At 36.8% G+C, this 72089-nt stretch overlaps 1 protein-coding gene, 2 long non-coding RNA genes and 1 pseudogene across 7 annotated transcripts; 3 read left to right on the top strand and 1 right to left on the bottom strand.

Moving 5' to 3' along the window:
- The first annotated feature begins 13084 nt into the window (after positions 1 to 13084).
- LOC107841004 lies at positions 13085 to 42632 on the top strand. 4 transcript variants are annotated; one of them, XR_001665375.2, is made up of 8 exons: positions 14238 to 14539; positions 14730 to 14845; positions 14956 to 15080; positions 15188 to 15319; positions 17044 to 17253; positions 17365 to 17442; positions 27730 to 27849; positions 42056 to 42632. It is a non-coding gene; the product is annotated as an uncharacterized LOC107841004 (long non-coding RNA). The 4 variants fall into 4 exon arrangements; XR_001665376.2 differs by lacking the exons at positions 14238 to 14539; positions 27730 to 27849; positions 42056 to 42632 and adding exons at positions 13085 to 13581; positions 18425 to 18778; XR_007044617.1 differs by lacking the exons at positions 27730 to 27849; positions 42056 to 42632 and adding an exon at positions 18425 to 18778 and having other exon boundaries at positions 14243 to 14539.
- A 140-nt stretch (positions 42633 to 42772) lies between these two features.
- On the bottom strand, positions 42773 to 47514 carry LOC107841002 (annotated as a pseudogene).
- A 1069-nt stretch (positions 47515 to 48583) lies between these two features.
- On the top strand, positions 48584 to 54393 carry LOC107841003 (retrovirus-related Pol polyprotein from transposon RE1). The gene is given in 4 exon segments (XM_047396559.1): positions 48584 to 52058; positions 52061 to 52215; positions 52308 to 53616; positions 54024 to 54393. Coding segments are annotated over 3 exon segments (2400 nt in total). The 5' UTR covers positions 48584 to 50920; the 3' UTR covers positions 53415 to 53616; positions 54024 to 54393.
- A 1757-nt stretch (positions 54394 to 56150) lies between these two features.
- On the top strand, positions 56151 to 59548 carry LOC107841852. Of its 2 annotated transcripts, XR_007044616.1 has the most exons (3): positions 56271 to 56542; positions 56936 to 58754; positions 58921 to 59548. It is a non-coding gene; the product is annotated as an uncharacterized LOC107841852 (long non-coding RNA). The 2 variants fall into 2 exon arrangements; XR_007044615.1 differs by having other exon boundaries at positions 56151 to 58754.
- Positions 59549 to 72089: the final 12541 nt, after the last annotated feature.

Raw genomic sequence — 72089 nt, 5'->3', positions numbered from 1 at the left:
CCATGCATATCATCATACGACCATGCAAAAACATCCTTATAATCAATTAATTCTTAAATCATTCTATCTTTTAGTTGCGACAAAGCATGTACACTGATTTTAGTTTCCCTAACATCTTCTTAATTCTCTAGATTGATTGGCTCAGTTTCATTCAAATTAGGATTCGACTTGTCTTCAAATTATTCCAACTCTTTGCTTATTTCCTCTAGTGCCTCTTTTTCATCATATTCCCCCTCCTGCTTCATTATATCTTGATTAGTTTGGATTTTAAGATTAGGCTGAAAATTCTGCATGCATGTCATGTCATTAGAATCAGCATAAAGAGAACTGTATAGAGAAAAAGACAAATTCAAAATATATTAGACACAAAATAAGGGGACATTGCATTTCATTAAAAGGGAAAGATAGGAGGGTTTAAACACAAATGACAGTATAACGTAAACAAGCTAAATTCTGAATTACAACCCTAGAATAACTTGGATAAATAGAAAGAAAAACAAAATAAACTACCAAAACTCCCTCTTGACGGGGAGAGGAGTGACTTCCTAATTGTTGAGCTGGACCTCAAGACCCATGAATTGCACACCTGCCTTACTGGTACCCTCTCCTGCTTCAACTATGTCAACATCAATCAGCAGGTTCTGGAAGTCATCAACCAATTTAGCTTCAAATTCTACAGGCTTCATGAAATCTCTCTTGACAAATGATTCACTGAGTAGCGACATTGGGCGAGGGAGTGACCATGTTTCCTTTTTCCTTCCCTTGGCCTTCTTTAAATCTTCATCCATAGACTCAAATCCCAAACCAAAAGTGCCCATGTCCTCTCTCGGACATATAGGACGAACGATACCATACAGAGGCACTCCCAAACCCTTCCCTAGAATAAATCCATATTTCAAAAGCTCACTCATCATCATGATAGAAGCGGAACACAATTGTGGTCCCAGAATAACGTTCCCTTTAACGATATGATTCATCGACACTGTATCAAAATTTTGACAGATAAATGTCTTCTCTATATTATTTGCTTCAATAAGGGACAAGAGAGAATCTTCGTAGGTGAAAAAATCCCCTTCACCATGAATAACCACTTCTTTCCTGTCATGCTCAAACTTGATCACTTGGTGCAATGTAGATGCAACCACCTTGGCCTTGTGAATCCACTGTCTTCCCAACAACAGATTGTAAGAGAAGTCAATATTCAATACTTGAAACTCTATGGCGAACTCAACAGGCCCTATAATCAACATTAGTTCTATTTCTCCAATGGAGTTTGATTTTGCACCATCAAAAGCCCTGACACATAAATTGTTCGGCCTGATCCTCTCAACACCACTATTCAACTTTTGCAAATTAGAAATAGGACAGATATTTGCACCTAAACCTCTATCAATCATGACATGAGTAACGTAGAAATCTTCGCACTTCACCATAATGTAAAGACCTCGGTTATGCCCCGTACTTTCAAAAGGCAATTCATCGTCAAAGAAGATGATTCGATTGACCTCAAAGATTTTTCCAACCATTTTCTCAAGCCGATTTACTGTGATCTCCCTAGGAATATGTGCTTCATTTAATACCTTCAATATAATATCACAATGTTCCTTGGAATGCAACAACAAAGATAAGAGGGAAATTTGAGCAGGGGTTTTCTTCAACTGATCTATTATTGAATACTCTGGCAACTTCATCTTCTTCAAAAATTTCTCGACTTCTTCTTCGGTGACAGGCTTTTTGATAGATGAAGGCCCACTCACAATTGTCTTGAACTTCCTTACACTTTTAGGCATAAAACATCTTTCTGACCGAGTCAAACCCCCTACCTCATCTACATCTTCCACTACTTCCTTCCCTAGATAGGTCATCACAGTTTGTTTATAGTTTCAGGGAATCTTTTTCATATTAACTATCGGAGGTTGGGTCACCAGTTTTAGAATAATAGGCATTTAGTGCTTCTTTCACCATCAAGATAGGCTTACCCGGAGCTCCTACAATCGTTAACTTAGATTTATCCTAACTTAAATCAACATATCTTCTGGCACCTTGCACTGTGATCATGGGTTTCTTTGTGCTTTCTTAGGCTTTATCTTCTCCCATTCAATCTTGGATTAATGACAATCCTTTCAATGAATCTACCATATTCACTAATTTGTCCTCATTGGTATGTATTCTGACAATAGGATTATAACATCTTGATGACTCTTTCCCATCATATATCAGTTCTAACATATTGGTTTCAGCATAGTTAGCAATGGATTCTGGTTAATGTTTGGAACTTCTGGGGCCTGGACCAAAATTTGATTTGCATCAATTAAATCTTGGACAACTCTCTTCAAATGCCATCATTTCTTGATATCATGTCCCGGCATGTCAGAAAAATACGTACATCTTAACGAATAATCAAGATTTCTTGGAGGTGGATTCGAAAGTCTTCCTTGAATTGGGCTTAAGACCTTCATCTTTCTCAACCTATTAAACAAGCTAGGATATGACTCTCCAAGAAGTGTGAACTGATTTTTGACCACCTTCTCTTTCTTGTACTTGGGCCTGGGTTAGAAACTAAGTCTGGAGGGGTTTTGGTAATTTAGTAGAGCTGATGGATGATTTTATGGAGCTTGTGCATGCCATTACGGGTAAGAAGGGGTTTGGGCATATGGTTGCATGCTATATACTGGGTATGGGGGTGGTGGAATGGAATATAATGGGTTTTGTGGAGGGTAGTAATGGTGGGGAGAAATATATGGAGCTTGGGTATAGACTTGGGCATGTGATTAGAGATAGGGGCGAGGCGGTCTTTTAGGATAGGAATGGGTTCTAGCTACAACGGTTGCCACGTCCTCTTTCTTCTTTTTACCTCTGAATGTGCCAGATCCACCTTGAATCACTTGTGTGGTGGATTTCAACGCAGAAAAAATCACAATCCGTCCAGTCTTTATTCCGTCCTCTATCATCTCTCCCATTTTTAGGACATCAATAAAAGACTTTCCCATTGCTGGAAGTGAATGTTGAAAATAAGTCTCATCTTGTGCTTGAATGAAGACCTCTACCAGCTTACTCTCCTTCATTGGAGGCTTTACCATGGCAGCCTGTTCATGCCACCTTATCGCGTATTCCCTAAAGCCTTCATTGCTTTTATTCTTCAAGTTGACCAAGGATTTTTTGTTAGGAATCAGGTCGATGGTATACTAAAACTATTGCACAAACTCAGAAGCTAAATCATTCCAGTTATTCCACTTGTCGATATCTTGATCAAAAAACCATTCTGAAGCCAGATCGGAAAGACTCTCGCCAAAGAAAGCCATAAACAACTCCTCCCTTCCACCAACAACCCTTAATTGGTTGCAATAACGTCTCAAGTGCACTACCAGATCAACGTGCCCAACATACTTCTCGAACTTGGACATTTTAAAACTGAAGGGAAGGTTGTCGTTTGGGAACATGCAAAGATCTTTATAGGAAAAACTTTTGTAACCTCCAATTCCCTGCAAATTCCTCATGGCCTATTCCAAACTTTTCAATTTCCGTGCTATGACTTCCTGTTCCTTTGTTGCGACAGGTTTCTCCAGATCAAATAGAAATACAGGTAGCTGAGTATACCCATACGGTTCATTCATTCTCAAATTAGGCTCCGGGGTATAATACTGATTATCTAAAACGTTCAATACTAGCTCACTAGCATACCGGGGGAGAACCATTGTCGGACGCACAGCATAGGTGGGAGCTTCAGGTGGAGGTGGAGCCACAAAAATAGACGTTGTCGGTGGCACCGGCTGAGCAGTGGGTCTTGGTTGGGGAACTATCAATGGCACACTAGAAGTGCTAGGATAATATTGTCATTTAGTAAATCCTGGAGCGTGTTCCAGTGACTCAATGGGAATAGAGAATCGCACCTGAGAGAGCGGTGGGCAATTGGGGATATTCCCAAGGAGGAGGCATGCCACTAGCCCATGCTCGGTACAGATCTAGGAATTGTTGTCTAAGTCTCAATACCTCATCATTATGCTGAACTTTCTTCCCTGGGATCCTGATTTGGGTCAATGAGCGAATTTTCAATCTCCCTACTAGCCATGGCGAGCTTTGCTTTTGATATAGTAAAGTACGGGTGACTAGCCAGAGTGCTGCAAACCCACCACTGTTATCTGAAAGAACATGCTTATCAAAGACAACACCCGTAAGGATTAGGGCACACAACACGCATGGGAATCACATTGGTAAAATTGTCCTAGATTCATATTCATTTCTACCAACCTTTGAGGGTAGCGAGGTCATTTTAACATCATCCTGATTTCTATCTACACTCATTTGCTTCTTTCCTCCAATCCACACCTCTTTTCTTTTTATTTCATTTCTCTCTCCTTTTGTATCTGTCTCTGTTCTTTTCCTTTCTTCTCTCATCACTCTTTCTTTCTTTTCTTCTCTCGCTATCTTCCTTTTTTTATCATTCTTTCTTTCTTTTCTTCTCTCCCTATTTACCTTCTTTTATCATTCTTTATGGCTTTTTCTTTTCTTTAAAAGAGGAAAAAAATAATGAAAAACAAAGAAACAAAATAATTAGATCGAAACAAAAAATAGGTTTCCTATATACCATGTTGTACATGAATCAGATCTTGTGTAGTTCGGGCAGTGCATGCATAAATATCATAAAGTTGAAGATTATTTTTTTTGAATGACGAAAAATAAACAAAAGAAAGAACAACGCAATGTCACAGCATTTCATAAAAGACTAGTAAAATCAACTTCAAATTTAAGGCAACCTTAATACTAATAAGCAAAGCCTAAACGATAATCTAGACCAACAGTACAACATGCAGAACATTCCTACTAAAGACCCTAATGTTCAAAACACCTTGACACCGACTTAACAACAATACGAGGATAGAAAATAAAGGACTCAAACTATATAAAATATAAAGAAAAGTGCCCCTTCAAACTACTTCGCCACGTGATGGCCCTGGTTGAGATTGACCTGTTTGTGAAGTTCTTGCCTTTCCACTCAAACTTTACAACACATCCTACAAAGACACCCTGATATTTGGGAAGAAGTTTCTAGCACGTATACCGCCTCATGGAGAGTGCACCTGGAGAGATTGTTCTGATACCTTTCTACAGTCTTAAGCAAATCTGATAACTGAACTCTCAGTGTCTCCACTTTCGCCCCCGCACTTTCATCCTGACTGTCATTGACAATGCATTCTTCATGTATTCTTCCTCTAAGTTGCAAGGTCAATAGCCTACTAATACCCCGAGGTATGGTTTGCAGCCAGATCTCATATATTTGAGTGTACCCTGGATTATCCAGACCTACTTTGAGAATATCCACAGATGGCTTTATTGCATGATTCAAAAATTCTTTGTATTTACTTTCACCTAAGGCTTGATCCTTAAAATGCTCGACATCCTTCAGAAGTTCGATTGCCGGTGGAACGTCCTGCAGTCTACCCAACTGGCGCATTACCCTAAAAAAAGAGTACGATCTGGTGTAATTGATTCCTAATAAGACTAAAAGAGGTTGCATCCAATAACCATACGAGATTATTTTTAGACGAAACTAGAGAGAGGTCCATAGAATGTTGTCTTCCATTCTTGACTCAAGAGATTCAATCAAAGCATCAATCCCTATCGGCAACGAGAATTTATCAAAACGCATTCTCTGATTCATAGAGTTCACTCTCTCAGGCATACAACGATCAATCACATCTAACCTAATCAAAGAAGGCTCATGCAAGTGCTCCATCATCCATAATTACAATATCAGGTTGTTTCCCTCAAAGAATCTCATCCTGCCCTTCACTTCGGTTAAAGCTTTATATATTTCTGCCAAGATCATAGGTATGAGTGTGAATGTTTCCCCTAGCTTTTTATGAAATAAGGCCATCACTACAGCCTGCAAGAGAGTATGAACCCATCTTTCTTCTAATGGGAAGACCCAAATGCCCAACAAGGCGAGAGTGAAGACTTCTAGACGACGTTTCTCCTAATTCTCCTTGGTTGTATAGAACTCATCACAAAAGCAATCAAAATCATCTGACGGCCCAAACCGAGCATACAAACAATCAAAAAAGACCCAAGATTGGTTAAGGTACGTCAAGTGGTTATTGTCCTTTAAACCACAACCATAAAGAAACTGTGTGGGAGAATGAGTCCGTGCCCGAATCATTGCTTTCTTAATGTAAGGCAACTTAAAGAAGCTAGATATCTTTGCCAGAGTAGGCATCATTTCACAATTTTCAAACCTAAACACCAAACTTCTTGGATCCCAAAAAGTTGATATATCCTTGATTAGCTCTGGGCGGGGTGTAAGATCTAGGAGGGAAGTGAGAGTGCCAAACTTCTTTGCCAACCCCTGTTGCTCGACATAGTTAAACGTGCCCCACCATTTGATTAAATTTTAGGCACCTTACCAACCATCCGGACTCTGGAATTTGTGGACAGGTCCATCCTGTAATAAAACATAAGACATTATCTAAAAAATTCGACAGGAAAGAAAGATTCTCCACCCTTGGGAATTTAACGCGGACATATATCGATAGGACAAACCACTTTGACTCCAATTCGCCGAATAGTATCACTGAATAAAATCAGCCTACTTGGCTAAGACCTGCTAACAACACTGAATTACGAGGAGAAAGACCTAGGCTAAGGCTAAGACAAAGGGTAAAATAAAGATTACCGGATCCACCGAGGGTTGCCTACAAATCTAGTCCAGAGGGATGGGAATCAGGTATGGGTAGTTCGTCCAGATTGAACAATTAAGGATTCAAACGAACTAAGACTTGACTTGAGAAACGCGTTTATAGACGGACAATGAGAAATAAAATCTTTTTGGATTTTTTAATTAGACACTTCACGTAACATTGACATCAACAACTATGAAAAAAAATCTTTTTGGTATTTTTAAGAAAATGAGTGTGAAAGGTAAAAAATGTTTTTGAATTTTTGGATTGTGAAAAAACAAAAGCCATAAAGAACTCTAAAACTACGAAACTCTTTTTTTCACTCTTTTTTTTTTTACTCACTTTTTCATTGCCTACACACTTTATTTCTAACATATGTTTTCCCCAAATCAGTCCGTCAAATGATCCCATTACCCTCAAAGATGCAATATTTAGCGCGTAGGGATGCATTAGAGGCAAGTCTCCTACAAAGGACAAAATGGGCCCCACTAGGTCTCAATATGATGCATATAAGTATGACCTAAAGGCTGACCTACGCTGGTGTTTTCTAACAAGGCTGTTCGGGGAAGCGTATGGTCGATGCTTTAGCTATCCACCTACTCCATACCAGCCAATGGCCCCCCCTAAGATAAGGGTGACTCAACTATAGGTTGTGTATACAACGTGTACTATGGACTTATTGCAGAAAAAATGACTCGGGTTATGCACATGATGTCAGATATAAAGCGGTAACACATAAATAAAAATTGTAAACAAAGAGCACAGAAACGCACAACAGTGATAACAATAACACAAACACTAATTACAAACAATGTTCATATACCCATAATGCTAAACGAAGTCGATACGACTCCAAAAAAAAAGCTCGAATAATGAAAAGGTCCCCAGCAAAGTCACCAAAGCTGTCACACCCCTTTTTTAACTCCAAAAATTTAATTCTAAGTTTGAAAGGATTTTTAATTATTAAGTGACAAAAATTAAGGTTTTGTTTCAAAAAAGGATTATTTATATTTAAACTCAGAGTCGTCACTTCGCATAAATCGGTGTGTCAAGTCACCTTTGAAAGATCCTTTTTAAAACAATTTGACTCCTTGAAACTGGTTTGTGAACAGAGATTCCGACTAAGGAATTCTGTTGACCGAGGGGAAGGTGTTAGGCACCCTTTGATTCCGTGGTTTGATCACGATTGATTGGTGGGGCGTATCGGCTAACTTGACACTACGATTGTATAAATCACACAAAACACACAAAACAATCAATCAAGAAACCAAAACAAAATAATCTAAAATTTAGTGTTCAGTCCAATTTATTACAAACCAAAATAGAAAAAAGAATGCGAAAATGTAAATTCTATTCTACCCTACACTAATTTTATACTACGCTCCCATGCTACCCGATGCCTCGGGCCTTCGTCACGGACGTCCTCCAAATACAAGATACTTCGGGACATTTTCCGGCGAATAAATACAAGTGATCACGGGGCATTCTCCGATTAAATGAATACATTTCCAAATGCAAGAAGTAAAACCAAACCATTGAACTCAAATCCCACATTCAAACATTCAACAAGAAAACTTGTTCCTAAAGTTTTTCCTACCGAAACTTAAACTTTGAATATTCAATTCAACAAGATTCATGCTTATTCCGAATTAAACAATAAATCAAGATAAATCTAAATTAGCTCATTTTTTATCAATTTCTGTCTCCACCCCATTTAACTCAACATGATGAAGCCAATTCGATATGTAACACACAATCAAGTTTTTACGTCCAAATCTGACAAATAAACAACCCACAATGAAGATTCAAGCACACCAAACACACGAATTATCCATAATTATGTAAAGATTAAAAAGAGAAAAGATAGAATTGGACCTCAAGAGGTTTTGATTAACTTAAGAAGAGAGGTAAGAGTCGTTTCAGAACCTCGGAGAATACCCTAACTCAACTACGAGCCAACTCTGATACGAAAATCTCCAAAATTTGATTCGAACCGTGACCAACGAAGAAACAGATGAATACCCAAAACAATAACTGTGAAAAAAGCTGAAATACTACCAAATCTCGACAGAAATGTCCCAACCAGTCCGATGTAATAACCTTGTGACCCGTTAAAGAAAGAACGAACCCCAAAATTCTGGAATCTCATCTATTGAATGCTATTTTCACTGAACCCCGATGGTTTTAAGACTTTTTCGGCGATGGCTCTATGAAGGGCTGACTGGCAGTGCCTTTCCGATTGCGATTCTGATGAGGGTTTCACCAGAAAACACCAGACTAGCCGTTTCCTCACTCTTTCAGACCCTCTCACTCATCGTTCTCTCAATCTCTCTCTCTCTCTCGAGATTGGATATGTGTGTATTAGTGTGTGGACTGTGAGAGTAAAAGAATGGTGAGATTTGTCTATGTTAAAGGTTTCTCCGTGAAGAAGAAAGGGAAGAAAATAGGGCCTCTCCCTGGGTTTATATTTTCGTGAGCTCCCTTTTAGAGATGATGAGTTGATGATGAAGTCGCGTCTATCTAAAAAACAGAAAAGAAAATGGAGATCAATAGCTTTCCTTCCTCTGTTCTGCATGTATATTCCCTGAAGAAGAAAAGAAGAGCCCCCCTAAAATTGTTTTCTCTCCTTCGTATATATTGTATCTATTCCAAAATCCAATCCTGGTGTATATCCTCTATTTGTGAATCATGGAGAGCAAACCGTGCGCCCCTCCCCCTTTTGGTATGTAGTGTATATTGTGAAAGGAAATGATCCCCTTTATGTTAGGAATAGGACAATTCAAGACATATTCTCCTATGGGGCCCACCTTTTTTATTGTTATCCTATGTGAATTGATTTCTAATTTGAAGAAAACGTGTAGGGGGCTAGGGTGGTGATGAGGTGTCTTAATTGAATATGTGTGGAGGATTAATTACATGGGGTAGGGCACATGGTAAGATAAGGTAAAAATGGGTAAAAATGATATCGTGGAGGGACGAAATTAGGTGTCTACAGTAGTGTGTAGTATGTGTTGTTCAGGAGATATTAAGAAAATGAACTAACTTATCAACATAAGATTTTGTTTCTTAGATAAGAATTAAATAGAATGAATAAACATAAAAATCTTCCTATACCAAGTTAAAGATGTCAAAAGATGAAAAGTAACCTATCCTATAAATGAAGTGATTGGCACAACGTAAGTGAAATGTATGTGAAAATTCAGTAGTGCCACACATTTTGCTAGACTCTCCACCCTGAAATTGAAAAAAAGAAAATGCAAATTAAACTTATAAAAGAAAACATTTAAGCACCGATTTTGAGGTTTCCAAATAGGAGCATGAAGCAGGAAGAGAAGAAACCCATGAGAAATTTTAGGATGAATCATCACAAAATTATGCTTATTTCCCGATAAGGCTCAGGACATTCAGAACTGCAAACATTTCAGAAATTAACAATCAATCTGCTAACAACATCTAACCGAAAAAAGGCATCGTGGTGCACTAAAGGTCCTGCTATTCACATGGTCAGGGGAAGGGCCCCACCTCAAGGGTGTAATGTACGCAGCCTTCAATTATGCTTAGTTCCCGATAAGGCTCAGGACATGTAGATCTGCAAACATTTTAGAAATTAACAATCGGTCTGCCTACAACATCTAACTGAAAAAGGGCAGCCCGGTGAACTAAAGCTCCCGTTATTCACATGGTCAGGGGAAGGGCCCCACCACAAGGGTGTAATGTACATAGCCTTCAATTATGCTTAGTTCGCGATAAGGCTCAGGACATGCAGATCTGCAAACATTTCAGAAATTAACAATCGGTCTGCCAACAACATCTAACTGGAAAAAAAAGGCAGTCCGGTGCACTAAAGCCCCCGCTATTCGCATGGTCAGGGGAAGGGACTACCACAAGGGTGTAATGTACGCAACCTTCTCTTGCATTCTGTCAAAGTATATTTCAAAGGCTTAAACCCGTGACCTTCCGGTCACATGACAACGACTTTAACCAAAAAATCAATGTACTGATAAACAAAGAAACCCAAAATGCAAAATTTGACAGACCAAGACCACATTATTCCCAACAATTAACGAATAAGATATGCAAACATAATCAAAATAAAAGGTATACAAAAATACCAATTGAACTGTCAAAAGTTGTTCAGTAAATAATTTCTATAAAATAAAAGAGATAGCGAAATATGTACCAGAAGATTAAACTCGGTGTGTCTTGCCTTTGCAAACCACCGAAGACACCCTTAATGGTTCTTATAGAACTATCAAGTTTGATACTACCTCCTCTATCCACCATTCTTCGATATTTCTCCAAGTAGTTAAATTTTTCTTAATCAAATCGTCATTTCTGCATAAAATCTACCCTTTCCAAACTCCACTTGATGAAATTATAATGGATATGTTGTTGTTGTTGTTGACTGCAAAAGTTCAAAGTTGCATTTTGGAAGTCTCTTATGTTAAACACTAGATAATGTACAAATAAAAGAAAGTTAAGAAACAATAAATACACAATCGTCCATAATCGAACACTTATTATGAATTACATGAGAATAGTTAATATTTAACATATGAAGTGGCCAATAAACAACTTGCTTAATGTAGTTATAATACAATTAAGAAATCAATAAGACATGAAGGAAAATTATGAAAAAATCAGAATCTAAATTACTTGATAGGGAATTTAGATAAAAAATAATCTATCAGGTCATATGAAACTTGATCTCTTTGTAGCAGAATTTCATACCACCTAAAATAAGATTGCACTTTTTGGAATCTTTTTCTTTAGACATTATAAAAAAATTGAGTTAAAAAAAAACACGTTTGTATGAAAAAGATTAGGTATTGCACCAGAGACATATCTAAACACAAACAAAGGAAGACTACCAAAAACACTTTGAGATGTAAACCATTCACTTGTACATATTTGTTCGTTGCCTCAGTCATCATCTTATCTAATTTGTAGTTAATTTAAAAAATCCATTTGATAAGGGTTTAATTAATCAAGGTCTTCGTTATTTGAAATCTTCAAATTAAACAAATACTCGTGAAGTTTTTGGGGATGAGGCATCTTCACTACCTCTTCTCTATTGCTCAATGGAATTGATTAAATCTACAGAATCCAAAGAAAAATGGTATGAAAAAAAGTAGGAAAAATAGTTAACAATATAATACTGCAAATTTGATCATTTCTTATCACTGAAAGCAATCAATACAGAGAAAAGAAGAGAATTAGGAACATCAAAAATGCATTTCTTACATCACAATCTAGCCACTAATTGTGAGTCATCACTGAAATTCGAGTAAACCACTTTCTACTAAGAACTTGATCTGGTTGAATCTGGAAGTATCAGAAGCCAAACAGTGATTTGGGTAGTATGGTGCATATAGAGACATCTTAACATTAAAGTGGAAGAGGAAGTTAAAGAGAGTTATTTTTGAAACTTGTCAATTTTAAAAATTTGAAGTGAATTTACGTTATTAAAACTGCCAAAAAAAATTACAATATTTTGATATATCAGTTACCACACATTTATTTTCTGATATTTTTGGTTAAAATAAAAAAATTATATTTTGAAAGAGGTTTAATGTTTTAATATCTCTCTTTGTATAATCTTATTAGATAGATTATTAAATATTAAATTTTGTCTTATAAATACCAAAATCTAAAAGGGATTATCGAGATAAAAAATTATAGAAATTAAAAAATAAATGGGAGTTTCTTAACTAAAAAATATTTGTATCAAAGTAATTTAAGTATAGTTATCTATTTTAAAAACTATAATATTAATTAACTAATAATCAAAATTTGAGTTTTCTAATAAAATTTAAAAAGTAAAATTCAAAAATACACAACTAATAACTAATTCAACACCTAAAACACCACATGGTAATTTATCATACAGCCACGTGGCTTTATGTGGAGGCTTTGTCCTCTCTTATTAATAATATATAGATATAGATTCTATATTATTGGGTGGATAGAAATTTAGAGGTGTGATGATTGTAGGTTAATAAGAAAAGACCAGCTTGTTAAGTTTTTGAGGAAGTGGGCATGTATACCAATAGGAGCATAAATTATAGAATGATGGTCATAGAGGCAAGTAAAAGTTTAGAGTAGTATCTCAGAAAGAAGTACCAGCAACGATTAAGTATCTACAAATATAGTCTATTAAAGAGAGTTTAGAATTCAGCTATATAGTGATACCCCCGAAATTACCCCTATGGCAACGAACTTTTTGGCGACGGTTAACAAAGCGTTGCAATAGGTGGTCTATTGCGATGGTTACAAGTGTTGCCATAAATAATTATTCTATTAGTTATAATTTTATACTATAACCGTTGCATTTGATAATAAGCGTTGCCATAGATAAATAAAATAAGCTATAGCAATGCTTATTTTATTCCCTCCATTTTCACTAAAAAATTGATAAGTCCGCCAAAAAAGAAAACGAAAGACGACTGTCTCTTCCCTCTTAGCTTTTACTTCCCTTTCTCTCTTCGTTTATCTATTATCTCTCAGCTTACTGAACCTTTAAAAAAAAAAATATACTATGATTAGGGAATCAATCGATTGCTACGACAATTAATCTATTTGTGAATCGACTTCTCTTCGCTACAATCGCTACAACAACAATCAATCAATTAGGGAATTGACTTCTCTTTGCAATAATTGCTACACCGACAATCAACCGATTAAGGGAATTGGCTTCTCTTCACTGCAATCGCTACAACGACAATCACTCGATTAGGGAATTCGGTTTCTCTTAGCTACAATTACTAAGATTTGGTAGTGAGCTTTGTGGGATTTACTGGTGCCACTTCGAAAATCGATTTACTGGTGCGAGGAATAGTCAAACCGAATTTGCATTTCAATTTCTCTCAAATTTGCACTTCAATTGCTTCAATTTGGGGATTTTAAGGTTAGTGTATTATTCTGCGTCTTTGACCTAATTTTTGGGGATTTTGAGTTTTTCTTCTCCTTCGAGAACATTTTAATGCTGGGTTCATTTGTTTGCATGAACATTGGTAAAAACTGTAGTAATAATGTGTCTTGGTAAATTTTGATTGCTAATGATTTTTATGTTACCATTAGTTAGTTTAAACTAAGACAGCTCATATTAAGTGAAATTTTCACTGCTGATGTAACAAAGTTTCAGGCTTTCTGATATTGTAGTAATAATGCGTCCATAAGTGTCAAAATTGAATGCTTGGTAATAAAAGGAAGAAGAAATTGGAAAGAAGGTTGGTTACATGGTAAAGAAGTTTGGATGGGGTGAAATTTATGCAATGAGATAAGTATGAAGAAATGATTGATGTTTCATTGTAAAATATTAGTTTTTAAGCAATTCATGTTAATATGGTCATGGCAAACATGAACCAGTCCTTTTTTTCGTACTCACTATTCTTTGATAATCATAAAAGCAAATGTACTCCAATCCAATTTTGATAATATTAGTTTGACACCAATATTTATGGTCTAAGAGAAAATGAAAGGGAAACCCGGTGGACAAAGCATCCCACGCTAGTAGGGTCTAGTGAAGGGCCGCATGCCAAGGGGTGTGATGTTCAAATGAAAATGATGGAAAAAAAGTCTACTGTCTAACGGAATTAATTGTCTCAAATGTCGATAGAATGTTGTTATTGACTGCAGACTGCATCTATATTACACATTGATGTTTGTTGCTGTCAACTACAGGCTGCTATGCTGCTGAAGCTGCTGCTTAGCTTGCTGTTGTTGGAGTGAACTTTTAAAAGGATTAATATCTCCATGTTCCATGGATGGACTAGTCATGTTGACCTCCTTAATTTTGTTTCCTCTAGAGTCTAATTGTTGCTACTCCATATCATTTATAGGTTGCTTTTCCTTAGAACATTCTGGTACGATAACTTCTTTACTAATCTCTATTTTTGCTTCAGGGATATTGCTGGATGAGTTATAATTTTCCCATTTTCCTTAATTATGGGTTGTTGCTGTTGCATATCATCCTTAGGGGAAATTTGTTCCTTATCTTCGTTGTGAATCATTGTTAACAAGTTCTTTTCATTAGTCTCTCTTTGTCTCATTCAGAAGGATCTCTTGGGCTTATGGCAGTTTCTTGAGGAGGTACGGAAAAGAGGTTGAGTAAGGGGATTGCTTGTGTAGTAAAAGAGGATAGCAAGTCACTTCCCTCTCTTTAATTTGAGGTGAGGAAAAGGCTATCTCAGATTACATTCTGATTCTTTTTATATGCTCATGATGTTTTTTGCAGTACTAGATATTGATTTTTTTGGTACATTTACTATGTTCCATGAAGCACTTAACTATATCAAGAAGGGGGGACCTGGGAGGAGTTTGATTTCTGGTGGACTGATATTGAACATCAGTGCTACTTTGCATTACACTGCATCTTGGTATCAAATCCATGTAGCTGTTGCTAAGGTTTGGAACTTCAGCTTCAAGCTTAGTTTGTGTTCATTTTTATTTTGCTATTTTTAATTCCCACTCACATCATCTCTCGGTAAATGGTATTGCACAACGCAACATAGGTGACACTGCTAGCATGCATAAACTTGGACCGGAGGAGATAAGCAATAAGAGCAGAGAATACATGCCTCTGTACAAACTTGGGGAGAAATATGATATTGCCATGGCTGCTCTGTACCTTGCGTCGGATGCTGGTTGGTAGCTTGATGCTTTTTAGACTTGCTCTCAAGTTTTACACCTATGTTAATTTTAATTGGTCATATTCATATTTATGATATGGAAGAATTTTAATATATTAAATATGAATTGAGATAGATGCATCTTTGTATTAATTACTTGGTTCATATTAGGTGACAGACAATTCCCACTTCTACTCCCTTCTCTTGCCTCACCACCATGTGCTGTTGTGCATGTCCGAGTTCACTATTGATGCCGTGTGTGGGGCTCTTTCAATTCACTAGCATTGTTGCCTTGTTATTCATCTCATTTTCTTTTTCAAAACACAAAATCAAAGTCTAGTGAAGCCGTGTGAGGCCTATTTCGATTCACTAGCAACTTGTTGTTCATCTTGTTGTTCTTGTGTTGTTTTGTGAAGCCGTGTGAGGCCTCTTTCCTTTTTATTAGTTATTGGTATAGATTTGTGTGTTTTTGCTAGTCGAAACTCAGTAGATTACCTGTTACGTCCTGCAATGGCAGTATTTGGATTATTGATGAAACTTTTGTTTACTAGTCTGGAAACACATTATGAGAGCCATTAGGAGCACTATATCACTGGCACTCTGTTGCTTTGACTCCCTTTCTAAGTTGCTATATTGTCAAACTGCATGCTGAATTACTTTTACACATGTATGTGTGTGTGTATATATCTATATATTTATATTTTATTGTATGTCTATGTCTGTCTAAATATCTATCTATCACTACCCTGCTCCTGCATGGCTGCATTTTCAGCCAAATTAGCATTGAAAGCATAAAATTGGGAGGATTAGTTTCTTAAATGTAGACTTACGGGGTCTCTTCGGTTAACTTTTCTCTTACAAATCAGTGTGTTTTACTTCACAAGACTCATCTTTTTTTTGGAGATTTTGGTGGTTATGGTATGATATAGATGCTTCTGCTTCAGCTTTAACTAAGGCTCGGAAATTAATGTCTTTCGAAAACTTAAAACACATTTGAAACAAAAAAGAGACTGTACAGGTAACCTACGTCATTAACTACTGACCAGCCATAGTAGATGAATAATTTTTTCTACTGAAGGTGATGTCTATATTTGTAATTGGGATGTATCATTGATTATGCGAGTGTGTTAGTTTTAGCTAGTCTTCTCTCATTTTCACTTTCGCATGACTATTTATGAAATGTGTGTTACTTGAATTCATTGTTTTGCTTGCAACTTTATCTTTGCCTTGTGGCTTTAACTTATAAAATTCCTCCAAAGATTGTGCCTTGCTCTAGTAAAGTTGAAAAGTATGTCCAGGAATCATTTTTCAGTGCAAGAACTTCATTGATGTTATGTCCATACATGTTAATCCTGAAGACTTCATAGTTATCACTGGTAGAGTACTAAGTCAATCTATAAGTAGATCCAACATAATTTTTATTGTCAGTATTACTAGTGTCACTTTCCATTCATTCTTCATCGTACTAGTGATCGTCATCACCAGTACTATAGTCATCATCACTAGAGCCTTAGAGGGATGGGGTTTTCTGTAAAGGGTGGTTGCTTCTCCCTGCTATGTCTATTTCAGCAGCACCCCTTGAGTATTCCTCTGTAAAAAGGGGCTATGCTCTTCCTTTCTCTGCTTCTGCTGCGACCACTTGGATACCTGGTGTCCACTTGGATACCTGGTGTCCACGTTGATCGTCGCAGATCACCTGAACCGGTGACAATTTTTTCACAATACAATAAATAGTGCAGTTTTTCAAGCAGATGCACAAACAGTACTTTGAAGGGATTCCGCCGCTGGTTTCTAGCTTGGATACGGCAAAGAAAGAGGAATTGCTGAATCAGTTCTCCACGGTACTAGATGATCTTATCTTGTTTGCTGTTGGTCACCATGCAGAAGTCAATAAAACATTGGATCGTCTGAGAACATATGTTGCACATCAACTAGGTTTAATTGAAAATGTGAGTATCTGATGTCCAAATTTGGATTTACATATGTGCTTTTCTGTAGAAGACTTAGGTTCTTGAGTAGCATCTTGTATTTCCTAATGTCCATCTTTCTTTTGTTCATAGATCTAGTCCAGGCATTCAATTCTTTGGGTGACTGACTTTCCAATGTTTGAGTGGAACGACTCAGAATAGAGACTTGAGGTATGGTTCCTTGAATTATAACCTTGAATTATGTTTCCCTTTCCCAGTGAAATCTATAACCTTAACCTTATAACCTTAACGGCAACCGTTTAACCTTATAACCTTAACGGCCACCGTTTAACCTTATAACCTTAACTGCAACCGTTTAACCTTATAACCTTAACGGCCACTGTATAACCTTATAACCTTAACGGCCACCGTTTAACCTTATAACCTTATAAGGCTAACGGCCACCGTTTAACCTTATAACCTTAACGGCCACCGTTTAACCTAATAACCTTATAACCTTAACGGCCACCGTTTTACCTTATAACCTTATAAGTTTAATGGCCACCGTTTAACCTTATAACCTTAACGTCCACCGTTTAACCCTATAACCTTAACGGCTTCCGTTTAATCTTATAACCCTATTAGTTGATCTTGTTTGGTTTTAGTTTGCTTTTGTTACGATTTTTGTTAGCGTTTATCACATAGAAAGCAAGAAAGGCCTGCAATTACAAGAACTATATCAGTTATAAAACCAAGTGAACTCTTAGGGAAAATGATCTAAATAAAATCCATGCCACTATTGTAATAACCATTGAAAAGGGCTACATTCAAAAGAAATAATACTCACCTTGGAAACATTAGTCACAAGTTTAGTAAGCACGTAAACAAGAGAAACTTGGTGATATAAAATCTTCTTAAACCAATACATCCAAGAAATTCTAACATAACCTTTGACATGAGCTTCTATTTTCAACCTACCCAAGAAAAGCAAAACTTCAAGATTAACATCTAAACGATAATTATGTATTTGAATATTGTTTTGTTTGTAACTTGGAGTTTTTGCTTTATAAGGCTTGTGTGTTCTGAATTTGTTGCTTTATAAGGCTTCTAGTTGTATGTTAGATAGAAGATCAAGAGACACTTCTACTGCATGCCATTTTTACTTTGTTATTTTAACCAGCTTGACATTACATTTTTGCTCTTGATCTTACAGAGACTTAAAGAATCATGAATCAACAAGGGTGTTCTGAGAAATCACCAGAAAACTAAAAACTTTCTTTCAGCTAGATCACTAGCAGCTCTATGAAACAAACAAATACTAGAACACAAGAGATGAAGAAAATGATGAAGACATTGACCATACTTGAGAAGATTTTTGGGTTGTGGATATATTCTCTAATATAAAAAGTTTTGTGGTGAATTTGTGTAAACTTATCGCAACTTGAACTTGCTAGTATGTAAAACCTTAACTAATCATTTGGACTTGATTGCATTTTACTTTTGGGTTTAAATTACTAGCTTGTTGCATATTTTGAATTATGAGATTATTAATGAATGATTTTGTTGTTTGATGTGTATATATTGTGTTATAATTTATTATGTATATAAAGAAAAATTTAAATTAATACGACTATTTATATAAATCGTTTTAATTTAATAACAAAAGCATCGCAATAGATGCTATTGCGACGGTTTATTGTCGTTGCAATAGAATCTATTGCAACGGTTCGTAAATGTTGTAATAGATGAAAATAGGAATCAAAAAGCGTTGCAACAGAATAATGAAGGTGTCACAATAGCATCTATTACGACGGTTCATTACCGTTGCAATAGATTCTATTGCGACGGTTCATAAACGTTGCAATAGATGGAAATAGGTGTCTCAATAAGTCAAAAAATAACCGTCGCAATAGTCCTATCTATGGAAACAGTTGTAAGAAACTGTCACTATAGCTCTACCTATGGCGACGGTTTACACAGCCGTCGCAAAAACCGTTACCATAGACCTATCGCAACACCCACCTATGGGATGCTTGCTGAACTGTTGCGATAGGTTTATGGCAATGGGCTTTTGGCCTATTACAAAGGTTTTGTAACCGTCACCCTAGATCTAATTTCTGGTAGTGCCTAACCATGCAGAGTAAAGTAATGATACCTCAGTTTAGATAATAACTCCACAAACTTAGGACGCTGAATTTTTACGCTAAGGGGGAGATGATTGGGTGAGGAACCAAGTCATTTCTTTTGATGCAAATAGTAATATAATGAGCTCAAAAAAAGAGCTAGAATGAGAAAGTGACCCATTCTTTATCCAAAGATATCCCTTGTACTTCAGTCACTATGACAATCTACTCATGTCCACGTATTAGCATCATGATTGGGTGAGGAACCAAGTTATGTCTTTTGATACAAATAGTAATATAATGAGCTCAAAAAAAGAGCTAGAATGAGAAAGTGACCCATTCTTTATCCAAAGATATCCCTTGTACTTTAGTCACTATGACAATCTACTCATGTCCACGTATTAGCATCATGCCCATGATCTAGGTTATTGAACTTCATACTGATTCACGTTCATGCTAAGTTCCTAGAATGAAAATAATCTTAACTCAATGATCCCAGACTTACTCCACGAATCCATGAATTCCAGTATGCTCAGTCCTATGAACTCACACTTTTTGATATGTTTCAAACTCTTGTTATGTAATTATCTATATCCAGAATGATTCTTCAGTTGTGATTTATGTATTTGATATATGAAATGTTTGTGCCTATTATGCATTATTCACAGGACACATCTTTATTAGCAAGGTCACGATAAATATTAGTAGTGATTGAGCCGTATCCCTTATATTCCTGATGCTCATATTCTAGTCCTTCGGTGGTATTCTTAATGACATGATAGTGGTGTGATATCAGTTGAGTAATGGTTGGATAGGAGTGACTAGATGTTCCTTGTTGCAATGATGGCAGTGTTTCGATTGATCTAAGATCATAAGTATGGATGAAGTGCGAGATGAAAATTAGCTATATGTAATAGTTGGATGAATTCATATGGGGTGTCCCCTAGTAGGAGTACATGAAATTGCGGTTCATAGAGGTTCTAGGGTAGATGGAGAAGATTTTTCTTACTAACTGGGAAGAAACCATGAAGTTATAGAGATGAGCTAAGATATCATGTCGATACCTATGTGGCTAAATACACTATGAAATTTGTGACTTCTTGATTACAGTTCGAGGATGGATGTTTTCATGATGAGAAAAAGTAATGTGCCTGGTTATAACTGTAGACGCAAGAGATTCCTTACTGAGTTTTAGAACTAACCTAAGAGCAAGTTAACAATCAAGATGAAGGTTCTTAAAGGGGATTTGATTATGGGATCTTGAAATTCAGACTAGCATGGGTATTTTAGCTGTGGCACCTTGTACCTCAGAGTAGGATTGGACAGGGTAAGAAAGTGTTAGAATAAGACTTTAGTACTTGTATGTGCCCATGTGAGAATTGTATTTTGGAAATAATGAAGTGTAATATTCATGAAAAAAAAGATAGTTTCAAAAGGTGTTGCTAAGATCTAATGCTACCAGTATTAGAGGTGAAAATGCTCATATTCCTATGTCTAATCCACTCCTATTTCATGTTATGTAACTTCAGATCGAATGGGACTTATGTCCTAGTCTTCGTCATGTCATTCATTCTTTGTAAGCCCTATTTAGATAACTAAGATACCCCTATAGCTCATACCTAAACTCATGTCCTATGACATGCCTATGTTAAGTCTCGTACATTTCATGACTCGTACCTGTATGTTTCTTCCAAGGCTTGTTACGACGCTCCACATGTTAGGAAAGTTCATGTCATTAATAAATAGTTCAAGAGAGACTAGACTATTTTGGTATTCCCGTCTAAGGTACTCATCCAAGACCATCATTGGAGGACGAATGATATCAAGGGGGAGATATTGTAACACCCTGAATGTTCGAGCTAAAGATAAAACAAATATGACTGCTCTTCATATGTACTTGGACCTGAATCTAGGAATTTTATTGGATCTAGGTGTAAAGGTCATGTCTTAAGTGTCGTAGGGACATTGAGTATGAATTAAGGGCAATTTTGTCTTTTCCTTTTTACCTTACCCCAAGCGATTAAATTTCTTTTAATTGTTCAACTTCAGACGTTATTTTTATCAAAGGAACACTTTATTTTAACAGTTTAAATTTCCACTTTATTTCAACAGTTTCACATACTGTTTCCATCAGTTTCTGCATTAAAAAAAAAAAAAAACCTCTGTTTTCCCCTATTTTTCACGTTAAAGGTTCCTCTTTCTCCTTCAGTTTCACACATTATTTCATCATTCAAAAATCCCAATTCTCCTCTCAAATACAACTCTCAAGAATATGAGGAGATTCGTTCAAGAAAACAAGTTTAATCCCTTCTCCCGATCTCAAGTTCTTCAAACGTTTTGAGGTATGTAAAACCGTTCCTTCTCAAATGCTTTAAGTTTTATTATTTCTCCCAATTTAAATTAATCTCAAGTTGTGTTTAGAGTTGAATAAATCTTCATCTTTATCAATTGAGTTAGTCTATCAATACGTTTAAGAAACAAAAATCTGGAAAAAAAAACCAAGCAAATTTCTGCAAAATCTTGACAAATCACCCTAATCCATGAATACTCTTCATTCTTTTTTTGTGAAACCTATTAAATCCTATGAATTATTGCCATATTTGTAAATTTTGAGTATTTGAAACTATGGGAATCCATGAACTTTGTAGTTACTGGTTTATGATTTGGAATTCGTAACACAGAAATGTGAAAACAGAGATAGGAACTTGTTAATGGGTGGATTGTTTGTTTTGTAGTCCTTACGATAAAATTCGCTGATTTCTTGTAACCAAAGAATACAACCTTTTGATTGTTTTTTTCCAAGATATAAAATGGAACTCCAATTGTTAAGATGCAACATATGAATCTCAACTGGAACACTCATAACCATTCCTTAATTCATTGAGTACCGTAAAGGCCAAGATTTGAGAACTTAATGGAATGCTTTCTGTAAGCTTGAATATGCTCTTTCTTGATTTTGTTTCATCACCAGTAAAGGTAAGAATCCATAAGTTAATTGTTCGGTTATAAAGAAGAAAAAAACAATGGGAGCTATCTTCAACTTTAAATAGGAATTATGACTTCTTGCAATAACGTTTCAAAGTGCTCCATAATGCTTGTAAATGCAATGAAAAAGCTTTGATATGAAAGCCGAAACAGAATGTTTCCTCACTCGCCCAGAAAGCTATAAAATGGTACCAAATCAAAATCTTATGAACCCAAAGTGGTTGAATTCCCAACATGTGTCCTGAAAAGGGGCTAACCATGGATACTTTCTAGCAAATTATGTCATGTCATGTCCTATTGACGGCAAGGTATAGGATTGTTTAACTGATCGGGTCGAGATTAGACTCCATGCGCTCACATGGTGGTTTATGGAGGTTCACTACTTTCTCCCACAAATAATCAAAGGAATTAAATCTATCATACTTGGTCAATTATAAATTTAGTTTATATTATTTTTCCTTTCCAGTGGTCTTTCACTTCTATTTGAATTTTATTTCCATTTCTAATCTCTTAATGTACTACCCTCCTAAAATGATTTTGCATACCATTACATTCCACGTATTGACCGCCTTTGGCGCTACATCGTTTCATGATGTAGGTTCTGGATCTCAAGTCCGTGGCCAAGTGTATCATTAGGATTATCATCTTCTATTATTAGTGAGCTTCCTTTCTACCTGAGGCAAATTTAGATATGACAATTTCTTTATGTTTCTTTCAGTATCAGGATATGCTGGGGCCTTTCCTAGACGGTTATAGTCAGTCATTAGAGGCTTGGTTTAGTTGTCAGAAAGATCTTGCAATTTTTAGTCTTATTTATCATGACTATTATGTCTAAGACGTTATGTGATATTAAAGAACATTGATGAAAGACTTTCTCCTTTAATAAATCTTATTTTATATTGCTTTCTCTCTATTCATTATGTTAGGTATATTCTTATTTGATATGCCAGAACGTTCACTCATACTAGCAATAGTATCGGGTGCGTGTCATGTCTAGGGCCTCGGCTCGGGGCATGAAAGCCATGAATGCAGTTTCATCAGCTTCATCATCATCTGAGTCAGATCCCCATGCTGCTATCATTGCATGTTCTCCTTCCTTTTGTCCTTTTCTTTCAATTCCTTTTCAGCCCTTTCCTTTTTCCATTCTATTTCCCAGATAGGACAATCTCTAATCTGGTGATTAATCTTACTACACTTGTAGCATCCATTTGGATTTTTATTTGAACGTTTCTTGCTACCTATTCCCTTTTTCTTTTTAAAGAATTTGTTGAAGTTCTTAGTTATGAAGAAACTTGTTCCTTATCAAGTTTAATTTCTTTATCACTATTAGAAGCCTTCAATGACAAGATTTTCTCAGGAGCTACTTGTTCTTTGGTTCCATCAACTTCCACTTCATAAGTCCTTAAATTCCCTACCAGTTCATCTAGGGTCATACCTGTGAGATCCTTATTTGCCTCCCTAATTGCAGTTACCTTAAAATTCACCTTTTCAACTCGTTCTTCCTCAGTGATGACTTTTCCTAGGAAAGTCAACTTATTTATTGGGGTAGTAAGCCTTGTCATCATTTAATACAAGGATTCATTTTCCTTCATCTTAAATGCCTCATACTCAGTGAAAGTAAGAGAATTCCTGAATTTCCTTACCTGAGAGGTACCCTAATGTGCATTTACCAGTACATCCCAAATTTGCTTAACAATGGTGTAGGTTGACACCCTATTGTATTTAGCAGGTCCTAATTCACAGACTAAGATGTTCTTAGCTTTAGTATTTTTCTTTAATGCCACTAAGTCATCAGCTGTAAATTAACTCCTTACTTTCTCGATTGGTTCACCATCAACCAACTTCATTGGAATAGTAGGACCATCAGTAATCCTATCCCATAATTCATAATCTTCACCTTGGATGAACATCTCCATCCTGGCTTTCCACCAGATAAAATGAGAACCATCAAAGAGTGGAGATCTAGTAGTTGACTGGTCTTCACTGTGACCAATAGGAGATGAGAAATTCATCATTGTGATCTTTTCTTAGGTGTTAGCCTTATTTAAGACAACCTGTCTTTGATACCACTTGTTAGAGTGTGTGCCCTACTGATTATAATATTATTCTCCACTGGTTGCTTATCTGTGGAACAAGTTAGCTAATGTGGTTCACAAAAGTAAAAATTGAACACAGTATTTTTACATGAAAAACACCCAAGAAAGGTGTAAAAAACCACGACCTGTACCTCTATAGGATTTAACCCCAACTTCACTATTTCTTTTGAGCCTCAACAATCAACAAATTACAAGACTTCTTGTAAACTAGGAATTAAAAATTCTAACTCCTATTTCTAGAAAAAAACTCATTACAACTCAAAGAACCTACCTATTACAAAGTCTAAGACTTACTAAGTATGGGACCAGGTTCTTCTTTAACTAAGTGAACTATTTTACTGATTGTTGACTATTTTCTCAGTGCATGAGTGAAACTTGGAATCTCGTATGTATTTAGCCAACTCCTTGCTTAGTCCTTTAGTTGATGTGGCCTTCTATCTTCTATAGGACTCCCTAGTATTTTCACTCTTGGTTGCTGCCGTCTCTCTCTCCTTAACTAAATAGGACTCTTTTACTTTATCTCCTCTTATAGCTAGACTCCTTGATAACCTCAAGCTCTAAGTGTAACATTTTTCTTTTACTCAATCTTTTTGTTGTATGTGATAACCATTAGTAACAATTTTTAGCTTTCTTTCTTATCCACTCTTGTCTTAACACCTTGTCAGCCTTGTATCAACTTCAATATGCAGTAGATGTGAGAACCAGCAGCTTGTCTTTATTTACTTGTGTGGAACAACTTGCAAAACATGTTTCATTCATATGTCCATCATCAAAACTTCACATTCCCTAACAGTCTTAACTTCAGATTCTTGAGCATTGTTGGAAAAGCTTTTGCACTTGCGGAAAAATAGGGAAAGCAACCTATAAAACTCAACATTTCAAGTTTCTATAGATGGACAAGATTGTTGAGAAGCCTATTAGAGTCAGTCTCATATCCACTGATTCCTAATTCTTTAACATTCTGAATCCTCATAGTAACCTCCTTCGTGCAAAAACGTGAAGACAGGTAAGAAATAGTTTGTAAGTTTGAAAAATCCAAGTGCCTTCCTTTGTCAACAGATCTACTTGGGCAATCTGGCAAATAAAATCTGGGCAGTTTGAGATGCCTTAGTTGCATTAGTCCCCAAATTTGCACTGTACAATTAATGTCTCCAGATGATTGAAGAACCCTTACGATTCTTTCTTCCATGCTCCATCAAAAAACCCCAGTTTGTTTCTTCCACGAAGTGCAATACTCATGTACTTGCTCCATAAGGTGTAATTCTCAACCCCGGTCAGTTGAAGAGAGATAAGAGTGATTCGGCTTACATCAATATTGTTTAGGTATAAAGGATGATTGTGATCAAGCAACTGTGTGCCATTGGATGTACTTGGATCAACACTAATTCCACCATTTACTGGTGCAGTACCTTAATCAGTAGCCATTGTTATAACACAGAAAATTAACCGAGAACTTTTCTGTCAAAGATTTTCCAAGAAGTAAATGAAAATCAGAAGTTGATCGTTTGATCAATCAAGCACTGAAAGCAGAGGATCAAGAACAGAAGAAACTTCTCAAGAAGATTGTTGCAGAAGAAAACTAATCAATTTGATTGCAGTGGCTTTGATACCATGTTGTAATCATGCACTGTGATGTATTGAGATGATCCAGCAGCTAAGAACTGCTGCAGAGAACCTTAGATCTTAACAAAATAGAGTAGTTGATGATGATAGAAAACAGAGAAGAAGAACAGAGAAACAAGAGAGTAATGTAGTATTTAGATTGCTGTGTATTATTCATTATAATGTTAATGTTGTTAGAATGGGTAAATTCCCATATTGGTTGGGGAATGGGATGGTAGTTTTCTTATATGGACTTGGGTAATCCTCACCTCTTGAACTAGCTTTTGAGGTTGAGTTAGGCCTAAGGTCCATTCTTGACATGATATTAAAGCCTTCACTTGGCTGTCTTGTTTCATAGAGTTCATTTGTGGTTCCTTTCAGTCTTTTTGGAAAATTTTGATTTTTTGTTGATTGTTCCTCGGCAATTAACACCTTGTACTTTGATCTTGGTCATTTTGGTTATTCTTTTTAAGTCAGTGTTTCTAGTTTTCATAAATATGACTTCATATCTGTTTGAATAATTCAGTGTTCGTTTCACTGGAAAGAATTTTTTGTAATGGGAGTTTCAGTTTCAGTTATTTGTCACTAGAAAAGAACTATGGGACCATATAGATGGAGCCGATCTTGCTCCTACTAATCCTACAAAATTAGGTGAATGGAAAATTAAAGATTCTCTGGTGATGACATGGCTTTTAGGGTCAATTGACCCTCTTATTGATCTTAATCTCAGGCCTTACAAGACAGTTAAAGCCATGTGAGATTATTTACAAAGCGTTTATAACCAAGATAATAGTGCCCGATGCTTTCACTTAGAGTATGAAATTGCTAATTACTCTCAAGGAAGTCTTTCTATTCAAGATTATTTTTCTGGATTTCAGAACTTATGGGCTAAATTTAAAGATATTGTTTATGCCAAAATACCTACCGAATCTCTCTCTGTAATTGAACAAGTTCATGAGCAAAGCAAGCGAGATCAATTTTTGATGAAGTTACGCTCTGAGTTTAAGAGTGTTCGCTCCCGGTTGATGAATCGTGACCCGTCTCCCTCCTTGGATGTTTGTTTTAGGGAATTATTCCGTGAAGAGCAGTGTTTTGTCGCACAAAATGCTTTCAAGAAAGTTGATGATATTGTTATTGCATTTTCTGCCCGAGGTAAAGAAAAAGGTAGGGATATGACTAGAACTCAATGCTACAGTTGCAAGGGATATGGTCATATTGCTAGCAATTGTGGTAGGAAGTTTTGTAATAATTTCAAACAACAAGGACACATTATCATAGAGTGTCTCACACGCCCTAAAAATCGTAAGGTTAATGCTTTTCAAGCTGGGACAAATGGTTTCACTATTGAGAAATCATCTTTGGGACAAGTTCTTACTCCTGAAATGGTAAGACAAATGATCATGTCAACTTTTTCAGCTTTAAGACTACAAGGTAATGATCTTGCATATAGTTTTTGGCTTGTTGATTCTTGAGCTTCCAATCATATGACCAACTCATCTAGTATGCTAAAAAATGTTCGTAAGTATCATGGTCCATCACAAATTCAAGTTGCCAATGGTAGTATTTTACCCATTACCAAGGTTGGGGATATTACTAAAACTTTCAACAATGTTTTTACGTCACCAAAGCTCTCCACTAGTCTTATTTTAGTTGGACAATTGGTAGATAACAATTGTGATGTGAATTTTTCTCATATTGGTTTTCTTGTGCAGGATCAGGTGTCGGGGACAATAATTGCGAAGGGGCCTAAAGTTGGACGACTGTTTCCTATACACTTTTACATTCCTCGTTTTCTATCATTTTCTTGTACTTCTACACCTAGTGAGACTGAGGTATGGCATAAGCACTTAGGACATCCAAATTCTATTGTGTTATCTCATTTATCAAATTCGGGTTTATTGGGGAACAAAAACCAATTTTCCACTGCTTCCTTTGATTGTTTTACTTGTAAATTAGGCATGAGTAAAATTCTTCCTTTTCCTAATTTTGGTAGTCGTGCTACAAAGTGTTTCATGTCATTCATAGTGATGTTTGGGGTATTTCACCAATTGTTTCTCTTGCTCATTTCAAGTACTTTGTGACATTTATTAATGATTATAGTCAATTTGCGTGGGTATATTTTCTTCGTTCCAAATCTGAGGTATTTTCCATATTGAAGACATTTTTGGCAAAAATTTTTGGCTTGAAAAAGGAATTGTCTCACAACGCTCTTGTCCATATACACCACAACAAAATGGGGTTGTTGAACGTAAAAATCATCGCCTTTTAGATGTCACTCGTACTTTATTGATTAAGTCCTCTATTCCATCTAAGTATTGGGTGGAAGCTTTGTCTACTGCTGCTGTTTACTTAATTAATAGACTACCATCTAAAGTCTTAAATCTTGAATCTCCATATTTTCATCTTTATCACAAAAATTCAAGTTATGATAATTTTCATGCAATTGGCTGTATTTATTTTGTGCATCTTCCTCATTCTCAGCGTGATAAATTTTCTACTCAGATCCAGGTTCATCGCCTTTTTGGGCTTCTGGTCCACTCACCAATGCCAGTTGGGCCTGGGCGTGAGGGTGGTGTTAGACTAGGTAAAGTCCCACATTGGTTGTGGAATGGACTGGTAGTTTGCTTATATGGAATTGGGTAATCCTCACATCTTGAGCTATCTTTTGAGGTTGAGTTAGGCCCGAGGTCCATTCTTGATAAATGTGAGTATACATGACTATATATAGGGTTGGAACAAGTCAGTTAGTAGGTGGATTATTGGTAGTTTAGTTAGTTGCTCTGTTGTAACTACCTCAACTAACTGTGATCCTAATAACTAACTTTGTGAAGTGAGTTATAGTTAACTAGTTGTGCATTTGTAGATTATCAATGACTTATTCCTTTTTCTCAATCTTGTTCCATCTAGACTTTTCTGGCAGACGAGAACTAGACATCTATCGACAAGCTCTTGCCAACACTTCTTAGCCTTTCCTTCCAAATCATTTTCCAACTTCAGGAACCCCTCAGCCATCCATGATCTCATCAATTTCTTCACTGGAATATCACTGTCTTCTGGAAAAATCTCGAAATGCAGAAGACATGCTTTTAGATCGTTAGTGAAGTGATTGTAGCTCAACCCAAGAACACGTGAACATCAGGATCATTTGTGACAAATGACTTGACATCTTTAGCAACATTTTCCCAGTCTTCTATTACCCTTTTAGATCTGAGAACCCCAACAACCACGGCAATAGTTAGTGGCAACCGGTGACATTTCTTTGTAATTTTCTTCCCATTAGTCTCAAACTCACATGGTAATGCTTCATTTGCAAATGCTACACTTTTAAAAAGGTTTGAACTCTCATCCAGACACATTAAATCAATCTGCAAAGAAAGATTCTCTCTACGAACATCGCGAGCTACTTTAGTGTTACGGGTCGTCAATAATATTCCACTCCCCTTGTTTTCACATGGAAAACATTGTCTCATGGCATCCCATGCTTCAGTTTTGCACATGTCATCCAATACAATTATATATCTCTTACCTTTTAAACTCTTTTGTAGCATGTCTGCCAGCTCTGCCTCACTGCCCGTGAAAACTTTGTCAACCTTTGTTGAACGCAGAACTCTTTCATCGCCAAACAATAAATTCACTGATTCATCTATGTTTGATGTCATAATATTGTACCTATACAAAATAATCACTTAGTACGACATCATACAAAACTTGTAACTCAAATAAGACATTAAATTCATAAGAATGTACCTATCCGCCGGAAAGAATGCTTGGCTCCATCTCTAAAAACCGACATGTACGAGAAGTTCTGCTACCTTGGGATTCACATCCGTTATTTGATTGAAATGGTCTAAAAACTCCTCTCTTCTATATGCTTTAGCTTCTCCATAGAAAATGGTCACGATCCTTTCATTGTGATATTTGGTCTGAATGTTCTCTCCAAGAGGCCTGATGCAATAGCCAAAGTAAGCTGAAGTGAAGAAAATTGAACCCATCTTTGGAATACTTGGATGCCTATCCAAAACAAAATACAACTCTTCGGTATCTTGGACGCAGGTTCACAATTGTTCAAAAAATAAATCCATAAGAGGAATCACATTGCTTGTCCACTACACAAAAAGCGATAGGAAAGATGTGATTCTACGCATCCTGCGCCACCACCGCTAGCAGAACTCCATTATACCTACTCCACAAGAAGGTACCTTCGATGGTTATGCCTTTCTCAAATGTCGAAAACCTTGAATCGAAGCATCATAGGATATAAAAAAGTACTTGAACCTTCTATTTTCATCAACATGCAAGGTCGTCTTTTCTCCGGAATTTGTGGACTCAATCATGTAACAGTAGGCATCTAGGACTGCATACCCATGCTCGTGTGTCCCCCTAACCAAGTCCTTTGCAATTCCCATGGATGTATATATCTTCCAATAACTAACCAGTACACCCAATTCGGCAAGGAGTTGATTGGCCATACCCCTTGTTGAAGGGCCTTTTCCATTCAAGAAACAACTCTTGACATATTCACCAGGATCTTTGCCGTGTGGTGTGAGGATTTTTGCTCGAGATGTGCTCTGAACCACATGTGTGATCATTTTTATGTTTATGAATGATGAATCTATCAGAAATTACGTACTTCACCGCTCTCAACCACCACCTACAGTTTGGATTAGCATATTTGTAGCTAAAGACACTGCTCGTCATTTTGAAATCTTTTTTCAAGCAAGAAATAAACAAAGCTGTAGATAGTTAATTCTTGTCCTTGAATGAAATTCCTTTGAAAAAGTCGATCCCGTCATCTTGAAAATTGCCACGCTATGTTGATCGGGAAGAACTGCCCACCATATTAGTCACATCAATGGGCGTAGGTGTTTGATCATCATATGGAATATTCATGTCTAGATCATCCAACCTATCATCAAAGATATCTTGTTGTTATTCTTCTTCTACATTCCAGTTCTCATTCTCTCTCTTATTTTCAACCTCGTTAACCTTTAACACCGTCCTAGATAAATCACTAAGATAAGTACTTAACCGAACCTGATCGGTTATCTTGAAAGGAAGTACCCTCTGATTTTCAAAGGAGCTGTGCATGTAGCTGATGACGAGTTCTTCCGGTTGACAATTCAGTCCATAATAGCTGATGATTAAGTTCACAACTCTTTCCAACTCCATACATATCGATTGCTCTTCTCGATCCATTGACCATGACAATCTACCCCTATTGTTATTGGTCCCTCCATTAGTGGTACCTAAATAAATTCATTTGATCAAAAAAGTTAATAGTGATTTCATAGTGCCATAAATGAATCCCAACAGATGTGTAATCAGTCATAACAGATTACTTACCTGTTGGGATTCATGTTACACTCTTGAAACTGATTTCAATAGACGAGTTATCTTTGTAACATATGAATCATATGTTGCAACATACTATATATCTGTCGCAACAGATGAAGCGCCTATTGGATAGATGTTACAGTACTGACTACTGAGGCACCTTTGAAGCTGATTCCAACAGATGAGTGACATGTTGTAACAGATAATTAACTTGTTGCAACAGATGAATTGCTTGTTGCAACAGATGATGATCTGTGGAATCAAGGTCAGATTCTATCACAACAGGTTACTAATATATAATTCATGTTACGGCACTATAGAACCATATACATGAATCCAACATATGAGTCTTCCGTTGAAACAGATTTGTTTAAATAGATGGCTCTTATGTTGCATTCATGTTCGCGTGCTATCTATTGTTGAAAAAACAATACAATAGCAGTTACTCAGATGAAAAATTCAACTAAAAATCATAATTTGACTTACCAAAGTCTCCTATGAAGTAATGCCAAAGTGAAAAGTGATGTACAAAATAAAATTTGACCTATGAAATTGGTCAAATAGTAACAGTAGCGGTAATAACAACAACAACAACAATGATCAACAAGAAGAAGATGAAGATGATAATGAAGTACAAGATTATGATAATGAAGCAGAAGATGATGAACAAAGTATCAGCAACAATGAACAACAAAAATTGCTAAAAGAGAGAAATCAACAATGGATGAGAAGAGAGAGAAAGACGCCTTTTTTCCTCCGTTTCCCGTTATATTAGGTATATATTTGGATCAAAGTATAAATTTAAAAACTTGTGGGCTATTCTCAATCTTACCCAACTTTCTTAATCCATAATAAAGTAATTATCACCTCCACTCAATTATTAGGACTTGTGTCACCTACACCACATTTTAAAAATTTTTTGTCACCTACAACCCAAAGCCCCTACTATGTGATGCTTTCTTTATTAGTTGTCGTGTTTTCTTCACTATCCTTTTCCTTTTTTTATGACTAATTTGATATATTGCATTTGAGATAGGTTGTTCGAGAACAACCTCTCTAGCTCCACGAGATAGGGTTAAAGTCTGCATTCACTTGACCCTCTCCGGATCTCACTTATGGAATTATGTAAAGATATGCCTCATTGATATATTAAAAAAAGACCTTGGCAAATTTGTTATACCAATCACAGATTTTGTGTTTATATTAGCTGTCTGCCACTAATATTTTGTGGGCTAATAAGTCAGTACAGAAATACTAATATAAGGGTGGAGGATCAAAACAAATCTCAAGCTTTAGGAGAAAAATTGTTAATTTAAAAAAAAGATTGAAAATCTTTTTGAACATGACTCAATTATCAGAACTTCATTTAATTTGCAAAAAGTATTAAGTGTCATGTAGATACCTTCCAGAATAAGTTATAATTCTATTCATAGAGATTCCGTAACTATTTCATATTGGAAAGTGCGAACACAATTTGGATTATTTTTGAAAATTGGAAGAAGTTAATATTTCAATATCTAGCATGTACAGGAAAGCATTGGCATAAAACCAGAGAAGACTGAATGTAACGATCCTAATTTTTAACACAAACACGAAATGTATTTATAATAACTCAACACACATTACAACTTAGAATCCGATCAAGAAGTAATAGTCATGCTAACTAAGATGAGATACCATAGTCAGAAAGTAACAAGAAGGAGATGAGATACTAGACACAGAATGGAGATGAGAGAACAACAGACAAGCCAAGGCTTCACATAATACGCATAATGTTTTGTTAAATGCCAAGTTCTATTTAACCAATTGACAATTGGTCCTGAATCCCAAATAAAACCCTCCATCATTTCAATAGTTCCAATAATCTCAACTGGATCTGCCCAATTCACCACTTCTAACCCATATCCCAATACAAAGTCGACTTGGTTCACAACACTGAAGTTGCCTAATTTCTTAGTTTTTACCTCACTCTTTTTGCATCTTGTCTCAGTGCCACTGTTTGAGTCCATGTAAAAGGCAACACCTGCAACCATTGATGATTCCTTTGAAAAATCCACCTTAGTAGCATGCCCTACGGACTTGCCAAGACAAACTAGCTATTCTTTGAAACGAATAATTACAACTCTAGGGGTTGTAATTACTATTAAGTTCAATGCTTCTATTAAATTGTTCACTGCGCCAAAGACAAGAGCTTCCTGCTTTATGTCTTTATCCACTCTTATTGCAGGATTAAGTACACTTAATATAAAAGTTGTTCCAACAACCGCAAGCTGCTTCAGTTGATATCTTAAAACACTCTCAGTAATCTTGTAGTCACATATTTCAGCAACTATTTGAATAGCTTTGGGTGCATTTTGTGGCAGAATCTGCACCGCAGTTTGTATTCCAACAAAATCAGCCCCTCTTGTCGCCAAATGGTGTACTGATGCCTGATAAAAAAAAGCCACATTTGTCTTCGCGCCAATGTAAGCAAACAGAAATCTTGAACCAGTATCAAAGGAAAGTTTGATACAAATCGATTATGGAAAAACCAACACCAAGTTACTACAAGTGTAGCATGACCAAGTGTACTAAAGCACACAAATATACCTCTGCTTATAAGCTCCACATAACCATAAGCTGACATAATAAACGTCTCCTACAAGCATTGACCAAGCTCAAGTCCCCATTGAGAGTGGCTATTTCTGGCCTGTCGAGCAGGCAAATGATTCCTACCCTCATCAGAGGATGATTTACCAAGATGTTCAAGGTTGCCATGATGCAATTGTAAACAAATAACATCAGGTGAATAGAGTCCTGCCTCGACTATTGGTTCATTCAAGCAACTCCAAATTCAGTACTACGCAACTCAAAACTAAAAGTTGAAATTCATGAAGTACTGATTGTTTAATAATTAGTGCAAACTCTTCAGCCCAAGTTGGATTTTCAAACTCAATAAGAAAATTTTCATCAGGGATGGAGTTCTTAGTATCTAATGGAACCTTATTAGGCACCATGAACTTCTCATCATGCTACTGTAAATACTCGCAGCCACGAAAAGAAATCAGCCTTGATTCCTCATGTGAAACTTGAGTTAGCTCTTCAGGGTCGGTAGATAAAGGCACACATGAATCAACTTCAAAATCTAACATAACTATTATATGGAATAGTCCCTAGTAATTTAATTTTGTTGAGTGGTTGAATGCCATGTAAGCTAGCATCAGATATGGAGACAGTGAATAAGCTCTGTGTGGGGATACAAGAAGCATAAAGAGATTTAGATAGAGGCATGGCAGTAGAAATTGGATTTAGTGATGAAAATCATGGAAGATTGGGGAAAATTACTCTAGACCTAACTCCTCATGGATATTTGTAGTAACAATCAAATTCTGTTGAACCACATCCTTGGATCCTTCAACTTGCTCTTTCACTATTCTCCCTTTATTGGGCTTTCCATCCTCCAAGGTAGACTCTGTTAGGGTTAAAGGGGACAAAGTAAGTGCTGAAATTTCATCATGTGCCGAATCACCAATGTCCATGATATGCTTATTTCTGAGATTTCCATTATCTCCCTTTGTCACGGCTATTACAATTGGAATTTCTTACAGGGTGATTACCTTGGGGCAGCATCTATTTGATATTTCGTCGAACATCTTGTGTGCATCCGTTTTGCTTTTGCATTCAGATTGCACATCAAATTTCTGAGGCAAAGATAGGTTGGTTTTACTTCTCCATTGTGTATAAACATGTGTAGGGAATGACAAAAGTTCATCTGGATCACTGAAGCCCCACGAAATAGCCTCAAAATGAATTGAGTACTCAGTCATGGAGGGCATCTGATTAGCCGTGCGACCTTCCAGTGATTCAACATGTTGCTTCGGAAAGAGAATCAACACTTTTGTGGTAAAATGTTCCCAATCAACCAACTGCTTGTTCTGGAAAAGCCATTGGTACCACAACAAAGCAGCCCCATCGAGATAGGATGAAGACAGAGATAACTTGCGGTTTTCTACAATTTCATAAAAATCAAAGTTAAGCCTGAGAGATCCATAACTCAGGATTCTTGTTAGGATCGATTAGCAGTTCACACACACTAAATCTATAGAGAGGATGAAGAAAACTAGAGAGAGTCCTTTAGGAGACAGAGAGAATTAATTTTGTGGTAACACCCGTGGGTAAGCTCCACGACGGACGGTCTATTTTTATTAATGATTCGGAGTATGTATAATTACACAAAGAAATGAGAATAAAAGGTTGAACCGCGTGAACATTAATATATAATAGTACGTCACATATTAATCAGGCTCCACAACCTAACAATTCTCCCACTTAGAGACTGATTCTGTCATCCAAGAATTTCATTCTCAAAAAAAATAAAAAATACTCCTCCATAATCAATATGTTTGCCACACGCAACATCTGTAGACACAACTACAGAAAACCAACGAAGGTTTTGCACAATCTTAGTTTACCAACATCAACACATTTTGTCAACATGTTTGCTGGATTCATTGCACCCTCTATCTTTTCCAAACATATATCGCCTTCTTCCACTCCCCTGCGAGTGAAATAGTACCGTCTTCTAATGTGCTTCATCTTCAAATGATAGATCGGGTTCTTCACCAACTGTATGGCACTCTGGCTATCTGTGTAAAGAATCTTCTTAAGCTGCTTCTTGCCCAGTTCTTCCAGATAATCTACCATCCATATCATCTCCTTTCCAGCTTACACAATCTTCTTGAGCTGCTTCTTGCCCAGTTCTTCCAGATAATCTACCATCCATATCATCTCCTTTCCAGCTTCAGCTATTGTCGCATAATCAGTCTCAGTAGATAAAAGAGCAATGCAATTTTGAAGCTTGGACATCCAACTCACTACTGTACCACCTACGGTGTAAATGTATCCTAAAGTGCTCATGCTTGAGTCCACATCCCCACCAAGATCAACATCAACAAAACCTTGCAGAATCACTTCACCTTTGCCAAAACAAAGTGAAGTACTGGATGTACCTTTCAGATATCTTAGAAGCCATTTCACAGCTTTCCAATGCTCTTTCCCGAGGTTTGCCATGTACTTGCTAACAACTCCCACTACATGTGTTATATCAGGTCTAGTGTAGAAAATAGCATTATCTAAATCTCCATGCAAAAATGCAGTCTTTACATCCATTTGCTGAAGATGCAAATTCTCCGATGCAACAATACTCAATAAAAATTGAATAGTAGTTAATTTCACAACAAAATAAAATATTTTAGCATAATAAATACCTTTCCTTTGTAAATATCCTTTAACTACTAACCGGGCCTTGAACCTTCTTCTGCCATCTGGTTCTGCCTTGATTCTGAACACCCACTTGTTCAACAATGCTCTCTTCCCTGCAGGTAACTCAGTCAACATCCACGTGTTATTTTTCCCAGCTGAGCTCATCTCATCATCCATGGCTTGCTCCCACTTGATTGAATCCTCCACCTGTAGGGCCTTAGCAAATGACTAGTTCCCCTTCATTAGTCAGCAAAAGATAATGTAATTGTGGTGAATACCTATCTGGTGCTCTAATGGTCCTGGATGATATCCTCTCAACCTGCTCAAGTATTACTTGTTCCGCCTCTGGTTCCTCAACGATAGTCTCTGGAGTTTGTTGAGTATCTGCTGTAACATCTTTTGGTGTACTCTTTGGCAACTCAAGCTCATCTCCCACTTGCTTTGTAGTTTCTTGAATATTTTGCTCTCTGTCCTTGTACAAGACATTTTCATCAAATGTCACATCACAATGTCTTAGGATCTTCTTATTCCTATCATCCCAAAACCTCTACCCAAACATGTCAGAACCATAACCTATAAAGTGGCACTTTATAGATTTAGCATCAACCTTATCTCTCTTCTATGGATCAACATGATATAAGCAGTGTAACCAAAAGTTCTCAAGTGAGAATACTTGAGCTCTTTTCCTGTCTATACTTCTTCAGGAATCTTGAACCCCAGATGGTACCCTGTTGATCAAGTATGCAGCTGTGCTCATAGCATCTACCCATAATGTCTTAGGCAGCCCACAGTGTATCTTCATGCTCCTTGCACGCTCATTCAATGTTGCGTTCATCCATTCAGAAACTCCATTCTTCCTTGCCTTCCCAAGAACTGTCCTCATCAATTTGATTCCCTCAGCTGCATAAATTGTTTGAATTCTAACTTTTCATATTCTCCTCCATTATCAAACCTCAGGCATTTGATTTTTAAGTTAGACTGATTTTAAACTTCATCTTTCCTCCTCTTGAAAGTAGCAAACACATCTTAATTTTATTTCAAGAAGTAAACCCATACCTTCCTGCTGAAATCATCAATAAAAGTGACATAGAATCTGGATCCACCAAGTGATGAAATAGGAGATGGTCCCCAAATGTCTATATGGAGCATTTACATTCGTACTTTCTTTGGCTCTATCGTAGTCTTTGGGAAGCCTACTCATTTTTGTTTACCCATAACACAACTCTCTCAAAGACCCATATCAACAAATTTCAGCCCCTCTAAAGCTCCTTTTGCAGCCAACATCTTCATTTCTTTAGTACTCATGTGTCTAAGTTGTTGTTCCACAGACATGAATCAGAAGCACCCTCAGCAATAACAACCATGTTTATACACCCTGCAGTGGTGTACAAAGTCCCAAATTTTGTGCCACGTGTACAACTATTGCACCCTACACAATTTTCCACGAACCTTTCCCAAACTTTGTTGCGTAGCCTGTGCTATCCAACTAACCAACAACAATCAGATTTTTCTTGAGACCAGGAATATATCTGACATCCTCCAATGTCCACTGATTTCCTGCTGGAGTTTTTATGCAGACATCCCCTTTTCCTTCAATCGTCAACGGCTTGTTGTCAGCAAGATACAACTTTCCAAAGTTTCCAGACTTGATATTTTGGAACAATTCCTTGCTAGGAGATGAATGAAAAGATGCACCAGAATCCAATATCCAGGATTCAACCGGGCTATCCACACTAAGGATTAGAGTATTCCCAATGTCTTCTGCTGAATTAATTAACAGAATCATTATCATATCCAGATTTCTAATTCTTCTTCTTCTTGGGTTTCTTGCACTCTGTCTAAAAGTGTCCTTTATCTCCATAATTCCAACATGTCATGTTGGATGTTATTGGAGATTTTCCATGATTCTTCAATTTTGATCTTCCATGTGTATTCTGACCCCTTGATTGGTCTCTCCTTCTTCGGTCAACACTGAGAGCACTAGCAGATGACTCCCCAATTTCTCGTTTGCAAATGCTTTCGCTAAGAACAACATCTTGAATTTCATCAAACTTCAGTTTCTTAGATCCACGGGAACTACTAATCACAGCAATAATAGTATCCCAAGACTCGAGCAGAGATTACATCAAAATCAGTGCTTTAATTTTATCTTCAAAATTAATGTCCACAGAACACAATTGACTAACAATCATATTGAACTCATTTATATGATCAGCAACAGATCAATTCTCAAGCATCTGTAAATTGAACAATCTACGCATCAGATATACCTTGTTCATCACATATGGGTTTTCATATATATTTGACAGTGCCTTCAACAGATCGGACGTGGTTTTCTCCTTGATGATGTTGAACGCCATATTTCTCGACAAAGTCAACTGGATCAACCCTAGATCCCACCGATCCTTAAGCTTCCAGTCCTCCTTCTTTATGGACTCTGGCTTCACCCCGATCAAGGGTTCGTCAAGATTTTTCTGGTACAGATAGTCTTTGATCTGCATCTTCCCAAAACCGAAATGGAATCCTTCAAACTTTTCAATTCCAAACTTCAACCCTTCCATCTTCAATGATCGTGATGAATCTCCCAAGCTCTGATACCAGTTTTTAGGATAGATTAGCAGTTCACACACACTAAATCTACGGAGAGGATGAAGAAAACTAGAGAGAGAGTTCTTTAGGAGAGAGAGAGAATTAATTTCGTGATAACACCCGTGGATAACCTCCACAGCAGACGGAGAATTTATATTAACGACTCGGAGGATGTACAATTACATAGAGAAATGAGAATAAAAGATTGAACCACATGAACATTAATATATAACAGTACGTTACATATTAATCAGGCTCCACAGCCTAACAATTCTCACCACAAAATCGTGGAAATTCCACCGGAGTAGATTTACTCCTTGTGGTTTTCCAATCAACTCCTGTAATAATGAAATAATTTTAAATGTCTCCTTTGACCATGAATCCCTTCCTACGTTAATTTAATCTTAGGGAGTTCAAAATTTTTGGTCCTCCATTGAAGACCTCTGGATGAAAGCACCAATGTAATGATCCCAATTTTTAACACAAACACGAAATGTATTTATAATCACTCAATACAAATTACAACTTAGAATCCGAACAAGAAGTAATAGTCATGCTAACTAAGATGAGATAGAATAGTGAGAAAGTAACAAGAAGGAGATGAGATACTAGATACAGACTGGAAATGAGAGAACAACAGACAAGCCAAGGCTTCACATAATACGCATAATGTCCTGTTGCATGCCAAGTCCTATTTAACTAATTTACAATTGGGTCTGGATCTCAAATAAAACCTCTAACATTTTAACAGGTCCAATAATCTCAACTGGATCAGCCCACTTCACCACTTCTAACCCATATCCCAATACAAAGTCGACTTGGTTCACAACACAGAATTTGCCTAATTTCTTAGTTTTTACCTCACTATTTTTGCAACTTTATCTATCGGAAACAGTCTCTGTACAGTGATCTGTCCTCACCAGACCCCACTTTGTATGATTACATTAGGTATTTTACTATTGTTGTTGTTGTTGTTTCTGTAACTTTTTGAATCATGTTATTTTAACACTATTGGCCTCCTACAACTTGCAGCTTTAAAGTCCTAATTACATTTGGAAGTAATTCCTAATAGATATGGCCAGTTCACTAGAAGCATTTCTCAAGAACTCGGTGTAAGATAACAATACTTATGCTGTTGATGTGTTTGTCGTTGAAGCGTTACGGTCTCAACAACATACCAAGTGTAATCGCACATGTTGGGCATTGAGGTTTCTGCAAATGGATTTATTACAATGTATGGATAGACGAGAATTTACATACACAAGGAAGTGATTCTTGCACAAAGTCTTGTATTTTAGTCATATAATTCTTAAGTAATGTTAAAAAGTTTATGGAAAAAATTGTTTCTGTTAAAAAATGGAAAAGAAAGTCCCGTGGTGGTTAATGAGATGGGTGGTCTCTTTATAAGGATTGGGCAATCCTCCTCCTCTTGGGCTAGCTTTTGGGGTGTGAGTTAGGCCCAAGATCAATTTTAACATGGTATCAGAGCAGGGCCCATTCTCACCTAATGTTGGGCCCCCAAATTGAGATGTCGGGGAGATTGTCCATGCCCAATTAAGGTCTAGGCCCCAGTTGAGGTCTGTGCGGGCCCATTCTCACCCAATGTTAGGCCCCTGAATTGAGATGTCGGGGAGCTTGTTTATGCCCAGTTGAGGTCTGGGCCCAGTTGAGGTTTGGGCATGAGGAGGGGTGTTAAAAGATTGAAAAAAAAGCCCCACATTGGTGGTTAATGAGATGGATGGTCTCTTTATAAGGCTTGGGCAATCCTCCTCCTCATGAGCTAGCTTTTGGGGTGTGAGTTAGGCGTAAGACCAATTTTAACAGTTACATTTACATTTATTTTCAAGATTGAATGTTAAGAAAAATTTTATAAGTTTCGATAAGTCCGGTGCGCTAAAGCTTCCCCTATGTGCGGGGTTCAGAAAAGGATTGGATAATAAGCGTCACCATAGATTTAGTTAGTGGTTTGCCTCATACTTCTCGCTGTTTTGATGGTATTTGGGACATCATGGATTGGTTTACCAAGTCAGCGAATTTCATTCTTATTTAAATGTCCTTCAGTGCCGAGAGGTTGGCCCATATCTTTGTGCCTCTATTGTACGTAGCCTTACCCTAGATTTTTGTCAGTGATTCTTTAGCCATGACTCATTTTGGCTAAGCTACACAACAAGTTTAGTTTATTTATGACCCTTGCTAGCTCTGCCCCAATTTTGAGAAGCTCTTAAAAAAGTAATTCCTTCTTTTTTAAACGACTCGAGCAACAAATATAGGTTAGAAAAGAAGTGGATCGGGCTTGATCCAAACCGATCCACTTGCCGGTTTACTTCACCACCTTGGGAGAAGGTGATTATAAATAGGAAATAGATACTAAAATTCGTTTTCCTATTATATTTCAAGTTTAATCAATGGCAAGAAGAAGTTGTGGATCAAAAGTACAATCTACTGATTCACGTGAACTCAATAGTTTTTGCTCAAATCCACTAATATTTGGCTACACCTGGTGCCTGGTTACTAAAAATTGCTTGCGGAAATAGCCTCTCTATTTCTATAGAGTAAGGTCTGCGTACACTCTAGCTACCTTTCCTAGACCTCTTACGTGTGAGATTTTGCTGGATATGTTGTTGCTGTTATTTTTTTTTTTAATTGTTGAGCGTCTAGTGACTAAATTTCTTTGATTTACAGGAGATTATTTTTGTGTTTGCAGCCTCTCTATTTTTCTAGAGTAAGGTCTGAGTATGCTCTAGCTACCTTTCCTAGACCCCTTACGTGTGTGAGATTTCGCTGGATATGTTGTTGCTGTTACTTTTTTTTAATTGTTGAGCATCTAGTGACTAAATTTCTTTGATTTACAGGAGATTATTTTTGTGTTTGCAGATATTGACTCACTACAGCTGATTGTGTGGGTGAACTACTAGGCCCGAAATCGTGGATTCTGCAACAATAATTCAAGAAGAATAGGAAAACCTCGGAAACAAAGTGCTTCCTCAATGGTACCTGTGGTCCGGGTGAGAGTTAAATCTAGATATATTCCGAATTGCTTTTAAAACTAAAACAGACATTTGTTACAGTTCAGTGAACCGAGAGGTGGACTTAATTAACGAGTTATTCAATTAAAAGATTGTCAGTTCGATTTACTAAAGAGGAAAGAAGTAAAGAACGACGATTGATCCACATGTGAACATTGTTCATCAGGATCATCTGTTGCAAATGACTTAGCATCTTCAGCCACATTTTTCAAATCTTCCAATGTCTTTAGATTTTGACAATATCCCAACAACCGAGATGACATTTGTCTATAATCTGCTTCCCGATAGTTTCAAATTCAGATGGCAATGCTTTATTTCCAAACACCGCACTATTATAAAGGTTCCAACTCTCACATGGAACCGGTCTGCAATGAAGTACCTCTTACCATTTAAACTTTTTGGTATCATCTCTGCTAGCTCTGCCTCTAATGAAACATCAACAGTAAAAAGTAACACATGAGAATCACCATATAAATGCACATTTCCGTTCATTTAATAAATAACGTTACCAACTAAAATGAGCGTGCGATCATGTTAACCATTGTGAACTCATGAACTCAAAAAATTTAGTAATGCCTAACTGAGTAATATTATTAAAGATTCTATCAACTCAAAAATATGTTACAATACAAAAGAGATCAAATCTCCTTGGAAGCCACACGTTGCTTGAAACTGATAAATTTAGTGGTAATACATTTACATTTATGAAAAACAGTGTGATGAATGAGCATCAGCAGTCTATGACAGTATCAAAATGTTAATCCATTGTTTCCCTTCTCTTTACAGGTTATTCTGAATATATAACAACCAAAGATCTTAACTACCATCATCTTCTGCAACATCAACATCTGAATATTCTTCATCATCGTCACCACCACCACCACCATATCATAAATATGGTCATACATCTGTATGATGTGACTTGTGGAAATGAGAAACAGTAACCTTGATAAATATATACTTACCTTGATAAAATTGATATAAAGTATTTCACTTCTTGATATTTCAATTATTTCATGAAAGAGTTGAATCTAAGTAAACCTCATTTTACAAGAATTTATACAATCAATACCTTAAAATTCTGCAGCAGAATATTCATCAAATTTACTTCAAAAAAATCTAAATCTTCTTCTTCTTCATCATCATCATCATCGCCTGGATAGTTCTTTTTTTAGTCCAACCAAGCCAACCATAAATTATTCTAATTGATAATAGTAATATGAATCCCCTCAAAAATGGATCTAATTGCACTTCACGCGCCAAATTTTTGATGATTCAATTTATCGTTTTATCGTTCTTGGGAAAAATGGGGGATATCTCGATCGGGAGAGAGAACGGGGAAATACCATATGGCCCAATATATCTGACAAGTCGCACGTCATTAAGATGTGATCGTACCACTGTATGATGTGAGTTGTGGAAATGAGAAATTGTGTAACCTTGATAAATATATAGCTACCTTGGTAATATTAATACAAAGTATTTCACTTCTTGATATTTCAATTATTTCAGAAAAGTGTTGAATCCAAGTAAACCTCATTTTACTAGAATTTATACAATCGATATCTAAAAATTCGTTTGCAATGACAAGAAAGAGAGCAAACATTTACTCTTCATTTTTCATTTTATTTTTATTGTAATTTAATGGCACCGTTGGACATTACCCCATTTGTTTGTTCAACCCATCTTAACTTGCCCGACTTCAGCCCAAACAACCCATTTGCCACCTCCATGAGTAACAATTAGACCAAATGTGCTCACATTTAGCAAGCTTAAACTGAAGTACCAAAACTGCTTAAAAATATATTTAAGGGGCCATTTTGAACTACCCTAAATTATAAGGGAAATTCTTGTTAATTTCTCTTATATTTTAAGTAGGATTTTAACAAAATTTTGTCAAGTTTATGGGGCAAAGCTAAATAACTTTTATGTACGACTTGAATTGTCGAAATGATAAACAGAGTGTGACCTTGATAAATACTATATACTTACATGGATAGGACATACGAACATCCACGGGGTTGTTTCCGAGGTCTTCTTGTTCTTTTTGAATTCGTGCTGCAGATTCCCCAAGTTCGGGAAGACACCTTGATAACTCAATCAGTTGTAGTGTGTGGATTTCTGCAAACTCAATGGGTATCTCTTCCAAATGAGAGGACTTTCTAAGCAAAAGGTGCTCAAGGACAGGAAAATTGTCATCTGTGGCTTTCCAATACCTAAGATCATTACCTTCCATTAGCAAAACCTTCAATCGAATAAATCCCCTAACATTTGGATTCCATTCATCACCCACACAAGCACAAAGCATCAGCTTCAGCACCTCAAGGTTAGGCAACTCAGCTATGATGTCCAAGTACGACCAACTTAGACAAGTTCCTTCCAACTTCAGCTTCTTGAGCGTTGCTGGAAAAGCTTTTGCACTTGCTTGAAAAAGGGGAAAGCATTTTATCAAACTTAATGTTTCAAGTTGCTGCAGATGGACAAGATTGTTGAGAAGCCCATTAGAGTCAATCTCATCTCCATTGATTCCTAGTTCTTTGACATTCTGAATCCCCATAATAACCTCCTTCGTGCAACAATGTGAAGACAAGTAAGAAATAGTTTGTATGTTTGAAAAATCCAAGTGCCTTCCTTTGTCAACAGATCCACTTGGGCAATCTGGCAAATAAAATTCGGGCAGTTTGAGATGCCTTAATTGCAGTAGTCCCCAAATTTGCACTGGACAATTTATAGTTAAAACTGATCCACTAGGCCCTTGAACAATGAATGTCTGCAGATTCCATAACTCGCATATTTCTGGAGGTATGTCTAAATTCTCACGGCAGAGCAATTATAGGTACCTCAACCAGATGAGGCTTAGTATCTGTAGAGGGAAATTATCAATCTCTATGTGTCTCAACTCCAAGACTTTGAGTAATTTGAAATGAATAAGCTCTGATTTGAGAATAGAATATGATCTCTCAAGATGAAAAGAGAAAATAGAACGGGTTCGTTTCAATAAATTGTTGTTGTCATGATCTCTCAACTGACGATGTACAGGGGTAAGAAGAGCCCTATAAAGACCAAAGGGACAATAATCATTTTCATCACCAGTCACGCGTTTAAAGGGCTGCATTTTTTGCATACTGAGATATCGACATTCTGAATCTGATTCGCCAAGAACAATTTCATTCATGATAAAAATATTCTCCCTTTGAATTTCTCTCACGCACAGGTCATATATTAGATCATGAACGTTACATGATCTAATTTTTGTTCCATCTAGATTTTTCTTGCAGACAAGAACTAACATCTATCGACAAGCTCTTGCAAACACTTCTCAGCTTCTCCTTCCAAATCATTTTCCAACTTCAGGAACCCCTCAGCCATCCATGATCTCACCAATCTCTTCACTGGAATCTCACTGTCTTCTGGAAAAATTCTGAAATGCAGAAGACAAGTCTTTAGATCGCTAGTCAAGTGATTGTAACTCAACCCAAGCACACGTGAACATCGTTCATCAGGATCATTTGTGACAAATGACTTGACATCTTTAGCAACAATTTCCCAGTCTTCTATTGCCCTTTTAGATTTGAGAAGCCCAGCAACCACCGCTATAGTTAGAGGTAACCCGTGACATTTCTCTGCAATTTGCTTCCCAATAGTCTCGAACCCAGATGGTAATGCTTCATTTGCAAATGCTACGATTTTAAAAAGGTTCCAACTCTCATCCGGACCCATTAAATCCATCGGCAAAGAAAGATTCTCTGTACCAGCATCACGAGCTACTTCAGTATTACGGGTCGTCAATAATATTCCACTCCACTTGTTTTCACTTGGAAAACATAGTCTCACGACATCCCATGCTTCCCTTTTCCAGATATCATCCAATACAATTAAATATCTCTTACCCTTTAAACTCTTTTGTAGCATGTTTGCAAGCTCTTCTTCATCGTTCATGTCAAATGTGTCACTCTTAGTAGAACACAGAAGGCTCAATAAGATTTCCTTTACATTGTGCTGTTGCGAAATAGTAGCCCAAGCACAAACATCAAAATGAGAACAAATGCACGCATCATTATAAACTTCATTCGCTAAGGTTGTTTTACCTATGCCTCCCATCCTGACAATCGGGATGACTTTGGGTTCACCAGAGTAGCTTCTAGTAAGATGCTCTACCAACCGTTCCCTTTGAACATCACGTCCAACCATATTGTTCTTAACCTTCAGAATATCTTTCGATGATCTTGGAAACTCTTGAACCGTTGATTCCTTTGATGATTGTTTGCCTTTATCTTGAATCTTTATCGACTCTTTCCAAATACGATCAATGTCCTCTGCTACTTGTTGCAGGCTTTGACGAAACCTTCGGCGCGCCTTTTTTTTCTGGCTTTTATTTTCTCCCAGTACAGTTCCTGCTAGTCTCAGTTGAATTGTGTATTCAGCAGCAATTGCAACTTCTTTTACCTCTACTTCAAAATCTGTCATTTCTCCAGAAACATTGTTTTTCTCAAAGTTCTTGAGAAATACTTCCAGGGAACTAACTTTTTCTTGAGGAGTGCAAAATTCTTCTCTGTGATCACAGGATAGAGACCGCATCGGTGAATTGGATGTCAAGAGCGATTCTATTGTTCTCATAAGAGAAGCCACACTTGCATGAGCCATATCTAATGTCTTCTCGTTTTTGTCCCTTGTGACTATGACCTAAAAGCTGCAGGGTTGCAAGAGCCAAGAGGTCAATGGTATTACAAATAACGAGATGCACAGATTTGCAGAAAAGGCACGCATAGACTAAATAAGATCAGGTAATGTATTTGCCTTAATCATAGCTATAAAAGGGTAACAGTGAGTTTAGTCCCAAAATCAGTAGCTTTAGCTAATTTAACTCCCAGTATGCAAAATAGATTGTGGTTCAAAACTCCGCTTTGCTTACCTAGGTAGTGTTTTCAACGTTGCTGGAACTCTTTTAAGAAGTTTTCATACCCGTGTCAGATCCTTAAAAAAATGCACAACTTTTGAAGGATCCAACATGTAATCAGCGTTATTTTTGAGGAGTTCGAGCGACATAACTATATATATATAGTACAAAGAGCTAAGTTATACATTTGATAAGCCACTACAAGTGTTGTTTTGCTCTGAAACTTTAACCAAATGAGAGAGTAATTAAGGGAAACTAACCTTTCAATGGCAGATCATACAACTTCAAATATCTCTTTCAAATATCACTGAAAGAGATATTTTCAGTGATATTTGAGAAAAGGATAGAAGAAATGACAATATTATAAGTAACAATAAACAAATGTATAAAGAACAACAGATAGAGTACTGAGTACCCAACCAAGATAAAATTTGAGTGGCTGAAATGATCTGCAGAATTTATCAGCCCAAACAGTCCCTTAACTTTACATAGTATGTTCACTTAGGTCCCTGTAATAAAATGTTGAACATAAATCGTCCTTTATCTCTGCTAAAAGGGTAAACTTTGAAAAAAATGTAGTGCTTTATACACGTAGTGCGATCTGGAGAAGGTAGAGTATACGCAACCTTACTGCTATCTTAGAGATAAAGAAGATGTTTCTAATAGACCCTTGGCAAAAGATAAACAGTCGAGAAATAGATGCCCCTTTAATTACAATATAGAGAATTTACATCTCCTTGGAAGCTAGAGAATAACGCTAAAACATAGTATTGTAACGGTACAATTTAAAGTTTAAATAGTAAGAACTATGATGAAATCCTAGAACTTCAATCTTTCTAGCTATATTCCGAAATGAACTTTCAATAGTTGCTTTTAATACTAAAACATACATTTTGTTAAGGTCAGTGAACCGAGAGGTGTCGACTTAATTAGTGAGTTATTCAGTTAAGAGCTATGTCCTGCTTTCTTTATTAGTTGTCATATTTTTTTCCCTATCGTTTTTCCCATTTTATAACTAATCTGATTGACATAATACATAAACATTGCCTTTTTAACTTGACACCAAATCACATCTATAACCTCCAACTTTGGGTACGTACAAATCAAAACTTAAACTTGTATAAAGTTGAACAAGTAGACACACACATCCTATTTTGAATAATACATGTAGGACGCTGTATAGGATAAAAATTGGCTACGTAAGACACCACATAAGACATATATAGAACAAAAATTAGCCACGTAACACCTCCCCAATTTGTTGTACCAAACACAACTTTTGTGTTATATTAGCTGTCACCCACTAATATTTTGTGGATTAGTAAGTCAATAAAGAAATAATAAGATAAGAGAGGAGGAACAAAATATTGAGGGAATCACATGAGTGTCACATGTAATGGACAGCTGTCAGTTAGCTATCATTGATTACTGGTTTTCTAAGTTAGAATAGTGGGAGCTTGCTTTATATATACACACACTCAACTATATTGATGAAATAAAAAAAACTTTCCCATCTCTGTCTCTTCTGTTACTTTGGCAGAGTTCATGGTGAAAGCTTAACATGGTATCAAAGCCAAGCGATTAAGCTCTGCATTTCTTTTTTCTTTCTTTTTTTAGAAGCAATGGTAGGATTTCTCTAGGACAATTGTAGATCAACAATGGTGGAAATATGTTAGAGTACGCGTCCTAGTAATTGCCTATCCGTGGAACAAGTAAATAAACGTGGTTCACAGAAGTAAACTGAACACAGTCTTTAAGCGTGGAAAACATCCGGCTCAAGAAAGTTGAAAAAAACCACGACTTGTACCTCTACAGGATTTAACCCAACTTCACTAAAATACTTAACCCTCAACAATCAACAAAATTACAAGACTTCTTGTAACCTAGAGATTTAAACTTCTAACTCCTATCACTACAAAAACACTAATCTTCCCAAGATAAGTGTTTCCAAATCTTCGAGTTCCCAAAATTGAAGACAACAACTCCTAACTCAGTTTATAGATTACTGAGACTAGAATCAATGACTCATTACAATACAAGAACCTAACTGCTACACTATTTATGACCTGCAAAGTAAGACACTAGGTTCTTCTTCAAGTATGTGAACTGATATGCTGATTGTTCATTAAATTTTCAGTGTGTGCGTGAGTGCTGGATTTGAGTCACGTTTGTTGTATTTAAGCCAACCTGTTATAGAGTCCTTTTTTATGTTCAATTCTTTCTTCCAGTAGAACTCTATCAGTTAGCTCTTTTCCGTTTTGCTGCCGCCTCACCTCTCCTAGATTTGATAGAACTCTTTTACTTCAAATCCTCTTCTTACTGAAGTCCTTGATCAACTTAACTTCTTCAAGACTTCTGGTCTGATCTGACTAAACTTCTGATGTAATCAATGTTATCTATGCTTGTCTTGAACGCAGAATCACATCATCCAGACTCCTGTGCTAGCTAGACTATTTCAGCTTGACTAGACCATCTTCTTCAACACGTTCCATTCACATGTCTATCATCAAAACTCCTCGTGCCTTAACAAAATCAAAATTGACAACACTCATCCACTGTATGGTTCCCTTTCAACTCACAGGAGCTGAGAACTGTGGATTATGGAGGAGATCGATGTTTATAGCACTTCAAGCAAAGAGGAAGTTAGGGTTTCTCTCGGGTACATGTACAAGGGATTCATTTGAGAAGGGATTGTAGCAGCATTGGGATACGTGCAACACAATAGACCTCTCATGGATCATGAAAACTGTATCACCAAGCTTAATGAGTTGAATCATGTATGTGTCGAATGCTCACCTGGCTTGGGAGGATCTGAGAGAACGATTTGACAAGGTCAATTGCTTGCGAATTTTTCAACTACACAGGGAAAGTACAACAACTACTCAAGGTTTGGATACTGTTTCTGTTTATTTTACCAAGTTAAAGGAGTTGTGGTCAGAATTTAATGCAATGGCTCCTTTGCCCAATTGCGGTTGTCCTAAGTCCAAAAATTATGTCAAACATCTTCAGCAACAACGCTTGCTTCAGTTCCTTATTGCTTTGAATGAATCTCACACCCAATCGAGGAGGCAAATTCTTATGCAATCGACCGAACCCACACTGAATCAGGCTTATGCTCTAATCATGGAAGATAAAAGTCAAAAATCTTTGTACAATGCAGGAGCACCTTTTGGAGATGCAAATGATATTTCAGCAATGTGGAGTGTTGCAGGTCCCCGCCCTCCTCTTTCTTACCAACCAAATTCCAAGCCTAAATGCAATTGGGATGAGCAATGCAATTTTTGCAAAATGAAAGGACATAGAGCTGAGAAATGTTATCAACTTATTGGATATCCGGGTGACTTTAAAAGAAAAAGGAAGCCTGTGGTGAATAATGTGGTTTATGGTTCTCAACAGCCCCAATTTTTGGGATACCAACCTCCTTCATATAGGGGAAGTCAACAATATACTCAATCTTCTATGGAGATTTTTCCCCACAACAACCATATGGAAAGATTTTGACAATTCTCTTGCCGGACAAAGTTCTACAGTTGTGACAGCAGGACATGGTTTAGGTGGACATCTTCCTATACCTAGAGTCAGTAATACTAGTGGTGGTGGTAATTTTCCTCTTGGTCAGCATTCGGAGGGTGCTGTAGAGTTTTCTGGAACTGGCCATGCAGCAGGGCTTCCACCAGCAGGGATCATAGTGACTTTTACACCGGAACAGTATACACAGGTGCAAAAGCTCTTTCAAAGCAACACATCTGGGCCATCAACAATATTGCAGGTATTATTTCTGCTTTTGTGGCTAGTAGATATACTGATGATTTGATCATGGACACAGGCGCAACCAACCACATGATGTGTAATCCTCGAGTGTTAACCACCATTACTAAGAAGAACACAACATGGGCTGATAGTATTCATTTACCAAATGGTAGTACTATACAAATTTTGCATGTTGGTAACTTTAGTTTGGGACAAGAAGAGATCTCCAATGTCCTGTGTGTTCCCGACTTTAAAGTGAATTTACTTTTGGTGTCAGCATTGACTAGAGAGTTACGATGCTTCATGAAGTTCTATCCTGATTATTGCTTATTGCGGGACCTTCACACTGGGATGGTGAAGGGGACTGGTATAGTGGTGAATGGATTATACTATTGGGATCAAGATCCATGGCAACAAATGAAGTACTCAGTAGCTCTTAGCACAGTTGATATGAATGATCTTTGGCATCAAAGGCTAGGTCACATACCTCATAAAGTGCTACAACAGATGCATGTAATAAATCACAATAGTATGAGTAATATCAAACTATGTCCGTTTTCTCCATTAGCTAAACAAACCCGACTTCCATTTCCTCAAAGCACCACCAGAGCAAGTAAGGTGTTTGATCTGGTTCATGGAGATGTATAGGGGCATTATAAGGTACCTATCCATGATGGAAATAGATTTTTTCTTACACTCGTATATGATTGTAGTTGGTTGGTCTGGACCTTCTTGCTGAAATTTAAGAGTGATGTTCCTGTTATCTTAGAGAATTTTATGCAATTAGTTCATACTCAATTTGATAGTACTGTTAAGGTGTTTCAAAGTGACAATGGGTCAGAATTTTTCAATTCTTTTTGCAAAGATTTATTTACAACATCAGGTATTATCCATCAGAGTTCTTGTGCTTACATACCCCAACAAAATGTGGTGGTGGAAAGGAAGCACCGACAACTCTTGGAAGTGGACAGGGCCATCAGGTTCCAAGCAGCTATTCCCTTGAAGTTCTGGGGTTTGTGTGTCCAATATGCTGCATATTTGATTAACAGGATCCCATCTACAGCTTTACTGGGCAAATCTCCATTTGAAGTTTTTCATGGGAGAAAGCCTAATCTACAGCATCTCAAGGTGCTAGGGAGTTTGTGTTATTTTACTAATGTGGTGCACAAGAATGATAAGTTTGGTGCTCGAGCTGTGGAGGTTTTCACATAGGATATTCCACCACACAAAAGGGTTATAAACTGTATGATATTGCTAATGAAACTTTCTTTGTCAGCTGAGATGTCACTTTCAGGGAAGAAGTGTTTCCCTTCAAGTACAACCATCCGGATTCAAGACCTCAATCATTCCAACCTATAGATGTGACTGTTGATCCTTTTATTGTGACAACTTAGGTTTCAGCATCTTTGGATGCCCCCTCACCTGTTTCTGCAACAGCCTCACCTTATTTGAGGACTCTACAATCCCAGATGTTGGCATGACTCCTACTCTAGTAGATACATGTGATATTTGTGTTCCTAAAGCTATAACAGGGGGAGTTGATTCTCCTCAGCAGGTTTCCACATTTAGACAGTCTGCCAGGCAATCCAAGCCTCCAGCGTGGTTACATAACTTTGTCCATAGCTCTTCCAAAGTTGTTTCTTCCAGTTTTGCTTACCCGATATCCAACTATATGTCTTATTCTGCTTTATCAGACTCATATTACCAGACTTTATGCAATTTTTCTGCTGTCAAGGAACCTGATTCTTATGAAGAAGCTTTACATCATCCTGAATGGGTAGAGGCCATGAATCAGGAGCTACAAGCACTTAATGGCAATCAAACTTGGGATTTAGTCCCACTCCCCCCTGACAAGAGGGCTATTGGTTGCAAGTGGGTATTTAAAACCAAGTTTAATGCTCAAGGCTTGGTTGATAGATACAAGGCAAGGTTGGTGAAGGGTTACACCCAATAGGAGGGACTTGACTACCAGGAGACCTTTTCTCCTGTAGTCAAGATGGTAACCATAAGGGCTGTTCTATCTATTGCAGCTATGAAAACCTGGAAGTTGCACCAAATGGATGCCTTCAATGCTTTCCTCCAAGGGGACTTAGTCGAAGATGTTTACATGTCTCCACCCCCTGGTCTTTTCACCAAGGGGAAGCATTCCTTAGTCTGTAAACTCAAAAAATCTCTTTATGGCTTGAAGCAAGCCTCAAGACAATGGAATTTAAAGATTTGTGAGGCTCTTATTTCTTCCAGTTTTGTTCAAAGTCATCATGACTATTCTCTGTTTGTTAAGAAGTCTGGTAATGATTTGGTTCTAATTTTGGTTTATGTTGATGACCTCCTTATTACTGGTTCTTCTTCTTCTCTTATTGAAGAAGCTAAGTGTATGCTTCAACTCCATTTCAATATCAAGGTCTTGGGGGAGATGAAGTACTTCCTTGGTCTTGCAATTGCTAGAAGCAAGCAAGGGATCTTGGTTTGTCAGATGAAATTTGAACTAGACCTGATTGCTGATGTGGGACTTGCTGATTCAAAACCTTCCGGTCACCTTTGGAATAGAATCGGAGGTTAACTAGTATAGAATTTGATCATGGTAGTAAGATTACTTCTCGGGATGAATTACTTACAGATCCCAGAAGTTATCAGAAGCTAGTTGGGAAGTCATTATATTTGACAATGACCAGACCTGATATCAGCTTTGCTGTTCAAAATTTAAGTCAATTCATGCATAATCCAAAGAAGTCACACATGGAAGCAGCCTTAAGGGTGGTCAGGTACTTCCATGGTGAATGCTTAACACAAAACAAATAGCATTGGGAAAAAGTAGAGTTAAGTGTCATGTAGCTTCCTTCTGGAATAAGTTTTAATTCTATTCATGGAGCTTCCGTAACTATTCTAAACTTGGAAAATTCAAACACAATTTGGATTATTTTTGAAAATTAGAAGAAGTTAATATTTCATTATCTAGCTTGTACCAAACAACATTGGCATAAAAGCAGTGCAGACTGAAGTTGCCTAATTTCTTAGTTTTTGTCTCACCCTTTTTGCAACTTTGTCTATCAGAATCTGCCCTCACCATACCCCACTTTGTACGATTACATTAGTTATTTTGTTGTTTTGTTCTTTTTGCAACATTGCGAATTGTGTTATTTTAACACAATTGTCCTCCTACAACTTGCAGTTTTCAAGTCTTAATTGCATTTGGAAGCAGCAGAATAGATATGGCCTCTCTTATAAGAACAATGGAACTGCTATTGACATCCGATTCGCCAATGCTGTCAGTAACTTATGCTGTTGATGTGTTTGTCTTTGAAGCATTACGGTCTCAACACCATAGCCAGTGTAATCTAACAAGCTGCGCATTGAGGTCTTTGCAAAAGGATTTACTATAATGTATGAACAGACTAAAATTTATATTGGAAGGAAGTGATTCTTGCACAAAGAATGGTATTGTAGTCATACAACTCATAATTAATGTTAAGGAGTTTATGAAACAATATTGTTACATGTACATTTATTTTCAAGATTCAATGTTATAAAACTTTTATAAGTATCGACAATTCCGGTGCACTAGAGCTTCCCTGTTATACGTCACATTTTTAGTTTAGTTTAAGTCCTAGTTGTAAGTTGAGGTGTTACGGCTAAAAACAAAATTGGATTGATTTGTATAAGATTAGGAGGTTATACGGGCATAAAACAGTACCTTACTTCTGCAACATAGCAAGAGAATTAAGAGGTCAGCAAGCAAAGAGCCACTGCTCATTTATTTACCAAGTCCCTTTAAGGGAAATTTTGTCTTTTCCTTTTAATTTATTCCAATTGATTAAATCCTCATTCTTCAGGTTCCAAGCGTTACTTTTTTTTAATAGCCGAGGCGTTATTCTGAAAAATCCCCTCTGTTTCCATCAGTTTTGTGCGTTAAACAAGTCCTCCTCTTTCCCTCAAGTTTACACGATAAAAAGCTTCACTTTCCAAACAGTTTACATAGGTTTTCCATCAGCAAATATCCATATTCCTCCTATCAATTACAACTCCAAGAAACACAAGGGAATTGATCGAGAATCAAGTACAAATTTCTTCGTCCGATGTCAAGTTCTTTCAACATTTAAGAGATATGTAAGACCATTCCTTACTCTCGTTTCTGGATGTTTTACTGTTAGCCAATTCAAATTGCTCTAAAACTAATTAGGTATTAAAGGAATTTCTACAATCTTATCAAGAAAATTAAATGGTTTAATAGTTGTTGGATGTGTAAAGATAACTCTTTGTATCATGTTCTTCCTTTCTGAATAATGTGAGTTCCAACGACCCTTGTGATTTGATGTTCGAATCATAGATGTTTTTGGCAATAACTGTGACAGATTTACAATCTACAAAGTCAAGAGATTACACCTAGAGAGCACCCCATTATTTAAAAGAAGTGGGAGAAAACTAATTACATAATCTGTTGATCAAAGATGACCTCTCCCAGTTATTTTTTAATTTCCAAGCATATCTACTCTTTCTTTGAAGTGTCGCAGCCTTGTAGCTGCAATATGCTTCTTTACTTTCTTTTCCAATTGCATAATTACAAAACAAGAACCAGCACAGACTTGTTCTCCTGCTGAAACGTTCAGACAACAAAAAGAGAACAAACTGTTACATCGCTAATTCAAATATATCCTACTCCATTATTAAGTAAATAAATTACACAGTATGTAAGAGCAGCATCTTCTTCAAGGTATTTCTCTTAAGCCGTTCAAGGAAGCTTGCCGTTTTGCCACTACTCTGTCTCTTTAAACACAAATAACAATTTCTAGGCAGACTCTGTCACAGTGGAAATGACCAGCCTGTAAAATGATCTTGTTCCTCGCCATATGACGACATACGTCACCAATCTTCCATGTCAAAATCTCAGTCAAGCCATTAAGCCACGTGGAAGCATTACATATTGACACATGTCAGTTTAGTTAATTAGTTAGGAAATAGTTGTTAATTCAGTTGGTTTAAAAATTTTGAATTCAAACTTTCAGTTAATTTTATATTCATTTGTTGTTTTTAAAATATCAAATTCAAATTATTAGTTAATTTGTGAATTTTAATTTTTTGTCTTGAATTTGGTATATTACTTGGTTATAATTGCTACCCTTTACACTATACAAGGAATTAGTTAGGTTAGTTATGACATATTACTTATACTTTTTAAAATATTGTTAATTTTAAAAACTGTCATAACAGCTTTCTCATAAGTAGCACATCCCGTATTAATTTAAAGTTCAAATTCAAATATTGGATAACATGACAGCATCTCAGCAGATGCACATTTCCCTCAATATTGGGTTACTTTTTTTTTTTTTTAAAAAAAAAAAACATTTTTAACTTTCTTTTTTATAAAAAAAAAAATCACAATATATAGTCAGCAGTTTAACATACTGTTAGTACACAACTACTCTTCCATCTTATCCATAACTTCCCCTATTATATCTCATCATCCAAAACCTGTCCTACTTCCATATAACTCCTTATATAGGGTAAAATACTTCAATTATGCAAATCTCTTTCAACATTCTCCAAATACTGACGTCCTTTAAAAAAATTGTCACAGTTCATCAGCAATATCACAATTCAAAAAATGCGATGGAAAACACTTATCTTTGCATTAACCAGACGTTTGAATTTGACAAAGATCGCCTTAATTGTCGCAGTTATTCTATTATTCAGGTACGTATGTTTGAATTTTCTCTTTGTGTGGATTATATACTTTCTAAGTTAGAAATTGTTGTCTGTAGGCATGCGTTGTTGTACTTTATAATATTGACTTTGATGTTATGATTCATCAATGTTGTTGGTTATTTTTTTTTAGTTAAATTATTTTTCTCAGAGAATCATTTGTACATTGTGAATGGTTGGATGTGTCATTGGATTTCAAAGTCACTCTGTGTGTTTGATTTCTCCCAAATGGAACTGCAATCATTCGATGAAATAAGTGGAAACATTCTTTGATTGATTCTGTGTATCAGGATGGTTCAAAGCTTTGAATTTTGTGTTTTGGTAATTCATTTTTGGTGTTACTTTTGGAGTTTGGAACTAAGATAGAAATTGGTTGATTTTCAGAAGCAACAGGGCAATGCAGTGGCTGTTGCTCTGTATTATCACTCGGGAAATTCCAGCCCGACTGGTAATGGGGAGGTTCTGTGATGGTGCAATGACTTCTGTCAGCCTAATTTAATCATTTTCCCTCTAAGACACATTTTTTCTCTGTTAACTCTTTTCATCTCTTGACTATCTCATTAGATTATGAAGTTAATAAAACACATTAATGGAGTAGATTTTCATAAATTCATCAAATATGTGATACTAGAAAGGGAAGTAAGCAAGAAACTACTGATTTCCTCTCCCAAATATATTTAGTTTGTACTATGTTATGTATATTACCTTGTCTATTATCAAGTTTACATGGTTATATGCTGCTATTGTTGCGTCAAATTTAAGTCTGATGTAAATTTATCAAGTTTTGCTCTTAAATTTTGAAGGTTCTTTAGTAGTATGTTACTAATTGAGGGAGGAATCTACAGATTGATTTTAAAATAATAAGTCTTCCAGTATAAATCAAGTACATTGCTGCAGTTTGAAGGTAGATTCTTTCTCTTATTTTGTCGGTTGAACTTACTATATAGTAATAGAAACGAAAATTTTATTATTTTACATGTTGAAGAAGAAGCAGATAAGTGTTGCTTAATGATGCCTCAAAAATCGAACGTATTATATAGTAATAGACATCAAAACTTTATTATTGTACATGTTGAAGAAGACGCAGATAAGATTTGTTTAATTATGCCACAAAAATCGAATAGGTAATAGATTTTATACCCAATTGTGGATAGCAGAAGCATTCGAAAGAAGAAGTTCAACAAACAAACAAAAAAAAGAAATAGTGAGAATTTTCAGGTATTGTGCATTTTATTTCTTGGCAAGTATTTTATCGTTCTTTGTTGAAATTGTTGTAATGTAAGCCTGTGGTTTTGTACATTTTACTTTGGATTTTGCAATTCAGTAATGCGTTTGATTATACTCTTTGTTTATTTGGGAAATCCCTTTTTTGGGTTCTTGGAATTTGGAATGAATTAGAAGCAATATTCCAATGCAGCAGCTATAGCTTTGTACAACTACCTGGGCAATGCCAGCCCTGCTCATGATATGGGCGACATGCTTTCATTGCTATGTTTCTTCAGTCTGCACATCGGAACATTTGTCCTCTCAAACTCTAATTTTGACTATCTTCTTTATATGAAAATTAGTTTTTCATAAGAGGAATACATATAGTGGAAGATAGAAAGTCGGAGGCATTACAACAGAAAATTGATCATGCTTACTTAACTTCAAAGGTTGTTGTAGGAAGGTGCTTATTTTTCTCCAATACTCCCTTTTCTCTTAATACAATACAGTTTTGAAGATGGTTACAACTTACCTACTTATCCTTTTTTTGTGGTAATTGAAGGAGTTCTCAAATACGCAGTATTGCATTTCTTAGGTCACCTAATTTTGAGTATCTGTATTTTTCTTAGCTGTTTATGTAATCAATGATCTACTGATGAGCCCATCTTTCAAAGCCTTGGTATGGGCCTTGCCATCAAATTGAAATAACTGCTACTCTTTTGAGGAAAACGTTGTTCCGATTAGTCTCATTCTTGTGAATAGGTTCCTGCTCTCTTGCACTATTACTTATATATCAATTTTGCACAGTTTCTGATTAATAGACTTGCCTATGCTAATGCTATCATTCAATTTACAGCTTACTATGTGGTTGTTGATGAGCCAGTTGGAAGACAATTTGCAATAGTCTTTTTGGAGCGTGTTAAGATGATTTTAGGTCAAAATATGGGGATGAAAACGTTGTAACAACTCGTCCAAATAACCTGAACAAGGAATTCAGGTAATTTAAAATTAAAATTTACTTTAGTATTATGTAAGGGCAGAAGGCAGAATTTTCTATTAAGTCATTTAATTGCAGTATTCTCTTAAGTGTATTCCTAAGTTTATGAAGCATATGTAGTATTGTGCTATGAAGAAGTAATTGTTGCGTTCTATGACTTTTTCAGAGTGGGAATGATGCCTCTCAGTGACACTGAAATTGGTGAATCGCATATTGCTAGCACCATCTATGATACTTTGCCACTGTTTTTTTTTTTTTCACAACACCTTCAAGATTGAGCATTTCTCCAACTCTCCCTCTGTGTTCTTGTGGGTGTTCAATCAAATTCCAAGCTCATTTTAAAAGAATCACATGTTTTATGTCTTTATAGTGTTGAGGAGGTCAAGAATGGCTGTAAAAAGTTGATTTTTGGGGTTGGAACTCAGATAACGGTGGAGCTGCAGCAACAAGATTGGAATAGCTGCAAAGTACATGAAATATAGTGACTCTAAACAATCGGTTGGGGTTAGACTTAAAGATCTTCTTGATCGAATGATCCTTGAAGAAAGCATAGGCCGAATAATTTTGATTGATAAGACTGAATCTATAATTAAAATCATGAAGCACTACTATTATGTCAGAAAATTTTTAAATCTTTAAAATACAGCCATTTCCATATTTTTAATTTATTTATGGTACATTTTGATTGCATCTACTTGTTCTTCTATGGTTGGTTTTCTTAATTTTTGGAGATTCAATAATGTTATTCTATATGAAATAGTAATCCGTGTTTACTTGGATTACTACTTAAGTTACATCTTATATCTATATAGTTTATATAATTTTCATATTTGTTTCCAATTTTTTTGTTTCATTTTAATTTCCTTATTAGTTATCGTGTGTTACTTTTCTCATAGTTGTTTTTAGTATAATAGTCATTGCTACTATGACTTTTATTTTGATTAAACTTCAATCGCCAATAAATGAGTTTTCTTTATTCGATGTGCAACAGTTTTCGATCAAATTATATAAGAAAGATAATTTTTTGAAAATTTATGTCTTTCACCAATTAATCATTTTTTCCTGATTAAAAAAAAGTTGAGATATGATTTGGGAAGCGATATCTACAAGATAGTTTTGTATTTATTATATTCGAGACAAAACATAATACCTATGGCATTTGAATGCAGATTAATTTTAGGAGGTTCAAATTCTGAGATTTCAATAAATTGTATGGGGTATAAATCAGCCACAATTAATAATGCAATATGAAATAAAACAGTTATTTTGATAATGATTGTACATGATAAAAGTGTTGGTGGATTTCTTTCTTTGAAGTTATTCGCGCATCGCGCAGGTACGTATACTAGTTTCTATTAAAGTTATAAGATATAATTTATGAAACTCTTAAAAGTATAATTCTTGTTCCATAATCCATAAGAAGGTAACCTTCCCATAACATTCGTAAAGATCTTTGCACTGTGATGAATACATTATGAATTTGCAAGTCTTAATATAATAATACCAACTTCCCAGGAATCCTCATTGACCTAATAGATAATAATATGAACATGAATATTTTTACAAGAATGGTTCCAATCATGTACATGAATTATATCATATCGAACCATGAAATTACCTATCACAACTCTCCAATATTGATAGTGTTAACTCATGAATATGAACCTATTACGGTGGTATGAGCCTAAAGTGGCTATACATAATTATGAACTTAAAAAGGCTAAACCACGAGCATGAGCCTAAAAAGGCTAAACTATGAATATGAACATAACAAGACGAACATTTTGATCAATAACTAATCAGATAAATAAGACAATGTCATGAGCATAAGGGAGTTAGTTAGCAGACCGTGAAGGCATAGGTTGACGACAAATGCCCGAAACTATGTTTACTGACATAGGATAGAGATCATTCCGCTAGTCGGATACTCTCTTTTCTTTCATGTGTCCCGAAAAGGGGATAACCATGGATACTTGCTAGCAAATTATGTCATGTCACATCCTATGCCTGGCAAGGTATAGGATGGCTTAGCTGATCCGGCAAAGATCAGACTCCATGCACTCACATGGTGGTTTATGACGGTTCACTACTTTCTCCCACAAATAATAAAAGGAATTTAAATCTACTTTGCTTATTCACTTATAAATTTAGTTTACATTCTTGTTCCTTTCCAGATTCCTTCACGTAAATCTAAATTTTGTAGTTACTTCTGATCTCTTGTTGTACTACCCTTCTGCAATGGTTTTACATACCAATACATTCCACATATTGACCGTCTTTGGTTCTACATAGTTTCATGATGTAGGTTATGGCTCTCAAGTCCGTGGTCAGGTGCCTTATTAGGGTTCCTAACTTCTGCTATTGGTGAGCCTCTTTCCTACCAGGAGGCTGGATGACATATGATGACTTTGTTTTGTATTTTATTTCTTTTCAGTATTAGAACTTATTAGAGGCTTCACAGGTTGATATAGTTGTCAAACAAACTTTTTAATTTCTATTCTTTATCATGACTGTTATTATTGTATAAAGTTAAGTGGTGTTAATAAACCTTGATGATAGTATTTTTCCTTTAAGAAATCTTATTTCAATCTCATATTGTTTTAGTTATACTCTTTCATGTTGGTTGTATTCTCATGTTTTGTGATAGAACGTTCGCTCATACTGGCAGTAGTATCGGGTGCGTGTAATGTCTTGGGCCTCAGCTTGGGGCGTGACATTCCCCTATTCACGGGATTTAGAAAAGGATTGGATAACAAGTATCATCATGGATTTTGTTAGTGGTTTGCCTCATACTTCTCATAGTTCTGAAGGTATTTGGGTCATCGTGGATCGGTTGACCAAGTCATCACATTTCATTCCTATTCATATGTCCTTCAATGCCGAGATGTTTGACCCATATAAATGTGCATCTATTGTACATGAAGGCCCGGAATTCCCTTCTCTATCTGGTAATCATGCACAACATTCATATAATAAAGAAGATGCAGAAACATAATCTGCTACAGAAACATGGTCAAATCTAAATTCAACATAAGTATGGAAACTATAAATCAACTACATCTAAATAACATCTGACTCAGTCTGCGAAATCTCTACTACATGAAATCTAACAACTGTCTGAAACTGGGATAAGGCCCCAGTAGGTCAAAACTGAAATAAGTGACATAATCAAAGAAGACAAGCCTTCTGGAATAGAGAAGGCTCACCACTGCAAAATCTGATCAGCTGTCTGAATTATCTACTGCTTATCTGGACCTCTAGAATGAGTCTCAGAACTGAGAAATCTGTGTTACTTTTGCGCTAGGTAGTATACCCTACAACTATAAAAAATTCCAGGGTCTATATGGAAACTGCCATTAACTCAGCAGTGAAGCCCCCAACCCAAGTGTGCCGCAAGAGTCAGAGACTCTGAATCTACTACACCACACAACCGTTGCCAACGTACAATAATAATCTACCCGTATCGACAAATACGATTTTAGGCCAAAAGTTGCTTGAACTCGCGCCTTTTTCGGGTAACCACCTAACCCTCTTTAAGCCCTTTTTTAAAAATCTATTAAAATATACAGTCTCTGAAAACATGCTCTAAAAACATAATCTATTATGATATAAATACATATGGTATCTTCATACCATTGACTTGCAAGTCACATCTCTGAGCCATTATTAGTCTATCATAAATCTCTGTATTTAAAACACAAGTTTTGAGACCAGCAATTCAATAATTCAATTCAATGAATCTTTTTTTTTCAAACCTCATGTAAACACATGCAATTCTTTCTCATACACACAAGAACATATTGGTATCAAAAAACCTCATGTAAACACATGCAATTCTTTCTCATACACACAAGAACATATTGGTATCAAAAAACACCCTCTCAACAATTCCAAATCATGTTCAAATGCCAGGATATTACAAAAACATCTTTCAAATCACAAAACCATAATCGTTAGTTCAATACAAGAGAGGGTGTTCATAATTTATGCTCTCAACAATCTTAAATCTCAAATTCATACATATACATATATATGTAAATCAATTTAGGAAAAAAGACCACAAGGCTAAAGCAATAGTAGCATTGAAACTTTCGAAATGCATAATCAATAATATAGTTTTCAAAGCCCCCATAAAATACATGCATCAAAACCTTTAAATCATGCTTTAAAAATTTCAAGCCCATGTAGTTTTTAGGATAAACCCCTCATACCCCAACTACGAAGAATAAGGGATGATCTTTTAAGCCTACGGTTTGAGGATTCCAAATCTTCAGTCAATTTTGAAAACCCATGGTTGAATCTTTAGTTTCTTCGAGGAGAAGTATATGAACTAGGGTTTTTGTTTTGAGGAAAATCTTGAGAATGTCATATATTCTACTTGTAGAGATCTTAATCTATTGTTTGGACATTTTAAGATGCTTGGAAAAATTCCAAATTATCCTTTTTAACTTCTTAACGAAGCTGGAAAAAATTAAACTGGAAACCCGATTTTAGAGGCCACCGCGATGCGCCACTATCGCGGTGGCTCACTGGAAATTGACGAATGGGAGTTTGGGATCCTCCATGACACTCCACTATTTCTAGGTCCCACTGGAATTTGAGAATTTCCAATTCTCCGTGACGCACTAAACACCAGAATGACAATGTTTTACGACTAGCACAAAAAATAGCCATAACTTCTTCACCGAGTGTCTGATTTGGACGAATCTTATATCGACAGAAAGCTTATTCAGTCATCTACGAAATAAAAAGTTTAAATATAATAGATTCCACCGGGAAAAAGCATAAATCAGTCTAGAAGCCAAGGCTTGATCTTTTAGGGATAGAATTTAGCTAAGAAAACTTCAGGGCGTTACAATATCCTCCCTTTGGGAACATTCGACCCCTAATGTTGACGCGGGATACAAACAAGAATAATTTCAAGAATACTAAGGTATCAAAAGAATAAAGCAAGGATTGTACCTTCCATTTCTCCATCCATTGGATAAAAAAGGTTTGGGTATCTAACTCTCATGTCGACTTCTGATTCCCAAGTCGCTTCTTTAATTTTCTAGTTTCTCCATAACACTTTAATTTAGGCTATCTGTTTGTTCCTCAATCTTCTAAATTGGCGATCCAAAATCTCTACAGGCTCTTCTTCATAGGATAAGGAGTATGTCACTTTGATTTCTTCGACAGGAAATACTAAAGAATGGTCTCCAATACACTTCTTCAACATAGATATATGAAATACCAGATGAACCGACCCCAAACTAATTGGCTCATACGTTATTCCACCTATGCTTCTCACAATATAATATGGTCCTATATAGCGAGGACTCAGCTTACCTTTCTTCTTGAATCGCATGACTCCCTTCATGGGAGAACCATGATAAACACCCAATCTCCAACCTCAAACTCTAGATCTCTTCTCCTAACATCGGCGTAGGACTTTTGATGACTCTGAGCTTTCTTAAGTCATTCTCTAATGACTTTCACATCCTCTATTGCCTGATGAACCATATGAGGCCCAAATATCTGCCTCTTACCTACTTTATACCACCCTATTGGTGACCTACATCTTCTCCTATACAATGCCTAAAATGGTGTCATCTTAATACTAGAATGGAAACTATTATTATATGCGAACTCTATCAATAGCAAGTGTTCTACCCAACTACCTTTAAAATCAATCACGTAGGCCCTCAGCATATCCTCGAGGGTCTAGATGGTGCGCTCAACTTGCCCATCTGTCTGAGGGTGGAAAGTCATGCTCAAATTCACTTGGGTACCTAAACCCTTTTGAAACAATCTCCAAAACTATAAAGAAAACTATTTACCTTTGTCAGATATGATGGACACAGGTGCCCCATGCAAATGAACTATTTCTGCAATGAACAATTTGGCATAATCCTCTCCCGAATAATTTTTCCTAACAGGTAGAAAGTGAGCTGACTTGGTCAACCTATCTACAATCAACCAAATGGAATCATACTAGTTTTGGGACCTCAGAAGTCTTGTAATGAAGTCCATATTAACCATCTCCCACTTCCACAAAGGCAAAGCTATCTCTTGAGAAGAACCACCTGGCCTTAAATGTTCCAATTTAACTTGTTGAAAATTCAAACACTTGGCAACATAGTTAGCCACATCACGTTTCATATTATTCCACTAATAAATGGTTTACAAATCCTAATACATCTTAGTAGAGCCAGGGTGAACAACATACCTCGACGTGTGAGCTTCATCAAGGATTCTCTTTCTCAAACCATCTACATCTAGCACACACAACCTACCCTGGTATCTCAAAACACCATCACCACCAATTTCAAAAGGTAATACCTTTTGTTGACCCACATCTTTCTTGATCTGCATCGAGATGGGATCTTCAACCTGGTTTTCTTTAACTTCGACACAAAGGGAAGATTTAGCTATCTCATGAACAACCACTCCTCCATCCTCATAATACAAAATTTGCACTCCTAGATTTGCAAGTCGGTGAATATCCTTCACCATCTCCCTCTTTTCTTTCCCCATATGAGAAAGAATGCCTATAGATAACTTACTGAGGGAGCCGGCTACCACATTCGCCGTGCCCGCATGATAGTACAGGCTCATGTCATAGTCTTTTAAAAGTTCCAACCATCCCCTCTGCCTGAGATTCAATTATTTTTGCTAGAAAACATACTATAAACTCTTGTGGTAAGTAAATATATCAATATGTACCACATACAAATAGTGCCGCTAGATCTTAAGTGCAAAAACCGTAGCCGCTAACCCCAAATCATGAGTAGGGTAGTTCCTTACCGTGCTGCATAAGGACACACCCAAGTCCCACACGGGACGTATCACAGTATACAACAAAACATTCTGTACCCTCCAAAAGAGTCAAAACAGAAGCAGTAGTCAACTTGTCTTTCAACTTCTCAAAGCTATTCTCACAAGAGTCAGACCACAAAAACTTTACGTTTTTCTGAGACAACTTAGTAATTGGTGCAGCTATGGAAGAAAAACTATCAATGAATCTTCTATAATAACCTGCCAAACCCAAGAAGCTCCGAATATCGGTTGGATTCATGGATCTGGGCCATTTTATCACAACCTCAATCTTTTAGGGATCAACCTTAATCCCCTCACTAGACACAATATGGTGCAAGAACGCAATAGCTTTCAACCAAAATTCACACTTGGAAAATTTTGGATACAATTTATGATCTTTAAGGGTCTGAAAGATGATTCGGAGGAGATTGGCATGGTCCTCCTCACTCTTAGAATATACAAAAATGTCATCAATGAATACAATGACAAACAGATCCAGAAACTGATGGAAAACCCTATTCATTAGATCCATGAAAGCTGCAGGGGTGTTAGTCAACCCGAAGGACATGACTAACAATTCATAATGGCCGTATCTGGTTTGGAAAGTTGTTTTGGGAATATCTGACTCTTTAACTTTCAACTGGTGATATCCTGAACGAAGGTCTATCTTTAAAAAATATTTAGCACCCTGAAGTTGATAAAAAAGATCATCCATCCTAGGAAGGGGATATTTATTTTTAATCATGACCTTATTCAACTGGAGGTAATCTATGCACATACGAAGGGAACCATCTTTCTTTCGCACGAAAGGTACAGGTGCACCCCAGGGAGACAAACTAGGGTGGATACAACCTTTATCTAGAAGATGTGCTAGTTGTTCTTTCAATTCTTTTAGCTCTGCAGGAGCCATCCTATTTGGCAGAATAGAAATAGGATGGGTATCTGGTAATAAATCAATACCAAAATCTATCTCCCTATCAGGTGGTATTCCTGGGAGATCATCTGGAAAGACTTTTGGGAATTTATTCACTATGGGGACAGACTAAAGAGGGAGACTTTCGACACTAGAATCTTTAACCCGAATAAGATGATACAAGAAATCTTTGGAAATAAGTTTACGGTCCCTGAGATAAGATATGAAATGCCCTCTAGGTGCTAGAGAATGTCCCTCCTATTCTATCACCGACTCATTTAGAAAAGAAAAATGACTCTTTGGGTCCTACAATTCAAGGTGGCATAGCACGAATGGAGCCGCTCCATCCCAAAGAAGGCATCCAAATCAACCATATCAAGTTCTATGAGATTTGCCTCAGTATCCCAGCCAAAAATAGACACAATACAATTTCTATACACCCTACTTGACACTACAGAATCTCCCACTGGGGTGGAAACTGAAAAGGTTCAGCAATTACCTCAGGCTTAAACCCAAAACCAACAGCCACGTATGGGGTCACATAAGACAAGGTAGAGCTGGGATCAAGTAATACATACACATCACGAGAAAAGATTTGCAACATGTCGGTGACTAAATCTGGTGAGGACTCTACCTCCTGGCGGTTGGTCAAAGCATAAAACCGGTTCCGACCATTTCCAACAGCTAAAGTGGAACCCTTCTGAGGTGGTGGCGCAGATGAATTCGCTTGCGGCTTGGCTCCTCCAACATTAATCTTTGCTGCTGGACAGTCTCTCTGGATATGGCCTGGCTGGCAGCATAAATAACACACCAAAGCGCCAAACTGACATCTCCCTGGATGATTCCTCCCGCATCTCCCACAGTGCGGATAGGACCGAGAGGTCTGGGCTACACTTCCCTGTGACTGCATATCTTACATCCTCGGCCCCTGACTAGACTGAAAATTTTGGGTGTGCTGCTCAGCTGTGGGTCTGGACACTGGAGCACTACTGCCGACTATGCATTACCCCAATTCTTTTTCTTTAGCCATTTGCCGCCGCAATTACTGCTCTGTTGTTGTCTATGACTCTGGTCTATGCTCTGGCTCTCTTTGCCTGCCCGTCCTTTTCCTTAGATTCGGCTATCTTCTTCTTCTTCTCCTTAACTTGCTGCATATGGACTAATAGTCTAGCAAAGTCTATATCCCTGTTCAGCATAACTCCCTGACACTCAAGCACCAAATCATCTGAAAGGCCAAAAATAAACTTCCTCATTTGGGCCCTCGTACTACTCGTCATCTCAGGAGCATAACGGGCTAGCTGGCTAAACTTTAAAGTATACTCTTGAACACTCATCTTACCCTACTTAACGTTCATGAATTCCTCTACTTTAGCTTCCCTCAGCTCCAGAGGAAAGAATCGGTCAAGCAAAGCTTCTACAAACTCATCCCAAACTGTCACCCTTTGTATCTTCCAACTCGTTGTACAATTGGTCCGCTACATCCTTTAGCCGGTATACTGCTAGCTCAACAAGCTCTACCTGATCAATATGCATTACTTTGAAAATCTTCTCTATTTCGTCTATGAACTCCTGCGGGTCCTCTTCTACCTTAGCGCCAGATAACTTGGGCGGGTTTATTCTTATGAACTGGCCCACTCTAGTAACTTCAGAAGTAATAGACGCAGACCAAGTATCCTCCAACCTCTGAGTCTGTGCAGCTACTAGCTATGCAAGCATGTGAATAGATTGTCTAAATTCAGCATTAGAAACCTCTTCTTCATGAGGCTGAGAGCGATTGGACCCCATTCGGTGAGCTCTAGGAGGACTAGTTGGTATAGGAGGTACTCCCAAAGTAGGAACAGGTTCTTGGGTATGAGCTCTGTTACGGGTCCGCATCCCATGGGTAGGATGAACTTCATCATCCTGAGCATTAATGTTCATACGATGTTGAGGCATCGCTGGGTTTTTGAAAAGCAAGTGGTTATTGATTAGGGGAGAGATTAGACTCTAAAGCACGAACTAAATCACGAACAAGAGGAACATTCTTAAATACCTAGTAGCCTTCTGTTTGTAAGTGTGGCGCACTACACACCCATAAACAAAACTCTACCCGACGCGATTTCACAGATACCTTGGGACCATAAACTGTGCTTTGATACCAAGTTTGTCTCAACCCAAACTAGGGCCTAGCCGTGAAAGACATACCGAACCATGAAGGCCCAGAATGCCCTTCTCTATCTGGTAATCATGTACAACATTCATATAATAAAGAAGATGCGGAAACTTAATCTGCTACGGAAATATGGTCAACTCAGTCTGCGAAATCTCTACTACATGAAATCTGACAACTGTTTGAAACTGTGACAAGGCCCCCCAGTAGACCAAAACTAAAATAAGTGACATAATCTGAGAAGACAAGACTTCTGGAATAGATAAGGCTAACCACTGCACAATCTGATCAGCTGTCTAAATTACTTATCTGGACCTCTAGACTGAGTCTCAGAACTTGAGAGGTAGGAGGGAGGTAGTCAATACAGATGTACTTGTACGCAAAGCATATCCGAAATAATCATTTATAAATCAACATATATGAGAGCAATTTAAAACAGTTCATAAGTATATCATGTAGTAAGAATTCACATGGGCATTTTAAAGACTCTGTAAAAATCATCTCAGTTCTGAGAAATCTGTGTTACTTCTGCACTAGGTGGTATACCCTACAAATCTAAAAAATTCCATGGGCTATATGGAAACTGTCAATAACTCGGCCGCGAAGTCCCCAACCCAAGTGTGCCGCAAGTATCGGAATCTCTGAATCTACTACGCCACATGGCCGTCGCCAGCGTACAATAATAATCTACCCGTATCGGCAAATATGGTTTCAGGCTAAGAGTTTATTGAACTTGCGCCTTCTCCGGGTAACCACCTAACTCTCTTTAAGACCCTTTTTAAAACACTATCAAAACATACAGTCTCTGAAAACCTAATATTTTATGGCATAAATACATATTCTGTTATGGAATAAATATATATGGTATCTTCATACCATTGACTTGCAAGTCACATATCTGAGCCATTATTAGTCTATCATAAATCTCTGTATTCAAAACACACATTTTGAGACCAGCATTTCAATAATTCAATTCAATGAATCTTTCTTTTTTCAAACCTCATGTTAACACATGCAATTCTTTCTCGTACACACAAGAACATATTGATATCAAGAAACACCCTCTCAACAATTCCAAATCATGTTCAAATGCCAAGATATTGCAAAAGCATCTTTCAACTCACAAAACCATAATCTTTAATCCAATACAAGAGAGGGAGTTTATAATATATGCTCTCAACAATCTTAAATCTCAAATTAATACATATACATATATATGTAAATAAATTAAGGGAAAAGATCACAAGGCCAAAGCAATTGTAGCATTGAAACTTTTGAAATGCATAATCAATAATATAGTTTTCAAAACCCCCATAAAATACATGCATCAAATCCTTTAAATCATGCTTTAACGATTTTAAGTCCATGTAGTTTTTAGGATAAACCCCACGTACCTCGACTATGAAGAATAAGGGATGATCCTTTAAGCCCACGGTTTGAGGATTCCAAATCTTCAGTCAATTTTGAAAATTCACGGCTGAATCTTTAGTTTCTTGGAGGAGAAGTATATGAACTAGGGTTTTTGTTTTGAGGAAAATCTTGAGAATGTCATATATTCTGCTTGTAGAGGTCATAATCTACTGTTTGGACGTTTTAAGAGGATTGGAAAAAGTCCAAATTACCCTTGTTAACTTCTGAATGAAGCTGGAAAAAATTAAACTGGGAACCTGATTTTATGGGGCACCGCGACACAACACTATCGCGGTGGCTCACTGGAAATTGAGGAATGGGAATTTGGGATCCTCCGCCATGCGCCACTATCATAATTTCCAACTGTAATTTGGCAATTGCTAATTAAACCCTCTACGCGACGCGCTAAACACCAGAATGACAATGTTTTATGACTAGCACATAAAATAGCCATAACTTGTTCACTGGTTGTCCAATTTGGACTAATCTTATATCGACAGAAAGCTTATTCAGTAATCTACAAAATGAAAAGTTAGAATCTAAGAGATTCCACTGGGAAAAAAGTATAAATCATTCAAGAAGTGAAGTCTTGATATTTTAGGGACAAAATTTAGCTATGTAAAACTTCGTGGCCTTACAATAGCCTTACCTAGCATTTTTCTCAGTGATTCTTTAGCCATGATTCATTTTGGCTAAGCTACGCAACAAGTTTAGTTTAACTATGACCCTTGCTAGCTCTGCGCCAATTTTGAGAATCTCTTTAGTAAACAATTCCTTCTTTTTTACACGACTCGAGCAACATATATAGGTTAGAAAAGAAGTGGATCGGGCTTGATCCAAGCCGATCCACTTGCTGGGTTACTTCACCACCTTGGGAGAAGATGATTATAAATATTTAAATTGCTACAAAAATTCCTTTTCCTTTTATATTTCAAGTTTAATCAATGGCAAGAAGAAGTTGCAGATCAAAAGCGCAATCTACCGATTCACATGAACTCAATAGCTTTTGCTCAAACCCACTAATACTTGGTTAAACCTAAAAAGTGCTTGCAGAAACAGCCTCTCTATCTCTATAGAGTAAGGTCTGCGTACGCTCTAACTTCCTTTCCTAGACCCCTTACGTGTGAGATTTTGCTGTAGATGTTGTTGTTGTTGTTTTCACTTGTTGAGCGTCTAGTGACTAAACTTCATTGATTTACTGGAGATTATTATTGTGTTTGCAGATATTGACTGACTACAACTGGTTTCCTTGATGCTTGTTTTCCTTTATCTTGAATCTTTGGTGACTCGTTCTGGACACGGTCAATATCCTCTGCTGCTTGTTGTCGGCTATCAGTAAGCCTCTCATGTGCTTTTACCCTCTGGATATCCTCATTTGCCATTACAACTTCTGTTACTCTTAGTTGAATTGTACGTGCAACAACATTTACAACTTCTTTTATCTGCACTTCCAAATCTGTCATTTCTCTAGAAATATTGCTTTTCTCAAAGTTCTTGAGAAATACTTCCAGGGAACAAACTTTTTCACGAAGAGCAAGAAATTCTTCTCTGTGTTCACTAATTAGAGATTGCACTGGCAAATTGGATGTCACGACCAATTCCATTGTTCTCTTAAGCCCTATCTTTACTCTACAGTTTTAACAAAGATTCCATATATCTACAGTTTGTGAAACTAGTGCAACACATTTTTTAACAACGCTCTAGAAGTTAAAGCTGGTTGGAACTCGTCTAGCATGGGAGGACTTGAATATCATAGGCCAATAGCCTAACCTCGAGGTGCTGAACCTGAAACCAAATGCTTGTCGTGGCCTAGAATGGCTTCCAATTGAAGGAGGATTTCGTAGGTTGAAGTTTTTGCTAATTGAAGGTACAAATCTGAAATGTTGGCAAGATTTCCTTTACATCGTGTTATTGAGATACAGTAGTCCAAGCATGGACATCAAAGGAAGGTAGAACGGATACGTCATCGTAAACTTCTTTCGCTAAAGTTGAATTGCCAATGCCTCCCATACCGATGATTGGGATGACCCTGAGTTCACCAGAGAAGCCTCTAGTCAATTCTTGT

This window comes from Capsicum annuum, chromosome 9 (assembly GCF_002878395.1).
Source record: "Capsicum annuum cultivar UCD-10X-F1 chromosome 9, UCD10Xv1.1, whole genome shotgun sequence".
Lineage (NCBI taxonomy): Eukaryota > Viridiplantae > Streptophyta > Magnoliopsida > Solanales > Solanaceae > Capsicum > Capsicum annuum.
Note: the sequence above shows the minus strand (reverse complement) of the source record. Positions and strands in the feature narration are given on the sequence as shown.